This window comes from Antennarius striatus, chromosome 10 (genome assembly GCF_040054535.1).
Source record: "Antennarius striatus isolate MH-2024 chromosome 10, ASM4005453v1, whole genome shotgun sequence".
NCBI lineage: Eukaryota > Metazoa > Chordata > Actinopteri > Lophiiformes > Antennariidae > Antennarius > Antennarius striatus.
Genome location: NC_090785.1, coordinates 11,534,703 through 11,606,791, shown reverse-complemented (window position 1 = coordinate 11,606,791; position 72,089 = coordinate 11,534,703). Strand labels below are relative to the sequence as shown.

General features: G+C 40.4%; 3 protein-coding genes across 10 annotated transcripts; 2 read left to right on the top strand and 1 right to left on the bottom strand.

The window, feature by feature from the left end:
• Positions 1-15,061: 15,061 nt before the first annotated feature.
• Positions 15,062-21,659, top strand: LOC137602513 (eukaryotic peptide chain release factor subunit 1). 2 transcript variants are annotated; one of them, XM_068325326.1, is made up of 11 exons: positions 15,062-15,195; positions 15,565-15,675; positions 17,034-17,209; positions 17,638-17,777; positions 17,875-18,013; positions 18,149-18,339; positions 19,173-19,302; positions 19,411-19,584; positions 19,674-19,738; positions 19,825-19,972; positions 20,939-21,659. In XM_068325326.1, the coding sequence occupies exons 2-11, from the start codon at positions 15,590-15,592 to the stop codon at positions 21,019-21,021; spliced, it is 1,332 nt and encodes a 443-aa protein (XP_068181427.1). In that variant the 5' UTR covers positions 15,062-15,195; positions 15,565-15,589; the 3' UTR covers positions 21,022-21,659. The 2 variants fall into 2 exon arrangements, with proteins under 2 accessions (XP_068181427.1, XP_068181426.1); XM_068325325.1 differs by lacking the exon at positions 15,062-15,195 and adding an exon at positions 15,336-15,465.
• Positions 21,660-22,893: 1,234 nt separating this feature from the next.
• Positions 22,894-39,146, top strand: fbxw11a (F-box and WD repeat domain containing 11a). Of its 5 annotated transcripts, none has more exons than XM_068325050.1 (13): positions 22,894-23,039; positions 29,242-29,310; positions 29,518-29,737; positions 30,062-30,248; positions 30,545-30,635; positions 31,672-31,809; positions 32,871-32,989; positions 34,573-34,822; positions 35,523-35,641; positions 35,834-35,944; positions 36,033-36,111; positions 37,557-37,677; positions 37,860-39,146. In XM_068325050.1, exons 1-13 carry the CDS (start codon positions 23,001-23,003, stop codon positions 37,922-37,924), a joined length of 1,608 nt encoding a protein of 535 aa, XP_068181151.1. In that variant the 5' UTR covers positions 22,894-23,000; the 3' UTR covers positions 37,925-39,146. The 5 variants fall into 5 exon arrangements, with proteins under 5 accessions (XP_068181151.1, XP_068181150.1, XP_068181153.1 ...); XM_068325049.1 differs by having other exon boundaries at positions 37,840-39,146; XM_068325052.1 differs by having other exon boundaries at positions 37,557-37,721.
• A 2,465-nt stretch (positions 39,147-41,611) lies between these two features.
• fgf18a (fibroblast growth factor 18a) lies at positions 41,612-50,671 on the bottom strand. 3 transcript variants are annotated; one of them, XM_068325055.1, is made up of 5 exons: positions 49,073-50,671; positions 45,678-45,717; positions 45,320-45,500; positions 43,432-43,538; positions 41,612-43,295 (listed from the first exon to the last, which is right to left on the bottom strand). In XM_068325055.1, exons 1-5 carry the CDS (start codon positions 49,102-49,104, stop codon positions 43,023-43,025), a joined length of 633 nt encoding a protein of 210 aa, XP_068181156.1. In that variant the 5' UTR covers positions 49,105-50,671; the 3' UTR covers positions 41,612-43,022. The 3 variants fall into 3 exon arrangements, with proteins under 3 accessions (XP_068181156.1, XP_068181158.1, XP_068181157.1); XM_068325057.1 differs by having other exon boundaries at positions 41,612-43,292; XM_068325056.1 differs by having other exon boundaries at positions 45,320-45,497.
• Positions 50,672-72,089: the final 21,418 nt, after the last annotated feature.

Sequence of the window (72,089 nt, the reverse complement as noted above, 5' to 3'; positions counted from 1 at the left end):
TTTGACAGTACCAAAGGAAGGGCAAGGTGGACAGTAACACTGGCACCAACTTGATAAGGCTCTGGTGGAAAAGGCCTCTGTTAGGGAAACTAGGAGAGTTCTGTTTGTAATATCTTTGGCTTGTGTATTGTTTGCTGCTATACACTTGTGTTCTGAGGATCTCTTGGGCTATGAGGTGATTTCATCTCAAGGGTTTTACGGTATTTTCTTAACCATCAGTATGGAATGTGCAAGTTCATGGAGAAATAGTCTTGATACAATAAGTGCTGTAGGTGCTGTTGTAACCATCGTTCTATTATTGAAGAGACAACCTCTTCACATTCAGGTCACACTTAACCAACTGTCAATCTAAGAAAATCACTGGTGTGATGATGCATACCAGTGTCCTGTATGGATGGTGTGTGTGCCAGCACAGCTGGCGTGTCCTACAGAATTATCCACATCATCTGTCAGCTGGGACCAAATCCCTGTACATATAAAATATGTAACTGGGTCAAGAGACAACCTCCTCACTCAGAGAACAATGGTTACTGTTTAATCTACCATTCATAGAACAAGACACTGTCAAACCACACACTAGGTGCCCACATGGGATAATAACTGACTTACATAAAGACGATGCAGTGTAAACAGTCTCAACCTTACAAAAGCTTGATCCCACAGCAATAACGCTAAAAGTAGGTACAATAATGGTAGTCTGTCTTCTAAATCTTTTTTGAATACATACCTTTAAGTGATCTTTGGTCTAATTATTGGACGCCTATGCAAACAACACAAAACATGACTGGATGCTAAATCATATTCCTGGAAGTTTATCTATTCAATGTCTTGATTTTTGGCGACATATAACCTGAACAATAATGTATATAATGTGACTTAGACAAAATGGATAGTTGTTAGAAAAAACAATTTAAGTTTCTAAAAATGCTACTCTAACTACAACATCTACAATTATGAGGTGAAGGTGGAACACGATGACATGTCTGTAGGCTTGATATCAAAATGTTTTTAAAATGTTGACATCAGTCCAACTCCACTCTCTGGTTGTAACTGATCTTGTGATTTTTTTGACACCATTGTCTTGCTCAACCAAGAACTCTAGATTGTGTGGAAGAAAGTCCAACAAGCAACTTTTTAACATTAACTAGATATTAGCCTCCTGCTGGACCAATCAAACCTGAGAACTTATCTGAACAAGTATAACCTGCACTTAAATCATTCTTCAACCCCTGTGAAGGACGCTCAAACAATGAGTGGTGGTGCTTACTTCTTACAAAAGCATGTGTCTGAGGGTCTGACAGAATGATGAAGTTGGTAGGGGGTGATGAGTTACAAGCAGAGTTTAAGAGGAGAAGCAATGAAAGATTCAGACCCGAATGAGTTTTGAACAGTGGGGATTGGTGGGATTGTGGTGAAGATAATTTGACTTGAATTTATTTCCACAATCTCAAACCATCCAAAACAGGACATTCTTTAGGGAACTTGGAGTTGAAGCAAAAGTGAAACGTTTGTACTCCAGAGACAATGTCAGAGTAGTGGGGATAAACAAGGTAAGAAAGGCAAAAAATTAAAATCCAAAGGTCAAGTTACAATCATCTAAATGGGGTTTGTTAAGCAGTAATAATATTTTTATTTTAATACTGGCAGTATGGCACAGTGAGTAGAGCTTTGGCCTAACAGCATGAAGGTTCCGCGTTTGAATCCTTTCTGTGTGGTTTGTACTTTCTTACTTCAGGAGACTTGTTGATTTCAGCATGCTTTACTTCAAAGGGGGAAAGCAGACTTGGAACTTGGTCATTATTGACCTTCAGCCTAGATTTTCTGTGTGAAAAGTGAGGCATGAGCTGATCCAGTTTTACTTTCCATAATATGTGTCATTTTCTGGAGTATAAATCTGGATAATTGGCCCTATGTCCAGTAGGAGAGACATCCTGATAATGCTGCAAAGCAAAATGAAACTTCTCACAAAAAGGCTGACAACCCATTGTGAAGCATCTTGTGCTCTCTTGGACATGGAAATCGTCATGAAATCATGTAGTGTCCACTAAAACATTATTTCCTGTTCTTGTAGTGTATGCATGTTTGTGATTTTTGAGAAAATCTGCAGAGATGCTTTTTTATGTGTGAAGAAGTAAAATGTCTCAATCCACACTCTCAAGGTTTGTCTCATTTGCTACTGTTGATAGAGTCAGTTTAGTTCACATTGTGTTTAAAAAAATCAAAGACTTACATAACCTTACAATTTAATCCTCCATCCCTAAATTTGCATTTTAAATAACCGTTTTCAGTCCATTAAAACCTTTATCTTGAGGAGAAGTACATAAAGGACTCACTGAGTTTGCATTGAACTTAAAAATGAATGCACCAACATCTTATTTTTAAAAACGATGTAAATATCACATCTTGCTCTCATTTACATAGGTTATCTCTCTTTTTAAAATCATTCAAAAGTTAAAAAACAAAAAAATTCAAACTTTCTACATAAACTTTAATCAGTCAACAAGAACAAACATTTTTGAGAAGATTGCCGTGGTTCGTTGAGGTTTTCATTTTCCTCTACACTGTACTACAGTTTATGCTTAGTGCAAGATACATTGTCATGATTAGAGGTCTGGATTATCTTCTGTCATTCAAGTCACTGTTTGTTTTTCTTCTATTATGGCAGGAGCACTATCATTGGTAATGGACACAACATCCCTCAGAGTAATTCCTCTCTGTGATAGCATTTCTTTAAATGCCAGAACATTGCTTTTCGCTCTGATGTGTGATCTAAATGGTACGGCACCAGTGGACATCCTCAGGTCTTTCTTCGCTGCATGGTGAAATCTGAAAAGGCTTGTCGCTAATATCAGCTGATTGCTCAACTGCAAAAGCTGCAAAATGTTAGAACTGTGTGTCCTACGATAATTCTCCTGTAAATTCTACTGTTTTTCTTCTATGGTGACCAGTAGCACGGGGGCGCCACAGGGGACCGTGCTCTCCCCCATTCTCTTCACCCTCTACACATCGGACTTCAAGCACAACTCGGATACATGCCACATACAGAAGTACTCCGATGACACTGCGATTGTGGCATGTATCCGGGAGGGTGATGAGGGGGAGTACAGGGCATCGGTGGCTGACTTCGTGGAGTGGTGCCAACAGAACCAGCTCCAGCTCAACGTCTCCAAGACAAAGGAGATGGTGCTGGATTTCCGACGGGCACTTCCACAGGGGTTACAATGACTCTCTCAGGAGGAGCGGGGGGGAAGGTGGCGAGGACAGCACGTGGTTAAATGGATTTAATTTAATTTAATTTTATACTGTTTATATTTTATATTTTTATTTTTTTTTAGTATATGTACTGTTAATGCTGCATGTGTCTGTTAGTGTAGTGTCTGTCTTGTGGTATGTTCTGTTTTGTTTTGTTTTTTTCCTCGTGTTTGACTGAGCAGTGGATATGTGCAATTTCCTCTGGAATTATTAATGTATCTATCTATCTATCTATCTATCTATCTATCTATCTATCTATCTATCTATCTATCTATCTATCTATCTATCTATCTATCTATCTATCTATCTATCTATCTATCTATCTATCTATCTATCTATCTATCTATCTATCTATCTAAAATCGTAATCAACAAGCACAAAGAGAGGACCCAAAAGTGGAGCTGAGGCCAAAGAAAGGTGTAATAAAATAATAATAATAAAATAATTTTGTTGTGGACAAGCTAGCAGCTAGTAAAGGATGTAACAACACGGATAGAGCTAAACTCCAGAGTCTGGGATCAGAAGTTCTGGAACAGGATACAAAAGCAAGTCTGGGCGCTGGAGCAGACAAAAGCGTCGAGGAGACACAAGTGAGCTGTACTACTATCAACTCACGTCGGGGAAGAGGTTGGACGAGAATAAGAAGAAGAGTGTTGATGACAGATAGGTGGCAGATGTGGAGGTAGATGATGTGCTGTCCCTCGATTGCCCAGCCACATCCAACTTGCAACAGAAAGCAAGGAAAACTCTCCACAGGAAAACAAACCAAGTCCTTTCAAAACAAGAGTCACATAAACACATCTTCATCTCTTCACATGGCTGCTGACTGTTGGAATAGAGATTTACTGCAATTTTCTCTCAGCACATATCTTTATTTTCCATCTAGAACTTTTTCAGATACAGAATCCACAACCTTCTTCACAATGTCCTTATCTGTACGTGACATTCTGCATATTCCTAAAATTTTGTGTATTTACAGCACGCACTCATTATTATGTTTAGATAGATAGATAGATAGATAGATAGATAGATAGATAGATAGATAGATAGATAGATAGATAGATAGATAGATAGATAGATAGATAGATAGATAGATAGATAGATAGATAGATAGATAGATAGATAGATAGATAGATAGATAGATAGATAGAGTGATAGATAGAGTGATAGATAGAGTGATAGAGTGATAGATAGAGTAACAGACAAACAGACAATTTCATTAATCCCGAGGGAAATTTTGTGGTGTGAAGCAACAAAAATCGACCCATGTAAATCTCTCATGGGTCCATTTTTAATAGGCCACACCACGATTTTAATCACAATAATATTTTGTGATTAGTCATGATTAACTGCAGCTTAAAATATTAATATTTATTTGTGAACTTAGAATACTTACAGGAATGATTTCCTTATTAAATATTTTTGTTACATCTCAGCTTATTTGTGATGTTTTTTCCTCAAAATATCCAAAATAATTTACAAACTTAATTATCAATCAAACAAAGTTTTAAAGTGACATCTGTGACAAAGTAAATGAAAACAACTTTACTGAAAATTCTTTGCAAATCTCACCCAAAGGCTCGTGTAAATGCTACATACAATCAGTGAATCAGTTTTCCTTGAAGATGGATGTTATGATGGATTTCCTGAGGCAATCTCTGGGTAATGCATTAAAGCCCCTGGTTTTCAAAAAATGTTAATGAGCCTGCTGTCCATGGCAATTCATTGGGTGAATGTATTCATTAGTGAATTTTCTGTTATTGTTCTTTTCACATATTTACTTTGGCTGTGCTGTGCCGGAGCAGTATGCAGCAGATTGGTCCTATTGCAGGTATAGTCTATTTTTTTCAGCTATTTCGATAAAAATATGTTTGCCCAAATATGAGAATTCAGTCTGGTCGTGCCTGAGTGGAAAGGCACCTCATTTATGTAATACAGTATATGTAAACAATTCTGGTTTTATCTCAACTTCTATCCATCCATTCATCTTCATCCGCTCATCCATAGTAGGATTGCAGGGGCAGCAGCTTTAACAGGGTGCCCCAAAATTCCCTTTCCCCGACCACATCCACCAGCTCTGACTGGGGGATCCCAAGGTGTTCCCAAGTCAGTGTTGAGAGATATAATCCCTCCACCTGGTCCTGGGTCTATGCTGAGGTCTCTCCAAGCTGGAACCCCTCCCTGAGGAGCCAAGAGGGAATAGATGTTTTAATTTAACTCTGCAATATGAAACCGGGAGTTTATGTTACCACAAAGCAGATTTTTGGCAATGCAATTGGATGCAAAAACTCAAGGTCGCTAAATTAACACAGAACAGGCTTTCATTTTATGTTTAAACAGCAAATTTTGTCAATTTCAAACAAACTAATGTCACATCACATCTTGTGACACAAATTTCATTTTCTCTATACATTATTATTCTCTTTTCTTTCCTTCTCTATCTCTGTGTGTCATGGTAACATTCACTGGATTCATTCTGTGATGCCATAAATTGTTCTGTGGTTTTTTACTAACTGTCATAAATATGTTTGTATGTGTCACCCAGGAAGGCTGAATACAGTTTGGTGTTTCTCTATCAAACATTAACTCTCCCCTTTAGTTCAGTACTGAGTCTTTTAGGAGCTGACAGTGTTGGTGTTACACTGTCCAACTACCATCTGTGAAATGCCTATCTTCCATCTTGAGAATCTTAAAAAATGAATGAGGAAGAAATTCACAAAAACGCAGAAAGAGTTAAGATGCTTTTTCCAGTTCTGTGACTTCATTGCACTGCAGACTGTTGCCAACATAAATCTTGCCCACTGGAGAAAGAGAATTGTTGGACATGGTGATAAAGTTGTGTTTTTGTTTGGTTGTTCTCAATAAGTCATCTTCAAGTAATCTGGTAATGGTGATCAGCCTCGACAGTGCTCTGGAGGTGAGCTGACACCTCCCACTGTCAGCTCACACTCCGAGTGTGTTTTGGCGGGAGCGGAAATCGAACTACCAAACTTGAATCATAGGACGACCCGCTCTACCGCACGCTCTACCACTGAGCCACTGCTGCCCCCCTTTGTATTGTTTAAAAACAGATATTCAACATTCTTCAAAACCATTGTGACAGATAAAGACTAATTGGAATTGTTTCAGGGAGTTTGATACCATTCGCCTGTGATTTTAAATGAATTTTAAATGAAGTTCAATTCTGTCTCTTTGGAGCTTTGTGCTATAGACTCTGTAAGACTTGTTTTTACATTTCATCTCTTTAGGGTATAAAAGCGTTAAGCTTAGAATATATAACCCAGTACATTGTTGTTCAATCTCTTTCATTCTGATCAATTGTTATCTTAAACCAGGGTCATACGATAGAATTTATAAAATCTTATTTTTTTATCTTAACAAAAGGAGAATCTCCGTTGATTTTCTCTCAAATCTCAGGCGCGCAAACGATGCATTAAAGCAGCATTAAGTATTGCAGGATTTCATTAAAGTTCTCATACCGTCGATACCAGCAGAGGCAATGAACATACCACCTCATGAGATTTCTTGAAAAGACGCTGTGAAATTCAAATAAAATAAAACAACTGGAGACGCTTCTGTGCTGACTGGCCTATTTTGCAATTGGAAAGAAGGTAAAAATAAATCAAATGAATGAGGAAATGGTTGAGTCTACATTTGTGATCCATCCTTTAGCAAGAACTGGAGAGGATTTTTTAACTTTTGTGCTTCTATATTAAGCAACTACATGTACACTCAACAAAAATATAAATGCAACACTTTTGTTTTTGCTCCCATTTTTCATGAGATGGACTTAACGATCTATAATTCATTCCAGATACACAATATTACCATTTCTCTCAAACATTGTTCACAAATCTGTCTAAATGTGTGATAGTGAGCACTTATGCATTGCTGAGATAATCCATCCCACCTCACAGGTGTGCCACATCAAGATGCTGATCTGACATCATGATTAGTGTTGTCTTTATATTTTTGTTGAGTGTAGATATGTTTACTTGCACAATGTGTGAATTGTGACAATACAGAGCCTCACAGCAGATGTTGCACAAATTGGAAATGACAAATGCAAAGTAAAAAGTATCTATCCAGTATCTATATCTATTTTGAATGGATGAATGTGGTTGACTTCATTTTTCTGCACGAGTCCCATTTAAGGCCTTTGGGTCTTTTTATTAAAGAACCCATAGCACCTTCTTTAGTTATGTGTTTGTTCGTCATGAATTGATGAGTCTTCTGATGGCCAATCCATGCATCCATCCATCCAATTTCTTTACACCACTTTATCCACTGTCACAGGGAGCCTATCCCAGCTGGGATAGGGCATGATTCAGGTGAAACGTCTGGGCGCCACGTCAGTGCACGCGGAGCTACACACTCACACACTACGGTGCACGCGGAGCTACACACTCACACATTACGGGAAATTTGAGACCGGCAATTAATCTGAAGTGCATGTTTTTGGAAGTGGGAGGAAGCCGGAGAACCTGGACAGAACCCATGCAGACACAGGGAGAACATGCAAACTGGGATGCAAACCGGGAACTGCCTTGCTGTGCGGCGACAGCGCTACCTACTGCGCCACCATGCCACAGCAAATACATTGTGTTTCATAAATTAACCGTAGTTTTAAAAGTTCTGAAGTTGTTCCTGAGCTGAATTACTCCAGTATTGCACCAGGTCATCCACTTACTGTTGGGTTCAGTGCTTTCTACTTACCTCTTGTTGAAGTGTCTTTGAACAAGATACTGAACCCCAAAACTGCTGCAAATGGTTCAAGTATGTGGCCACAAGTGTGCTTGAATAGTTGAATGGCAAATTGTAAAGTGCTTTGCATACAAGTACTCTATAAATATGGTCTTTACTCAAGTAAGAAAATATGGATATTTTCACGATTGTCTACATTACATATTACCTTGAATATGAGAAAATCAAACTGACATCCTTTGCTGACTTCAGTGAGTCATAAACCTTGTTTGTCAAATAAATTGAACATCACTGACCACTTTCCTATTTTTCATTCAAATTTTTTTTATGTCTCGTGCTTTTGTTAAATTCCATTTTGGAATCTCTTATCTCCATGTACTTCATGCTGAAGACTATAAACAAGAAGTGAACAAGAACTGGATAAATGTATAGATTTGTCTTTTTCAAATGCTAAGTTACGTGTATAAATGCAATGTTTTTTGTTTTCCTACAACCCTCAACCTAAAGTAACATTAGATGAAAAAATAATTTCATTCATTCAATTATTTGATTAAATTATGTTGTTGATAACTTTGATGGGTGTATTTCATTGCCATCAGCTGTAAATGTAACATATTTTAAGGACGGGAGCAGTGGTTAAAGACTGCGCTCTATATTTCAGAAAACATTTCATCATTGTTTACTCATTAGTATTAAAGAATGCCTTAGGAAGGTTTTCTGACTATTTTACAGAAAAATTACATGATGCACATTTCTACTAGTTTTTAACAATTTGTCACGGAATAATGTTTGCACCTATGCAGTTTAAGCAATTTCAATGAAAAAAGGTTTAAGCAATAAAAAGCAATAAATAATTAAGAATAATCCTCTTCTATGATTAAAAAATCTTTTATGTCAGTTGGGTTGTAATAAAAACAAACACTATCTTCTGAATAAGAAGTCTTTCTGCACAGTGAAGGAGAGAAAACCAAGAAATTACAAAGTTTGTGATGAATGACATGATGGTTCTCAAAGCAGAATAATTTGCAGTATAAAATACAATAAAGCTGCTCTATGTCAGGAGTGTATGGAAGGAAGGTTATTTCAGAACCGTGGGACAAAGTGAATGTGAAGAATGTAAGGACGACACAAAGGTTGGACACAAGCCACACAAGTTTTAAATGCTGTTAGACATATGCGGTACATCTCATCCGAATTGCTTGGACTTTTGATCATTCTGATCATCATCCATCAAATTAAGCTTGGCTCACCAGCCACGCCTTTGTCTCCATTTAATATGCAATATTAAATCCATTACACAGATAATGCCTTTTCTGTGGTCAATTTGATTAATGCAGTGTGAAGAAAATCAATCCTCCACCATCCTTTTCTCGTGTTTCATCCCCTTCTCCAATCATGTGCCGCCTATCAATCTATCATTGTGGTGACTCCAATATAATATTACTATTTGACTGGTTTATGTGGTTTATTATTATTATGCTGCATGTGGCATGAATCACTGCATGTAGTGGATTTGCTGTTGTGAAACCCTGATTTTTCTGGCCAATAACAACCAAACTGTCACAAGTAATCTTTGTGGCATAGTTTTATGTTAAAACTATACACAAAAAAAAGTTTAAATGCATTAATCTGTAACCATTTACTTTATCTTAAACAGTTCTTCAAATGTCTGTCTCCGTTATTCTCACATAACAATGATGGGGTATATACCTGGTCATCTGTGCTTGATCACGTTTGTCTGGACCACATCTTTCAAGATACAAATATGAGGCACCACAACTTTTCTAAGTTCTGTTTATAAACCATGGTAAGAAGTTATGCCTTTTAACATATCGAGTTCAATAACTTTTTGTTTGATTGTTTGTTTTTTTGTTTGTTTACTTACTGTTTCCATAGAAACTTGAATTTTATAGGTAATCTGAGTGGGTATTCATCGTATCCAGAGCACTAGAGACAAATTATGCTCACTGGATGCATTTCCATGGAAACATGGTTTTAAGGTAACTTTGAAGGTTACTCTTCTCCATAGCATGTGACACCTTATTCTATGCTCAACAAAATATGGAAAGGATGTTGTCTCTTGATGAATTTGTTGCACAATGTTTTTGCAGGGGCGGCACAGTGGCGCAATAGCGCTGTTGCCGAACAGCAAAGTGGTTCCGGGTTCGAGTCCCGCTCTGTGCGGTGTTTGCATCTTCTCCCCGTGTCTGTGTGGGTTCTCTGGCTTCTTCCCACCTCCGAAAACATGCACTTCAGGTCAATTGGCCGTTCCAAATTGCCCGTAGGAGAGAGAGAGAGAGAGAGTGTGTGTGTGTGTGTGTGTGTGTGTGTGTGTGTGTGTGTGTGTGTGTGTGTGTGTGTGTGTGTGTGTGTGTGTGTGTGTGTGTGTGTGTGTGTGTGTGTGTGTGTGTGTGTGTGTGTGTGTGTGTGTGTTTATGTGTCTGTGTAGCTCCGCGGTGCACTGGCATTGCGCCCAGAGTGTCCCCCACCTCACGCCCTATGCCAGCTGGGATAGGCTCCAGCTCCCCTTGACCCACGCAAGCAGATGAAGCAAGTAGGAAAATGAATGAAGGAATGTTTTTGCATGGCTTCAAGGGGTTTTTCATCTTCTAATGACTTTTATTAATTGTACTCCTACTTGTAAGAGCAAAATGAACAGTCATTGAAATAATAATGAGTTTTTGCTTTAGTTATTGAAGTATATTCTCTAAAACAGCTGTATTAGGTACAGACATGTATCTATTTCAACATTCCTTCTACATTATCTCTGTTCCTTCAATGTAGACTGCTGACAAAAAAGAAAGAAATTAATGAATAAACTTCTCACTCACCTGAGACAGGAGAGACAATTGGATTATGCCCTGCGACGGGTCTGGCAGGCCAGCTTGCCCATATTACCTTTGAGTTTAACCCCTTTTCAGTACATCATTAAGACTGAACTGCCCTCCAAATTGAAGTTATCAGTCTTAATCCACTGCACTGATACACTCCTAATTGCGCTGTCTGTGAGGATTTGCAGTATGATTCACCTCATTAATATTTATGAAAACCTCAACTCTCCATTCCTGATTAATATAATTAATAGGAGGAAATAGTTTTGCAAATCTCCTTCTGTCTGTCTGGAGAGCAGTAAGCAAACCAGGGATGTGAAGAAAAAAAAAAATCAACTCTGGCATTTGCGAGACACAATAAATAAATGAATGAAAATACTCTCGACTAAGCCCTGCACTACTGCAATCCCAGAAGCAAAAACTCACAGCAGATGGCTGGCAGATGCCAAAAGTTTCGTAAGCAAGCTATTGGAGTGCTGATGATTATGATCCTCTTTTTCAGTGGGGGGCAGGGAATGTGAGCCCCAGAGACAGACACATACTGAGTCACGGATTAGCAAGTCAGCAGAGAAAACACGTTGTTTAATTCCCTTTGAGGAGTTTCAATGTTTCTTCAGTGGGTTGAGTGCTGCACTACACCCGCTGAAGAGCAACTGGAGTTGAAAGTGAAAAATTACAGTTTTAACATGTCAGCATCAAAGCAGTTGATCAGGGAGTAAGTTATCACAGAGGTCTGATTTGCTTGTCTCTATTTGTTTCTGACTAACTATTAAAAATGGTATATAGCTGTGAGCGTCTTTTCAAAAGTGGTTAAATGGAAAGTGTCCTGATTTCTTGTGACTTTTTACTTGACTCACGTGTGTCTGTGATGACAACCAGGAATATGTCCTTGAATAGCCATGAAAGTTCCTCCTTCCACCTTCACTCAACTCTCATTCCCTTCAACTCTACTTAAGCAGATGGTCGCAGATGGGAAAATACAGCCTGTTGAACCTGGTGGCATCTGTGTTGGGCCACACTCTACATAAGTCCCTCACTTGCCTATAGACACACACACACACACACACACACACACACACACACACACACACACACACACACACACACACACACACACACACATTTGCACCCGATCATGACAACATAGTGTTTTACTGACTATGCAATCGTTATTTGCAAAGGTTGTGAAAGAGCTCACTTGGTCTTACAGAACTCACTGGGAGATTCTTGAAAAAGCATTCATATATAGGATAAATATACTGGTAATTTAGCGTTTCTTATGGGTATATGTCGTAAACTAAGTAGTCAATACTCAAAGACCTATGCTTTATCAAACAATCAATGCCACATGCAAAGTTATCCTGGGGTGTCAATGTTCTGTACTTTACCTGCCTGCCGTCATCCTAAAGCCCCTCTCATGTGGCTTGGTGTGGCACATTTTTTTCAGTAAAATAAATGTGATCGATGAAGTCAGAAGTTACATTTCCTTTATATGTGTATTGTAATTTAGATGTGTGTAAATCATCCTTTGTAGAAGACAGGTTTCCATACACAAAAAAAATCTTATAGTTTTTCTGCTACATAGAAAGCAGAATGATTTGTCACAACAAATAAATGTACTCAGCAATTTTCATTTAAAAAATTATGTTTAAGGTCTTGATGAAAATATGAATACTATCAGTTGTGTCCCTTACTGCTGCAAGCTGTTTCTTTGTTAGCTTCAGAGACCTGTGAAACTCTGTCTGTACTTGTCTGAATGCTCATGTGTGACAACAAAATTACATAGGAACGCTAGTCAGCAAAATTCTGGTCTACAGCACATCAAGACCTGTCTCATGCCATATTGCCATCATAATTTCCAGGTGACAGATCATTGCAGGTCTACTGGTTGACAGATGGCGATGGATTTGAATTGGTGTTGGTGCTGTAATATTTTGAAGGTATGTGATTTGAAGGCAATTTCAACGGAAGAGTCACCCACTTTTCCATTTCAGCAGAGACAGGAAATCCCAAAGAGTTAACCCTTGGCCTTTTAAATAATTGTTAAAACAGATGTTTGTCCTGATAGTAACCACCACATTTCTCAAAACGGTGACAATTTTACAATGTCTAGCAAAGTACATGACAACATTAGTACAGTATGACAGGATCTGTCTTTTGCATGTTAAATCACTTCATACGTAAAGAATAAGCAGTCAACTGATTTCCTGATAAGATGGTTCATCAAATTAGTGAGATGCTGTAAAAGTCATTTTTTGTTTCTTAACCAATACTGCCATCTAGTTGGTTTAATTTTGTATAAGCATCAGAATCTTTCAATGCTGTATCATGTAAAAGAAAAACAGAACACCAGTATTCAGACAAGAGACATACTTTTCAGACACGTGATCTATTCCCCATACATTTTTCATCATTTTACTTGTGATATAGGCTCACATTAAAACTGGCAATTACTTTCTGTAGATATTGGGGGCGGCAGTGGCTCAGCGGTAGAGCGGGTTGTCCGGTGATCACAAGATTGGCAGTTCGATTCCTGCTCTCGCCCAGCCACCTGGAGTGACAGCTGACAGTGGGAGATGTCAGCTCCCGAGCACTACCGAGGTGCCTTTGTGCAAGGCGCAATCCCCTTTACAAGTTGCTGATTTGGCACCATCTTTGATCTATGGTCTTACACTGGCCTTCTCCCTCGTCTTTCTATCTTATCCAGTTCCTTAGTGTACAAAAGTTGAAATTTTACCTAGTTTTCTCAAGGTCAAGGTCATCATCTCATTTTAATCCCCTCTGCTGCCCGAGTAATGTGCTTTTTGTTTAATTTTACTATCTGCAATGGTTACGAAGATATTTGGTGGACTAAATAACGGACGGACAAACAGATGAACGGACAAACACTGACAAATCACAATACATCACCACTTTGAAGCGGGATGTAATTAAAAGTAGGGGGAGTGCAGCGGCACAGTGGGTAATGCTGATGCCTCACAGAAAAAAGGCCCCAGCTTCGTTTCCACCTGGGGCCTTTCTGTGCAGTTTTCATGCTTTCTCTATGACTAGCTGGGTTCTCTCTGAGTTCTCAGGCTTCCTCCCTCCACCAAAGACATGCATAGTCACTCCAAAATTGTCTGTAACTGTGAGCGTGGCTGGGTATTTCTTTACGTCTGGAACTGCGATGAAGTGGCAGCTTGTCTATGATGTACACCACTTCTCATCTATAGCCAGCCCTGGGATAGCCCAGCACAACCCATGACCCATACCTTGGAAAAGCAAAATTTCATTTATCTTTATTATAAAGATGAATAAATTAAAAACTAGAACAATATAAAGGTTTGACTCTCAATGTGTCTAAACAACTTGATTCTGATACCAGAAACAAGTACCAACAGATAGTTAAAACTATGGAGACAACAAAATTAATATTTACCTTGTAATGTTTATTAATCATGTCTTGGTTGGTCATTTCTAGAAAGTATTACATTTATTGAAAACAAAACACTCTAATACAAAAATGACCTAATAGATATTTCATTAAACAGGAAAAGAATTACAACTTTTTAAATGCTTTATCTATATGTACCTATATACATATAGGTTTCAGCCACAATTCTCAACATCAATGTGTAAGATAACTGGATTAGTGTACTGTCAGGCTCATGAATAGCACATTGAAAAGTTGAAAAACTCCTGTTGTAATTGTTTACTTGAATTTTCTGTACAATATTCCACACAACTAAATCACGGTCTCCTGTTCTTTGTTTAGACACTGACATAAGGACTAAAATATTGTTTCTTAACAGTTGAACTTGTGGTTTGATATGTAGTTTAGAATTCTTTTTCGTATTTACACACACTTTTGGTGAAGACAATAGAGATTTGAAAACAATTGATGGCGTTGGAATATACTGTATTAAGACAAATATACTTCCAATGTGCCCAAAGACTGTCGCTTACAAAAACAGTATTGTAAACTGTATTATATAATTATGTAGTTATATTTAGGGCTAAGAACAATTTAACCCTTTGGCTACAAAGGACTATAGAAAGAAGAAGATGAGGAAAAGAGGGACTACTTTTAAGCACATTCTCAAGTGCAACATGTAAGTTTAAGTCAAATCTTTCAGTCCCTTTATCTACAAAGAAGGACGTCCACCTACCTTCGATGAAGTTTTTACCCTCTGTCCAATCGTTGTTCCGATATTTATGATTGGCGTATCCACAAAGAGCTACCATTGGTTTCTATGTGGTTTCCAGGAAGTGAACGCCAGAATTTTAACCACCTCCCACATGTGAGCCCCATCGATAGCACCACGCACAGCGTGTGGAGGAGAGTGTAACCGGTCTGGAAAGCAACGTCACTCCAGACCACCGATTTGACGTAGCACAGCAGATAGACAGCGGAGCGGCGTTGTCCGAGGTAAGAACTGTAGCAGTTCCATTAATTGGGCTATAAAGTCTATTTCTGAGGTGTTTGCTGTTGGGTTCTATCAGATTAGAGACGAAGTAGGTCATATTTGATAGGAACAGGGAGGGCGCTAGGGCCTGGAAGACTCCAGGCCTTGTTCTTCTCCCCGTCCTATACTGACACGGGCATCCGGAGCCAAGTCTTTCCCTCGCGGTCTGAGCGGCTGCCAGTTAGCCCGCTGGCCAGGTGCCTTATCTGACACTGGGCCCCTAGACTAGAGAGGTACTAGCTACTTAGAATGAAAAAATTCAGCCCAATTAGACTGACCTCAGTTAGATTTGTGGTATCTGTGATTTTGACTTGTTTTTAATATCTCTTCAGGTGCTGAAGCGATCACAGCAGAAAGATGGCGGACGACCCCAGCGCGGCGGACAGGAACGTGGAGATATGGAAAATCAAGAAGCTGATCAAAAGTTTGGAAGCAGCCCGTGGGTAAGGAATTAACTTGAGTTGGGTAACGATAAGGTAGTCGGGTCAACTGTTCTGTGGTAACTGTTTTGGGCGATGATGTGAATGCTGACCATACTAACAGCTGGAGCTCAGAAAGTAGGGCCGACTTTGGGAGTGGTTAGCTTAGCATGCCTAACTTAGCTTACCGTAGCTTTTGCTACTAGCTTGGTAATTGCTAAAGCTACTGCGGTCACATTTAGCCTAACTGGAAACAAATAACAGCGAGTCATTTTGTATGGGTACGTATTTCGAACGATCTACGATAATCTTTTATGTGCTATTTTTATTGTTGGATGTGTTTTAAGTCTCTTAAACTGCTTAAATCTTTCACTTCACGTTAATGTTAGCCGAGTTGCTATTGGGACTATCTAACGGACGTCATATGTAGAAAGAGGCCGACATGGGTGTCTTTAACACGAAACCACATTAATCACGAACGAAGGACTGTTTGCCTTCAGTTCAATGTTTATATTATTCCTTAACATTCAATATAGTTTGCTTCTCATTCATACACGTAAATTATTTAGTCTCTAGTTTCCCTAAAGAGTACTAAATTAGTTGATGCTACCTCATGGTAGCCTAACTGTTCGGTGAAGCTTTACCTTATTTAAACATATCAGCTGAAGAAGAATTTCATATCAATTTCTCTATACATCATGTCCCTGAAATATCAACATGACACGTGAAATGGGTGCTACTACACTGTCAAAAGGGTGTTGCTACACTGAGTTTTATCTTGCTGTTCAAAAGCTCGTCTTCTTGGACTTAACACTGCGTATGATTTGCATTTCCTATGCTCCGCGCCTGCCATGTCACACAGTTGACATTCATGAACTTACCTGTGTGTGTGTGTGTGTGTGTGTGTGTGTGTGTGTGTGGTGGTGGTAGCCTGCACTGGCATGCTTTGTCTTTTGATGCAGAATGAATAGACGGCATGGAACTGAAATTCATGAGTTTTTGTGGTAGCATTTGAATAGTGTCTAGCTTATCCATGTTTGTCCCTTAACATGTCACTCCTTGTCAAATTGATATTTTGCAAGGATATTTGTCCCTTGTTTATGAAATGAGATCAAGATGTAGCCCTTTATTAAAGATGAGGAAAAAAACTGGTAAAATGTCCTCTTCCTATTGTTAAACAATGAAATAATTTGAGGGACATTGTCATGATGATGTGACCTAGATATTCACCAAATGTTCAGCCTGTTGCACTAGTGCAGCCCTAAAACTTACCGATTTTGTCTCTGTAAATTCTGCACACACACACACACATATATACATCTATTTTGGTATGTCTTTGTGTTTGTCTAAACTCTAATGTTAAATACTCTGTCTCTCTATAGTAATGGAACCAGTATGATCTCACTGATCATCCCTCCGAAGGACCAGATATCCAGAGTGGCCAAAATGTTGGCTGATGAGTTTGGAACTGCTTCCAACATCAAGAGTCGAGTCAACAGGCTGTCAGTGCTCGGGGCTATCACCTCTGTACAGCAAAGATTAAAATTATATAACAAGGGTATGTTTCACAATATAAATCCCAGTAAAACTTGCAGTTTATGTCCAGTTTTGTTATAGAGGACCGAATGCACAGGCTTTTATTACAATGCATTTAAAAAAAAGTCACATTTAATCATTCCTTAAACACATATATTTGTGGTGAGCCAGTGAAGGGGGGTTTTGAACTGTACATAGTATAACACTGTGTTATGAGGAATTTAGTGGAAAATGCAAAACAATTACCATACATCACAAAAATAAATGAACATTTCAATGACAACTCTTTAAATAAGTCATTGAATTTCATGGTCTTTAATAACACTGAGAACAATGTGCAGTCACACATTTGAGGAAAATGCTTGAAGATATGAGCTATCCCTTCAGAAACTACACCCTCAGTGTGTGATACAAAAGCTGATGTCCTCTGACCTTCTCCAATCTTTCCAGTGCCACCCAATGGTTTGGTTGTGTATTGTGGCACCATTGTGACAGAGGAAGGCAAGGAGAAGAAAGTCAACATTGACTTTGAGCCTTTTAAACCAATCAACACCTCCCTGTACCTGTGTGACAACAAGTTCCACACAGAGGTCAGAGCTTTCAATTTTCTTTGCCTACAAATGACATTTTTCTTGCAGAGAAGATTTTCTCAACATGCTTTCTTCTATCATTTCCCAATCAACATAGGCATTGACAGCATTGCTATCTGATGACAGTAAGTTTGGCTTTATTGTGATCGACGGTAGTGGGGCACTTTTTGGCACACTGCAGGGAAACACCAGGGAGGTGCTTCACAAGTTCACTGTGGACCTACCCAAGAAACACGGTACTGACCCACAATACTCACAAAATACTGGATTTTGATACATTTAACTCCACATTGGGGCACTATTAGAATTTATTAGATTGTCTTTTTGCGTACGAGAAACTTTGCATTAAGACTGTTTGTTTCATCCTTCAGGAAGAGGAGGGCAATCTGCTCTGCGTTTTGCTCGTCTAAGGATGGAGAAGAGACACAACTATGTGAGAAAAGTAGCTGAAACAGCTGTCCAGCTCTTTGTGTCCAATGACAAAGTCAATGTGGCAGGAATGGTCTTGGCTGGTTCTGCTGACTTCAAGACAGAGCTCAGTCAATCTGACATGTTTGACCCAGTAAGTCTGTGTTCTGATAGTCCTGAAATGGTACAGCCTTCTAACTACTTAACTTATCAATAATTCATGTGTATGACTTGCCAACCAATTTAAAATCTGTTTAATATTTTCACACACAAAGATGCACTTGTCATAGTAGAGATTGAAATAAACTGTAAAAAGGAGTACCCCAATCTATACCTTTTCAGAATTTTATTTGTACAATAAAGTTGTAAAATTTTAAAAATGTATTCATCTAAGATAGTGGCACTTAAATATTTTTTTAACTTTATTGTGCACTTTTGATATGGCTTTCTAATAAAGTATTTTCCGCAGTATAAGGTGCACTGGACTATAAGGTGCATGTGATTATAAGGTGCACCTTCAATGAATGGCCTATTTCAAAACTTTTTTTCACAAAGAAGGCTCACTGGATTACAAGGCGCACTATCGGTTTTTGAGAAAATTAAAGGCTTTTAGGTGCGCATTATAGTGCGGAACATACTGTAATCTTATTAAAAAGCCCTAAAATATAATGTGTCATTAATTCTCTTCAGCATAAAGAATTCCATGAAATGTATGCCCCAAGTTAAGTTGTATTTGTCAGACACTGTGCTTCAGCTAACTGCTTTTCATATTCTCAAACTTTAAAAGATGAAGTGAAAGTAAAACTCTTCTCACGTAGCAGAATCATATGTTGTAACAGTTTACTCTATTTGTTGATTGCCTCTGCTCTATCACAGTGTCAGGGTTTAGTTCTCAAGCTGCTCTGTTTGAATGAGAAAGAAATGGTGACAATTCATCTTTGGACACGTTAGTAGTGTTTTACCTACATGTGATTGTTTTTTCTACAGAGGTTACAGGCTAAGGTTCTTAAGCTTGTAGACATCTCTTACGGAGGAGAGAATGGTTTCAACCAGGCTATTGAACTCTCAGCCGAGGTTCTCTCCAATGTTAAATTCATCCAGGAGAAGAAGCTCATAGGTGAGTCATTCTTTTGACATGGGAACAGCAGGTTTTAGTTGTCAACAGTGTCAGGAAACAAAAGCTTTTGTTGTGGTTGATGTTTGAAATGGTTGTCGTCCTCTGTAGGACGGTACTTTGATGAGATCAGTCAGGACACAGGAAAGTACTGTTTTGGTGTTGAGGATACCCTCAAAGCTCTGGAGATGGGAGCAGTGGAGATCCTCATAGTCTATGAGAACCTAGACACCATGCGCTACATTCTACGCGTGCATGGGGCAGAAAGTAACGGAGCAGAGAACGGTATAAAAACCCCAAATACAACACACCATTTCTGAGAATAGTGAATCAAATGTTTTGCTATAATTTCTCACTGTCCCTTTGAATTTTAGATGAGAAGACTTTATACTTAACGCCAGAGCAGGAGAAAGACAAATCCCACTTTACAGACAAGGAGGTGAGCATTTAAAACAAAGAACTAAACTTCGCGATTCTAACATTGTAAAGAACATTGGAATCATGTTTCTGACTCTGTGTTTTTAGACAGGACAGGAACATGAGTTGATTGAGAGCATGCCACTATTGGAGTGGTTTGCCAACAACTACAAGAAGTTTGGAGCCACATTGGAGATAGTCACAGACAAGAGCCAGGAAGGGTCCCAATTTGTTAAGGGCTTTGGAGGCATTGGTGGTGAGCATTCTGTTCATTATACAGTTTATCAGACGAGAGTGATATTAATATGTATATCAGTGCTTCTTTCATTAACTTTTTTCTACTTCAGTTGATTTTGTATATTTTATTTCCTGGAGACTATTTTTAAAAAGGTACCATACTAAGGCTCTCATTTTTCATTCCGTGCCTTTTTTATTTTTTTAATCTAGAAACTTCAAAGAAGTGTAGTAAAATAAATCAGAATAGATTATGAGTGTCTTGACAAGAAATGTGTTGAGTGCAAGACCACATGCAAGCTAGTCTGCCTGAAATCATATTATGCAGCCATCAGCAAGGTTCAAGCCATTGATGGCCAAGGCAGTATGATTTCAAAACTGTGACAGGCTAATAATTATGGACCTAATGTCATACAATGTTGACTAAAATCTTTACAGAGTTATGGTTCTTCATTTTTTATACTGTTTAGTTTTTAATCACCACTTTTAGCATCAAGAATTTTTTTAATTTAACTTTGGCTGCAGCTAAGGGATTTATGAATATACAAACAAGTTGGATTGGCTTGTTTCTGGTCCAGTGGATAGAGATTTTGATAAGGTAGTGTGGATGGAGTGTTCCAGGACTTTTTTTCTTCGCCCTTGTTTAACCTCACTTTCAAATTTGTGAATCATGTTTTTGACAATTTTTTGATTCATCTTGTTAGCATAATTTTATGAATCAAACTATTCAACACGATTTCCTAGTCACATATGAGACTTTTTTTTATTCTGATATGTGAACATACAGTACATTTTTTTGAAATAGGCATTATTTGCCAATTTTTTTTAATCTTGTCAAGGTACATTTTTTTAAACCCTAACCAAATTCAGCCTGAAAATAAGTTTTATGTTCATTTTTTCATATATTTGTCACAATATAGCCAACATTGAATAAGATGGCCAGCCATTGTATAACATTTTTTTGTCTTTCATCTTTGTATTCCCTCAGGTATTTTGCGGTACAGGGTGGATTTCCAGGGCATGGAGTACCAAGGAGAGGACGATGAGTTCTTTGATTTGAATGACTACTAGGTAGTCGGGGACTGATTTTGGGAGAAAAAAAAGCGAATGAATGAAGGAAAAAAGGAAAGAAAAATGCCACCTCTCCTGCAGCAAGTGAAAGCTGCAACTGCATTGACCACATACGTATATGACAGACACACCTTCCAATTTATCTGTTGCATACACAAACTTGCACATAAGATTTCATCTGTACACAAGTCAAAGTACATCACAAAGGCTGAAGAGGAGTGAGATTTTCTTTGATCCAGAGAGGGAGAAAACCCTTCCTGAATAAATCCCTGCCTTAGAGTGCTGGTTCCTTCCCCTAGTTGGACTGGAGTCGACTCATTTTTGGTCCTTTTTTTTTCTGCCCCTCCATTTTGAATGATCACAACAGCAAGTCCCCAGATTCCTCTCTGCCCCTAACCTCATCTAGAATGAAGGTGAACTTTGGACGCAATCCTCATATATAGAAAACATATTTTCCTTTCTTTGCTTCGTGTCCCTATCTCGCTCTTCATCCTTCAATGGTCTTTTTTTTTTTTTTTTTTCCTTTTTTTTTACTGGTAACTGCTGCTGTTGTATTTTATGAGAGTGGGGGATTTTTTTTACCTGGGTTTCTGTAGAGAAAGGGGGACAAAGTATTAAATTTGAACTGCTGAAAACCATTTCTACCTCCTCATCTGCTGTGGTGTCCTGTCTTATATCTGTCTGGTTCTAAGAGAGATTGTCTCTGCTTTTCTGACCTTATCATTCACAATTTTTAAAAAAAATATAAGTATGTATGACTGATTCTGTAGTTTCAATGGTCTACATGGTTCATCATTCATTTTACGTCATTTTACATTGCAGGGAGCAAAGATACCAGTTCTCCTGAATATTCACTTCGATAAGTATCTTGTGCTCCCTTTATAGGTGATGTGTTCAGACATGAGTAAATTCTGAAATTTTCATGAGTCTGAATCCCAATTCCAGTATAACACAAACCTATTTGAATGGATTTGGACGGTTAGTGATATGTAATTAGTTCTGAGTTAATAATTCAGATTTATTATAAGGGAGACATTAAATCAATAACTGTTTGTCAATGTTAAAGAATGCTTTGGTAAATGTACCAAACATACTTTTTTAACAAAAAGATTATGAAATAATTTCAGCGATATAGATTAATGAATTTGAATTCTCCAAGAAGACCCTAAGTGTTACGGGAGTTGTAAATTCTTGATCTTTGTGCCCTCCGAACATAACGGTTGTGAGTTCTGTTAGCACTTAAAGGAACACGTCAACAAAAGGTGAATTAAGAATTTCAACTTCAGCCTGCCTCACTGAGTTGTGAATTATTTTATGAAACACAGCCTATAAACAGCTCTTGCATCAATCCATAATCATTCAAGTGCATGTTTTACTTGCAGGATTATGCAATTGAGTTATTTCTTTTGCTTCATCAAGAGGGCCTTCATGTAGTGTCATTTTTACTTGTCCCTTTTTCCTCAGTTATTGTGGACTGGATCATTTCAGCAAAATCATCTGAACATATTACAAAGATGAAAGAACACAACCTAAAATTCATGTAAATGTAAATATTTAGATGAATTTGAGTAGCCATCTCCATTAGTCGCACAATTACACTGAATAAACACAATCCCGCAGCTTTTCATATCAAAGCTATGCGGATGATAGTTTAAGTCTTGTTGTATTCCTCTTCAGGATAGCAACAGCATCTTCATCCATTTGCCCTTTTGTTTGGGGGAGTCACCGGGGGAAGCCTTAGTAGCATGGTTAGCCAATAAGTAATAGGCAAGGCTGTGAAACCACGCCTCTTTTGACAAAATCCACCCAATCATAGTGTTTAATATTACATGGGTGTTCCTATCCTCTACCCACCCTTTTGACACTGCCCTACCAAAGCTGTGTGGTTGAGCGAAGTGAATGACGTTTCTGCATTTGCGGGCCGCCGACGCAGGGCTGGGTTTCCATTTTCACTGCGAGTGTCGGGGGGGATCGTCAACATGGAGCCGGAGATGGAGGATAAAACGTTGGAACTGATGGTAAGGATCGTTTCGTTTATGACACTGAACATCCGAAGTGTTCAGTATCACTCTAATATTTCGGGAAGCGCCGAGAGTCGAGTCGACGGTAGGAATGGGCTATAGCGGCTTGTCGGGTGAGGTTGAGGAGAAAGGAGGGGGGACCACAAATTAGAAGGAGGGCCTGAAATTATCGATACATTTTGTTAAAAATGTCACATGTAATGGATGGATTGATGTAAATTTTTTATAGATAAGCATCCAGCAAGTGTTGAACGTGTTGTTTTGGATAAATTTGGTCGACAGCGGGAAAGGAAGTGGTTGATGTTTAGTCGTCGGCCGAAGACAGCCGAGGGTTCTCGGGGTATCGTTCACTGCGGTGACGCTGCGCCACTTTAACAGGGCCCTGTATGATACTAAGCTTAGCTTAGCTCAGCTAACAGGCTAGAATGCGATTAACCACGTACAATTATGGTGTGTTATGTTGTATATTTCACGATAACCCACATTATAATATGTATGTTGAACATTAAAAAAGATTCTGGAATACAACGGGACGCACATAAACTCTAACAATACGGTGCCTGTCTGTTTACATTTCAAAGTGCGTAGAAGGAAGTGTATTGGTTTTTCATTCACGTAGCGTTACCACGATTAGCGAGGTAGCAATTAGCTTAGCATGCTGAAAATGCTAAATACACTTAACATCCATTTCCATACCAAAACAGTTAATTTATTTGCTTGGTGTAATCTCCGTTAGAACCCAAACCATAATCAATCCTTTTAATCTCTTCTGACATTCGCATTGGATAAATGATTAAGAAACATTTCTTGTTAAATTGCAGTATACAGTACCTATTCTAGCTAGTCACCTGGGCTGGAGTTAGCATGCTTATAGCTAATATTAAATAGGGGTCAAAATGGTTTCAAGGCAGACCCAAATACGAAAGGGCACAAATGTGTTAAGTTAATTAACGTACTAATAGACACAATTAAATTGTGGTAAGTATACATTTTCCACATCTGTAATCCCGAACTACCGCCTGTTCCTCAAACAGATCAATTCTATCGTAACTTACTGACAAAGCAAGCTATGTTAAACGTTTGGGTACAACAAAAAATCTGTTTGAATAATAAAATGTGCCAGGCTTGGCATTTGGAGCCTATATAAGAATGTCTCAAATGTTTTGCGTCAGTGCTTATGGACAATGGATAACCATAAATGAGACAACTTAATTGCAATTACATTATGTGGACATATTATTTTGACGTCTGTTTGCATATAGTCCATGTACTTGTAATAAATTTAAACCTAAGGTCTATTCTTTGCAAAGAACGATCAAATATATTTATATAATTGTATGATATTACATTGAAAATTTAGCAAATTTTCCCACTGTGGGACTAATAAAGGTTTATCATGTCTTATTGATATATATTAATCTACTAGGTGTTACACATTTTGTTTTGGGCCTCCACTCTTTTCGGGATACCATTTTTAAAATATTGCCTGTAGTGTGTGTGTGTGTGTGTGTGTGTGTGTGTGTGTGTGTGTGTTTTTATAATTTTGTCCTATTGCTCTCCACTAACCGCTTACCAAGTTGGGGTTGGCAGAACAGCGGGTGGGGTGTCTGGCAAAAACTTAGTATCAGTAATTCATAATTAATCACATTGCCACTCCCTCTCTACGTAACCTCATATGGAACATGTGTAATGATGCCTCTGTGTGTATGTTTCAGTCTGTACATTGTGTGTGAAGAGGTGTGTGTTCCTGCGCTCACTGTGCCAATATGTGTGTAGCTCTAATACTGGTTTTTCCCTTCACTGTTCCCCACCTCCTCCTTTCTTCTCTCTTCACTTTTGATGGTTACAAACCTACCTTCTCTCAATTTCACCCTATATTTTATTTGTTTTCCCCCCATTATTTTTGAATCCTTACATTTTTTTAAAAATTCTGTCCTGATCTTCACAATTCCTTTCCATGTTCATCCATCGGCCCATCCATTGATCCATCCATCCCTTCATTCATTCCCTTTGGTTTCTTAAACCACCCCCCCTACTTTTCCTTTGCTTCTCATCTCTGGTCTTTCGCTCTCCCTTTTCTCCTCCCTCACCCTGTCCACTTTGTTCTCCTCCTCCCTTCCTCTCTCTTTCACACAGTGCTCTGTACCTCGCTCTCTCTGGCTGGGCTGCTCCTCGGTGGCTGAGAGTTTGTGTGCACTCAGGTGCCTGCAGAGCATCCCCTCCACCCGGGCTCACAACCAGGTTCTGCCTCTCTCCTCTTAATTCTGCTGCTCCTCCTCTCCCTTCCCTTCTTCCCTCTCCATCCCCTAGCCCTTCACTTTTGTTCACCCACTTCACACTACTACTCATACCACCTTGGTGCAGACAGTGCCCAGTCACCCCCTCACCCTACTGGCTCCTCACTGTCCGTTGTCATATCCTCCCTGTTGGAAGCACATTGCTCTCAGATTCCCCTCTGGAGCACTCTCAAGCCGTCTGCTTGAAACAAAATTATAGTTTTATAAACTGTAATTTTCTTCTTTATAATCATGGGAAATCACAGTTTTTGCATCTAAATTAGGTCATATGCTTCCTAAAGAGTTGAAATGCAATTGTTCCATGTATTTAAATTGGATTTTTCAGTCAGATGAGTTTGAATTGTAAAATATTTGAATAATATTAACCCGAGTGGAGGGTTGGGTGCAGGGAGTACCATAGAATACCTCCTTCTACTTGGAGGTGTGAGGGCTGAGGTGGGGGTCTTCAAGTTTTGACAGATTACTTGCTTGCTTGCCTGCCTGCCTGGCTAAACCATATACTTGTTTTTAATTGTTCATACATTTCTTGTTCTGCTGTGCATGACCATTAAAACCAACAAGCTCATTTTGGCTTCCTGTCCTGTCTTTGATCTTGGTACATGATCATTCATTGTCTGTGTGTTGAGTTTAATGCAAACACTCAGAACAAGCATCTGTTGGTTTTTCTCTCTATTTTTTTTTTTAACCTTTTGACATAGAGTGGTCCCTCGTTAATGAACGAGGTACATTCTAAAAATAACCTGCGAGATGCAAAATCCATGTTCAACTTTATTTTTTTTAGAAGAATTATAGATGTTGTTAAAGCTGTAAAATCTCTTGCTGCAGACTTAATACAATCTTATAAGACAGGCATTAACATTATCTCAATTTTCTTTCTTTTGTAAACACTCAAAGTTCAAAACTTAGCAGAAAAATTAGTGTGGTATTATTTATCTCCCTTCGGGGATTACTAAAGTATACAAAAATTTATGTACGAATAATGTTGGTATCCAGCATAATGTTCTTTCTTCTGCAGTGACTGATCCACAATGCTATAGCAGCCTCCATCCTTATGACGGTCTTGTTGCGTAATTTGCAGCACTTTTTGCCTTCTTCTTGAAACTTATTTTTGTCAACCTTGTAATTTTCCTCCTACTTTATGACAAACATTATGACAAACATTAATTTATTACATATTGGCGCCCCAAAGCTGCATAACTTTTACTTTAGGGTATCCAGACGTCCAGCTTTTTGTACGATGGTTAGTGTCTTCTTTTGCCTTTTGGGTGCTACCACAGGTGCCTTTGACAGTGCAGAATATTTCATCAACATTGTGGGGTTTGTTGGGAAGAAAACTTGCAAACGTACAGTACAACACTTCAGAGTCACACTGCTAGCGATGGAAGATTTATGTAAATTTGGAAAGCTGAACGCATTCTGTACTGTACAAGAGAAATGGTATGAAGGGGATTAGATATCAGAGAATATAGACAGAAAGGCTTCTTTTCAACTTTGCCAACATAGCTAACAAAGAGTTTGATCATTGTTCAGTTGTGACCTACACAGTTCTGAGATGGCACTGACTATCTCAGAAAATTGCCAGCCTATTTTGATATATCTCACATATTGTTATTCCCTGACAAGGTTCTACTGATTCTCCTCATTCTTTTAGGGTTTCTATAGCATATTTTTTGTTAAATTTTAGTTTATGCAAACATTTTGGTACAAGTTGGCCTGTGTGGACATCCAAAGTCAAGCTTATCCTCAGCTGCACCTGAGAGCATAATATATAACAAGGAATGCAATATTTTGATTTTGTTGCTTGACAGTCTATGGTTTTGTGTAGATGCTTGAAAGACCTTTCAAGTTACAATAATTTTTTATGAACATGTCTTAGGGTGAGGTATACCCGTACTGTAGCACCGTAATGTAACTTACCTTTAGAGCAAAGGAAGAAGAAGAGGGAGAAGTTATTGCCAGTGAGGGTCAGAGTTGTCATTGGAGAGATCCTCGCCACTACCACTATCTTCACCAGCCTTGTGGTTTTTGCCAATATCACTAGCAATAACCTTTGCTTTATCAGCCATGATAAACAGTGAAGTATCTAAGGGGTGCAAAACCTGACATGCTGAGATGCTCACAGAGACATGTACAAGAGCAAGTTGGGAGAGATGAGTGCTGGAGATGGGCTGATGCAGTAGGTCTGACTTTCGGCAAAGCAAACCAAGCTCAGGCTTTGGTCATACAGGCATCGGACAGCCCTTGGTATTCTCTCGGAGCACTGTAGGATCTTGAACACCATACTCCCGGAGCACTCCCCACAGGGACAAGGTTGAATTGAATGTCTTCTCCAGGTCCACAAAGCAGTTACGGACTATTTGGCCAAACTTTCACAAACCCTCAATCACTCAATGGAGAGTGTAGAGCTGGTTCAGTGTCCAGTGCAGGATGAAAACTGCATTGTTCCTCTTCGATCCAAGTTTGGACTATTGGTCTAATCCTCTTCTCCAGTTGCCTGGAATAGACTTTCACCAGGAGACTGAGACCTCAGCCTCTGCTTCTTCCATGGAAGACATGGTAGTGAGATATTGGGGAGATTCTTAAAGTATTCCTTCCACCACTCGACAATATACTCAGTTGAGGTCAGCAGCTCCCCACCTCTACTGTAAACGGTGTTGGTGGTGTACCACTTTTCCCGCTTTGACCATAGATCAAAGCTAGTGCATAGGTAGATCAAAGCACTCGTCATACTCACACTGGCCTCCCTCATCTTTCTATCTTATCTGGTTCCTGAGTGTAAAAAAGTTGAAATTTGACCATGACCTAGTTTTTTCAAGGTCAAGGACACCATCTTTCATCCCCTTTGCCGCTCAAGTAATGTGCTTTTTTTCGTCTTTCTATCTGCAACGGTTGCAAAGATATTTGGTGGACTAAGGAAAACACAAACACTGACGATCACAATACATCACCACTTTGAAGCGGGATGTAACTATTTTAAGTTGTAAATTGCAATTTCCACAAGGCCCCACTAGTTATTATTGTTATACCATTAGTCTGGCTTCCACCTTGTGTAAATTGCAATTTACACAAGGTCAAACCCAGACTAATGGTAATATATGCTTGTTGTTGTTGCTATTATTACGATTGTGCAAACGAATGGAGGGGCAAACAGGCATTACCATTAAGCTGGGTTTGATCTACCTTTGATGTACTTTGATGTACTTTGATCTGTAATGTACATTATATAAAGTACCGATCAGTACAGGTCTCTTATGATTATCATTATGATTTCGGTCGTGCAAACGAACGGAGGGACAAGCAAGGATTACTTTTCGTCTGGCTTTGATCTATGACCTACCTTCATCTAATTTACACATGGCCCCACCAGTCATTGTTTTTTTTACATATTACTTATCATAATTTTTGATGCAGTTTCCTTTTAAGATGGATTGGTGAGTGATCACATTGGTGGTTATTGTCAATATGTGAATCTTTATTTATTCAGTGACTGAAATAATGGGTGGGGTCTGGTTACCTCCATTTTTTAAAAATTTTTGGTCTCTTCTCTACATGCTGCAAGATTCGCATCATTACAGTCATGCCTTTGCTGCCGCCAGTGATATACCCAAGATGCTGCAGTTTAATTTCCTGTCCAGACTACTTAGCCCACATCACAGACAAGCAAACAAATAGATTTCCTTTTTTTGAAGTGCTGTTTTCTTTCCACTCCATACGTGTGTGTATGCACGAGTGTTTTTGCGTGCACGCCTCAGAAGTCATGATGACTACCCTTGGCTGTTTTTGTGGCACTCTTATATCCAGTGCTGTTCACACTACTTCACTGATGCAGTGCTTTTAACAAAGATGCCAAGAGCAAAGAACACTGACCCACACCTTTTCTTTGTTTTGTTCTTTTTGTATAGAACACATCAGGGATGGAATCACAGAACCTTGTAGATGATCTCTCGCCAAAGAAGACCACGGTTCTCAAGGTACGTTTGTGGTCCATTTGTGTATCCAATCATAATTTTGTGGAGTGGGGGATGACAGAGGAAACACTAATTTGTATGCAGCACCTAAGACTGGAAGAGTGGATCCGACTGATATTTCTTGTATGATAGCCTGTTTTCTTCTGTCAAGGTTGTTACAGAGATGTATAAGATATTTAATTTATCTGAATGTGTCCCATTTCTTGATAGCTTAGTAATGGTCCTGTTGTTGGGTCCCGCAAGCGACCTTCAGAGGGGAACTACGAGAAGGAGAAGGAACACTGCATCACCCTATTTGACCAATGGTCCGAAGCTGACCAGGTGGAGTTTGTCGAGCGCCTGATTTCCCGTATGTGCCACTACCAGCATGGCCACATTAACTCTTACCTCAAGCCAATGCTGCAGAGGGACTTCATCACTGCGCTGCCAGGTACAATTATAGATGGACTGTCACGTTAACTCTAATGTGATCTCAGGCTTCACTAACTGCAATGTAACTGGACAAAAGCTCATCATTTGAATAATGCCCTGATTTTGTCTGTTGTTTTAGGAAGTTGTATTTTACTGTAAATAAGCCTCCTTTTAGAGAACACAACAAAAACATAGAACTAGGATTTAATTTAGATTAGCAATACAAATATTGTTCTAAACATTTCCATTTAAATAAAAATATCTGAAAACACTGAAACGTGAGCACAGATGAAATAAAATTTGCAGAAATCACTTTCTAATCCTGTTGTCTTCTTTCCTCCAGCCCAAGGCTTAGATCACATAGCAGAGAACATCCTGTCTTTCCTTGATGCACGCTCGCTATGTTCAGCAGAACTGGTGTGTAAGGAATGGCAAAGAGTAATTTCTGAGGGTATGCTGTGGAAGAAGCTGATTGAACGTATGGTCCGCACCGACCCACTGTGGAAAGGCCTGTCTGAAAGACACCAGTGGTGAGAATGACCATTATTACATACACATACAGACTCAGGGGTCTTATTTTTGTTTTGTGTGGTAGATTTGAGTTTTGGAGTAGATGGATATCAAATATTCAACTTCCTACACACAAACCAGTAGTAAATTCATGTGTTTGCTACTGAACTTAAATAATCTGTTTTAGTTTTTGTGGATACAAGTTCATTCTCTTAGTGGGATTTGTCTTTGAAGTGTATTATCTATTGTAGATGAAAAAAAGAAATTCAGGACTGCAAAAAAGAACTCTTGTGTTGTTGTTTTTTCTTAACCCCAGGGAAAAATATCTGTTCAAGAATCGCACAGCAGAAGTCCCACCCAACTCTTACTATCACTCCCTTTATCCCAAGATCATTCAAGACATAGAGGTAAGACAATGATGGAGTTCAGTATGAACAGGACATTTGTTTATGATATTAAGGAATTTTACTTAACACAATAAAATACACAGCAACAATTCTGCATGGACTGTTATAGCATATCATTTTAATCCATTAATGTTGTTTTTTAAACATTTACTGTTGGTAAGAATAGGTACATATAGGGATTAGAAGCATTCAGTCAAACTTTTTCTGACTAATCATAAAGCACATCTATTTGGTATTAGTTGGTACTTTATAGTTTTAAGTCTCGTGAAGAATAATTGCAATTAACTTTACTATTTATGTGACACAATAGATTTGATACATTTTCAAGTGTTCCCTGTTTTTTTTGTTTGTTTGTTTTCTACACTGAAATCCATTTGACAACATATGCTGCTGTTTTAGCTGAAGAGAGAAGTCAGGAACTGTCATAGTAGTTAATAAACATGTGTCAGCCTTTCTTCATGGTATGCAGAAAAATGCAGGAGCAACAGAATGGCAGGGTATAAGTTGTGTCTCTACATGACCAAAAACAAGTAAAAGTAATTAAAGCAGAGGCTGTTGAAATATGGGAGAGCTTGAATATGAGTCCGTAGGCTGCTCAGACATCCACTGCACCCCTGATAACTGCTGCTGAAGATAGTTAGAACACTTGTACCAGATTATATTAGTTTTCTCTCTTGCTTTCCACTAACAGCGCTCTCCGCAGCGCAAAAGGATGGATGCTCTGAGGGGTACACTGGGATCATATACCTGCGCTTTTAACATAGCACACCTGTGTTCAAAGCGCACATCACAGATGTGAGAGGCTCAAATTAGTCTATAAAATGTATATTAACAAAATCTTGAACACCAGTGAATATATACATAATGTTACAGAGAGACAGTTCTATGTTACAGAGACTGTTCTACAGAGAGACTGTTCAGGAGGGAAATGTGGCATTTCCCTCCTGTCTCCACTGCTCTACTTCTCTTTTTATTGTGTTTTGTTTGCCTTATGTTTTTGTCGCAATTTTCATTTGTTTCTTCCTCTGTTCTTCAGACTATCGAGGCTAATTGGCGATGCGGCAGACACAACTTGCAGAGGATTCAGTGTCGCTCAGAAAATAGCAAAGGGGTTTACTGTCTCCAGTATGACGATGACAAAATCATCAGTGGCCTTAGAGACAATTCAATTAAGGTGAGTTTTGTTTTGTCTTTTTGAAAACCAACAATAAGAAGTTCATGAAATTGTACACTTGGCCCACTTTATCTTTTTGATTTCTCAAATCATCTCTGTCGTTACTGCCTAAATGGATGGCTTTTGTACAGACAGCTCCTGGGAACAAAAAGTTATTTCCTAAAATGACAGCTGAAAACATGTATTCAGTACAAAAGCAAAGTAGCAGGCTGTCTGGTCATGTCATCTGCGCCAGTCAGTATGGTAAATATTATAGAATCAATTGTCACCTACAGTTCGTCCTTTTTTTCTCAACATCAACTCCTCACTAGTCTTGGGAGTTAACATGGTAACAATAATTTAATGTTGCACCGAGTTGAACAAAATATTGACAAAGGCATGCTACTACATTCTTTTTTCTTTTTTTTTCATAGTGATGCGGTATATATATATGCGCTGGTATCAAAGAAACTTAACTGCATTTTTGCGATCTTTACATTAATTGTTGTATATTTGAGAGGGGGAGTGAGTCTTCACGAGATCGGGCATGTAAGAGTAATTAACATCAATCCTGCTAATGAGTTAAAGCAGCAGCAGGGTAGAGAGCATAACATGTGGGCTGTATGTGTGGTTTTCTTCCAACCTGGTTTTGTCTATTTATGAATTGAATATTTTCTTCTGGGTCAGGTTAGCTTACCATCTTATTTATTGCTGAGCTAAATCAGCTGACATTGAGACCAAAGAACAAGTGAATTGGTGGATAAAATGGCTCGACTCCTGACCCATTGTGTTTTTGACTTATCAGTCTTGTCTGGAAAGGGAGATGATGATGATTAAAAGCAGGGGAGGAGGCAGAGCTGAATAGCTGTTAGTACAACACAGATCAGCACAGCAGTGGGGAAATGGGGCATGAACGCTACTAAGAGAATAGGCCATTCTTATGATGACCCAAATGTGGAACCTTTTTGACAGCCACTTATTTTCCCTCTGTCTCTGTGTCCTCATCTATCTCTTACCTTCTTATTGCTTCACTTCTGTTCACCCCCCCTTTTTTTTTACTCCTTGTCTTTTTTATGTAAAAGATCTGGGATAAGCAGTCTCTGGAGTGTCTGAAAATACTGACTGGTCACACAGGCTCAGTGTTGTGTCTGCAGTATGACGAGAGGGTCATCGTCACTGGGTCTTCGGATTCAACTGTGAGGTACGATGCATCTTGGTAGTAAGCAACACATTTCAAAGAATCTTACAACTGAATGAAGTTTGTTACTGTTAATTATACTTTTTTTCACACTGGACAATAAAAGTAACAATCACAAAAAGTCTGACTTTTGAATTCAGTGGAAGGAAATCAGTACATCCGTACAGGTCAAATGACATTCGTAGCAGTATGAGGCATTCTAATTTTCATACCATTTTCTGGTCCTGTAATGGTTGTTGGTATAAAGGACTTTATGCTTGAACACTTTTGTATCAGTGTCCATTGAGCAGTTCTCAAATGATCAATTAGCATGGACTTTGATACAGTCTAAGTCAAACATATCAGTGAGATTTATTTCATTAATTTGGAGTGAAAATGAAACTGGCAAAAATAATTAAACAGCTTTTGCTGCAGTTTTTTTTGTTCTTGAAAACTGCTATAACTCAAAGCAGAAAATTAAATACCCAGGAAACTTCTTCATATTTATTGTGTTCATTTCTAACAGAACATATTAAAAATGACAGAAAGGTAACATTGTCTATTTAGTTACATGTACACTAAAGCAAAGGTTGAGTAATGGGCATCACGCTGTGAAGGTCTAGAACTGAAAATTGAAACATGTTTCACAGGTCGGACACACATGACCATACTTAAATTATGATGAATCATACTTATCAATAGTGGTTTATTGGTAATGTGTAATGTTGCTGCCGCTTAGTTCAGTTGTTCAAACAGGAGTGTATATGAAGGATATTTTCAGTAGCTCATCCACACAGCTGCAAAAACCATTCCAGGATTTTAAGGGTGAAGTATTATGTGAAAAATACATCAAACAGGTTAAATACTTCTGATTTAATCGAGAGTTTAAAAGGATCATTTGATATATTTATTTGTAAGCCGCCTAACCATATTACAACATTAAGTATTTTATCATGACTTTGCTTGGTTAAGCTATCACTACTGAACATGTGATATATTTTAGTGAAAATATTTAAAAACCTGGCTTTTGTATGTATGTTGACACTTGCTTGGCTGCTGCACACAGAAGCTCAATATTAATTCTCTTATTACTTCACACTTCAGCCATACACACTGGGTGCTATCCAAGGAAAATGTGACTTCACTTCCTTAGCAACTGCTTGACAGGCACTTTATTTGTGGGCTTGGCTGTCAGCTTTTCCAATATGTTCTGCATTTGACTCTGCCCAGCCATGCAGTTCAGTAACATGTTCTTCACAGCCCTGTGGGTGACTCTCTATTGCTAATAAACAATTCTCTCTCATGTCTCCATTGTATTTCTTTTTCCTTTGCTCTCATTGCATGTCTTTTTCACTCTCCATTACCCTATCTTGTTTTTCTTTCCTACTCACCCTTTCCTCCTACCTTTTTCATTTTTCTCACCCCTTTGTCATTTCCTTCTTTCATACACCCCTGTCCACATCCCTATTCTTCCTCCCTTTTACACTGAACTTTTCTGTCCCCTTTATTTTGCTTTGCCCATGTCTGCTCTTTTCACTCCTAACAACTGGTTTGTCTTCCTCACATATCCCTCCATATTGTGACTTTTTATCTATCCTCTTCTGCAGAGTGTGGGAGGTGACGACAGGTGAAGTACTGAATACACTGATCCACCACAACGAGGCAGTTCTGCACCTGCGCTTTGCTAACGGCCTGATGGTCACCTGCTCCAAAGACCGTTCTATTGCTGTTTGGGATATGGCTTCTCCTACTGACATCAGTCTACGCCGTGTCCTTGTTGGACACCGGGCTGCTGTAAATGTGGTCGACTTTGACGACAAGTACATTGTGTCTGCCTCAGGGGACCGCACCATCAAGGTAACAGTGTTTGCGCTTACCTTGCACTGATTTTTATTCTTCTAGCTACTGTTACTTGTTCTTGTGTTGCGGGATAGTCATGCAGAATCAATATAGTAAAGGTCATTTTTATTTTGAGAAGTATAATTCAAATTTGTCATCTGACAATATAAAAGATAATAGAAACGATGGAGGAAAGTTGTTATTGTAATTGTCAGCGTTTGTGTGTTCATCCGTCCGTCCATATGTCTTTCTATCTGCAACCGTTGCAGATAGAAAGATGAAACAAAAAGCACAGTACTCGGGCGGCAAAGGGGATGAAAATGAAATGACCTTCACCTTAAGAAAACTAGGTCAAAGTCAAATTTCAACTTTTGTACAATCAGGAACCGGATTAGATGAGGGAGAAGGCCAGTGTGAGTAAAACCATAGTCTACTTTCATAAATCAAACCAGGTCAGAGCACTAGCTTTGATATTTGACCTACGCAAGTAGGTCAGGGTAAAATGTTTAATTCAGGGGTGTCGCGGGATGTTGCAGTCTGTGACTGCATTGGTTCTAGGTTTTGTTGCGTATTAGATTTTTTTGTCAGTGAAAGAGGCATTGTCAGTTTTTAAACCCAAGTGAGGTATGACGTAACCGACATGAAAGAAAACGGGCTGGCTGCACACAGAAGCATTCTCTTATTATTCCTGACATGGCTCTTTGTGTTCCCTCTGCAGGTATGGAGCACCAGCACCTGTGAGTTTGTGCGTACTCTAAATGGTCATAAGCGGGGGATTGCCTGTCTACAGTACAGAGACCGTCTGGTGGTCAGTGGCTCATCGGACAACACAATCCGGTATGTGGAGGGATAAAGCAAGCATATTGGTGTCTTTAAGATGTGTGTTCGTATAGTATTATTTCCACATTTCACAATGAAATGCAAGTTGTCTGAAAACTGTTTCAGCACGGGGTTGTATTACTAAATTCAATTTGTTTCAGAAGTCATTTTTTCATAATATTTTATATTAAAACACTTTTCTCTCTACAGGTTATGGGATATAGAGTGTGGGGCATGTTTGCGAGTGTTGGAGGGTCATGAGGAGTTGGTGCGTTGTATTCGCTTTGATAACAAAAGGATTGTCAGCGGCGCCTATGATGGGTGGGTCTCATATACACACACAGACAAATGCTTGTGTACAGAGAAATTTTGTCACTAAAGTTGTCTCTTACTACTTTTTTCTCTGCAGTAAGATCAAGGTTTGGGACCTGCAGGCAGCCTTAGATCCACGAGCCCCTGCAAGCACATTATGTCTGCGTACTCTAGTGGTGAGTGTCACTGATTTAGGTTTGGTCACATACAGTCAAACCTCGGTTTTCGAAGGCTTCTGTTCTCGACCAAATCGGTTTTCGACCAGAAAATCCGAGAATTTTACGTCTCTGAACTCGACCAAAATTCGGCTCTCGACCAAACCAAAAGAAGCAGAGCGTACCTGAACGCGACTCACTTGGGAGCCGAGCGAACTGCCCAGGATGCTTCCTCCGTAGCGCATTCGTCTTCAAAGTTCGATAGGATAACTTTTAAAACAGTGTCTATTTCTACCCCTTTTTATTTATGGTAAACAGCATACAGTGCAGTTTATGGTGTAAAATAGATTTTTTTAAAAATTAGAAAAAGTTGTTTTTTTAGACTTGGAACAGATTAAAATTATTTATATTAATTATAATGGGGAAAAATAGTTTCGGATTTCGAACAATTCGCTTTTCGAACAGCCTTCTGGAACGGATTATGTCCGAAAACCGAGGGTTGACTGTACTTGTAAGCTGGTGGCTATGCTAAGTGAAATTGTAGAAGCCACGAATTTTGACTTCTACAAGTTCAGTTAAAAAAATCACACTCTACACATCTTATATAACTAGATTTTAAAAATGTGTTTTATTTTACCAGTTGCTAAGTGGTTTAGTGGTCTGACTGATTATCTGGAAATTTTTTAAGATATAGTTGGCAGACCTAGCTTTTTCAGTGAAACCCTGCAGTTTTTGACTAAACTGTTAATAGAACTACAGATTTAAATCTATTATAACTGGCTGTGTTGCTGTTGATCCTGTAGTTCTGAGACCTGTTTCTAATAGTTACTGTCTTCATTTCTTGAACACAGATTTATAATTTGCTAAAAAGACTCACATTAATGTTTCTTCTTCATATCCTCTCGGCTTTTCCCTTCAGGGGTCACCACAGCGAATCAGTTGCCTCTATCTAACCCTGTCTTCTGCATCCTCTTCTCTCACACCAACTACCTTCATGTTCTCTTTCACTACATCCATAAACCTCCTCTTTGGTCTTCCTCTAGGCCTCCTGCCTGGCAGTTCAAAACTCAGCATCCTTCTACCAATATATTCACTATCTCTCCTCTGGACATGTCCAAACCATCTCAGTCTGGCCTCTCTGACTTTGTCTCCAAAACCTCTAACCTGTGATGTCCCTCTGATGTACTCATTCCTGATCCTATCCAACCTGGTCACGCCCAAACAGAACCTCAGCATCTTCATCTCTGCTGCCTCCAGCTCTGTCTCCCGCCTTTTCCTTAGTGACACTGTCTCTAGACCAAACAACATCACTGGTCTTGCCACACACCTTAATGTTAATCACATTAATGTTTCACCCTGCATTTTTTTGTTGTGTGTCAGACACGTATGTAGATGTATATCAGATGATATCCATATACAGTCTGCCTGTATATATAATCTGTTAATGTACATCATTGTGCTTTCAGGAGCATTCTGGCCGTGTGTTCCGCCTCCAGTTTGATGAGTTTCAGATCATCAGTAGTTCTCACGATGACACCATTCTGATCTGGGATTTCCTGAACGTCTCGACCAATGGCCAGTCAGAGGGTCGGTCTCCCTCCCGCACCTACACTTACATTACTAGATAGCAGGTATGAAGATTTACACTCAGTGCAATCACACATAGCTGATAGGACCATCTGTATCATCACGTGAACCGCACTGAGCCAATATGTGCATTCTTCTAAGCAGACCCATGTGTGATTGCAGGTTCCTTTCTACACCCTCAGGTGGTGCCATTCAACACGCCCTATCTTGGAGAAGCCTTGGACTGATGGGTGCTTCCATCAAGTAAAGGAGCCCATCTCTTCTCCTTCCTCCTCATCTCTCTGTCCACCTTCCACCGCGTCCCGCTTCTGACAGACTCTCGAGCCTGTGCCCATTGCCTGCCAGTACCGTGATTTGCACTCAGCTGCTCACACAGGTCAACACTGATGAGGATTCCCTACAACAGAACCAACGCAACTCTCTCAAGAAGTTCACCTTCTTCTACTAATTTATGTTCTGTAATGTACACTAATGACAGTATTAACTTAGACATTATAAGCCACAACCTTCCTTTTGTTTCCTCAATACAAACTTAAGGAGCTACTGCTCTTAAGATTTCGACCCCTGACAAAACAGTTTTCCACAGGTATGGAATCGCTTATAGATATATATTTATATATATTACAGAACACACAAGTGGGACAGTTGGACAGAGGATGACTGGTGCTGTGATGTGGGAGACAGAGACTCTTTACTCAGCTCCAGGAAAGGAGGGAAGAATTGGAGATGGATGGAGTGAACGAGGGAGAACAGTGTTGGGATTGACTTCCCCTCTCACCCTCGTTCCTTCTCACTCCTTCCTGTCTCTCTCTCTCCAACCCCCTTGCGCCCCTCTCCTCTAAACCCCAGAGATGCGCACTTGCTCGGAATATGGGGGCGCACACACTCAAGTTTGAGTGTGTTTTTGCGTATGTGGACTTTTGAAAAGGTAGAAAAGAGCAGAAGAGTCATACAGACATGCATGTGAGGTTGCTTTGGATACAGCATCCTGGTACACGTCTGCTTTTTTTCCTCTTTATCTTTCTTATTGTTTTTTATCATTTTTTTCTCATTTTGTTTGAGTATTTTGGTTCTTAGTACAAAAATCATACTAAGCATAGTCATTTCTCTTTCCCTCTTTCCTCATTCTTCTAACGTCAACCTTGTTCACCTGCCCCTTTCTGTCCATCTTTCTCTCTCCCATCATCTACGTGCTTGCTTTGGTTATGAGAGAAGCTGGAACTCAAGAGCTCAAATTTAGTTGTAAACGGAGTTGTCTTGTCAAAAATTGTGTTGTATATTAAAAATGATTTTTTTAAAGAAGAAAATTACATTATTGTGAATAAAGTACTTGACAGTGGTGGAGTGTTGAGCCAACTGTAACATGAATGAGTGTCTAATTGTTTATCTCTTGTCTGTCTGTGTGTGTGTATGAGTGAGGATTTGTCTAACACTCAAACCTGTAGCTGTTTGCATTCAACAAAGATTTCCTATTTGTAATTTAATGTGAAATAGATTTTTTTGGCAATAAAACATTTTAAATTGACAAAAATTAAGTTAAGATCCAGCGATGACATGTTCCTGATGACCACCACATCTCTTTAGTGGTTGTCTCTCAGTTAACCAATTTAATCAACTCCGTAGTCAGCAAACTCCATATGCTGAGGAAGACACATTTGTGAAGATTTTGTAATTTAGTCAAACAAATATTTCCCATTTCATGAATGATTCATTAATGCTGTTATTAAGAGTGTGTTTGCAAGTTGGTACCTCAGTTTTCATATTGTTTGGAGGATGGTGTCAGCGTGGGTGACAAGAAAGAGGGTAACAGTGTTGAGGAATATTGTCTATTGGGAACAGATGGGCTTCGGTTTTTTTGATATTTCAGCTGCTATGTTTCGTAACGAGATGGTTTTCCAGATTTTCTGATTGAAAGTGTGACTTTTTGAACTACACCAGGAATGAGTGTCAGTGCACAGACCAAGTTAACTGTAAATCCTCCATGGGATGTATGTGGGTTTGGGTAGTCCATGTATAGTTATGGAAAGCAGCATTTTGGTAAGTATGAAGAACCTTTTAATATATATTTCTGACATTCTATATCACATATATATTCATGAACATTGGCAATTTTTATACTGGATTGAAATACCCAAAAAGTCATCCACATCAATTATGTAATGAATCAGTATTTGAGATGGTTGTCAGAAAGAATTCTGTTCAATATGAAACGTGAGCTAATGTTCACCCAAGGGGAAAAAAAGGCCAATTTGATTCCATGGGTCCACATACAAGGCTTTTTCTTTTATAGCCATATATAATGTGGTTACTGTAAACCATTTTAATTTTACACACCAGTAAGACCTTCAAATTTGAGAGAATACGTTTTGAGTTCAAGTCATTTAATGTACAGTAATGTCTTCTTGTGACTCACAGTTTTTCGGGTGGCCACTAGGTGGAAGTAAACACTCGGGCTATCTCCTACCGTGAAAATGTGTTTATATGAGACCTGAGTTCGGCCTCTTAGGTAGCAAGGTTATAAATCAAAATAACTCTAGATTACGCATATACTCAGTCTGTAAACACCGAAAGAGAAGGAGAATTGAGTTGGAGATGCTTAAAGTGGTGCCTTAGTGTCAATATGCGGTTTGAGTGTCGCAATGCATCTGCTTATTGAACAATGTGCAATCTTTCAACTAGGAGAAGGGGAGTTGGCCTGCTGACTGGGTTGGTCTTCAAAAAATTCTTTTTTAGGCTAATGTAATAGAATAAGTTGTGAGATGAATTTGTGCTTGGTGGAGCACCATTTATATATGATGTGTGTATGTGTTGGATATGGGTGTGTATGCTTCCTCTGGGTCTGTGGGATTTTGGCCCATAATTCCTGCAGCTCTCAGGTCACAGCTCCGTTCTCACGCACATATTTGGCATTCCTTCCCCAACATGATTACCATACACCTTCCACTCTGGGTTTGGCTACGCGGAATATTTCCATCATTCCCGAGTGGAACTGGAGCAACGTTCCAGAAATGAACAACTCTCCCCAACTCCCCCCTACTCACTCTTCTTTATCCCACCCCCACAACCCATTCCCTTCCACCCCACTGTCTTTTACTTATACCACCCCCCTTCAGCATAGATCCTGCTGCCTTGCAGTAGGAATCCTCTGGTACAACCCTTTCCCCCCTGAGTCAGCTGTTTGTGTCTCCTTGCATGATTGGGTCATTTGGCAGTCACATCTTTTCAGTGACCTCCTGCTAGGATAGGGAAGGAAAGGGAGGGATGGAAGGACAAGAGCAGGATGAGAGTGGAACAGCTATGAAACTCTATCTCACTAGTGAATGTTTCTTTTCATATGTTTGTCTGAGTCTTCATGTTGTGAATTCATGGCAAAACTTTATGCAGTGGAGTTCACTGTTGTTTTTTTGAAAACGAGTGAAACTCAGCAGTTTTCAAACAATCCAGTGTGAGAGAGAGAGACTGCTCCGTCCCTGTTTTGCATTTCTTTTCAAATAATTTAGTGTATTACATTCAAGCCTCTGACTTATTACGGCAACAAATATGGAGAGGACTCAGAAACCTACAAAACCCAATGTTCTACAGCCTTTGAACACTTAACACTAGGAGAAATCTACTTTCAGTGTTTTAAATGTACTTTGATTTTAAAGTGTATTTGAAGTATATCTCCTACCTTGTACAGCCCACGAGTTTTTCAACAATGAATGGCTTTTTCATTTATAAATCTATGCTCTGTTTTGAGACCAGCAAGGGCTACAACCAATTAAGCTGACACCATTAAACACGCATGTTATTGGAGCTACAACTAGCTTATGTTGCTCAATATAAGTGATTATTAATAAGCAAATCATTTGACATTGATTATTTTGACCAATCAATGAATAGACCACAATGTAGTGTTAATGTGGAGAAACAGTTTTGAGGCTGGGAGACAGGAAATGTTTCTTAAAGGTTTACTGAGTTGGGAAAAGACTGCTGCACAGAGCTGAAATAAATAAATGAAATAATTTTATCGTAATAATTATAGTAACCATCATAGTAAGATTGCTTATTCAGGGTTTCTGTCTTCTTTATATATATAATATATTTATATATATATATAACATTCAATAAATTGTTCCCTTTAATGTTTTTTGTCCTCCTGTGTGTATGCACGAGACTTTGGTTTGTTCCACTGAATGTCCTGGTAGCAGCATTCTGTATCCACAATATCACATGGGAGCATCACCCCCGGGTCATTTCTATAGCAATGCTAATTGACAAGGCACCCTCCCGGCCATGCTCGCCCCTGCGCTCTGAACCTACAAGCTGAGAGTGTAGTGTCATCAAAGAGGCAGAACGTCAGGAGGAGTCACGAAGAAGTTCTCCAGTTGTCTTTGGTCAGTTGGTTTCATTTGCGGCGACTGGTTTTTGGTACAGCTTGAGTTTTTATACATTCTAGTTCCTAAAGCTTCAGCCCCTGCAGTGTGTTGTCACAGGTCCATGCAGGGACTGGATGGTCCCTTTCCAGAGTCCCTTGTGATCCAGTTTCACTCAGTTGTTGGTTCACTCACTCACTCACTCACTCACTGACACACTCCTAGGTACATTTTCTTGTCTTCTAACTTCTCACTAGCAGACATTTATTCAGTATGTCACTCCCTCAATCACTCCTTCATTCATCCTTTTGTCAGCCATCCTTCCTTTCATTCAACAGTCCCAAAGGTCTCCACTAATTTATTAGTGGGACAAATAAGTGCGTCACATGTCAACAATCCATTAATGGTCCTTTGATTTGTACAGATCATTCCATCTATCCGTTTGTCCTGGTTGGTGTCTTCTCGATCTGTTTTCCCTTAATCCATAGGCTTGGCACCCACTCTCTTGTTCTATCAGTCTTTGGCATCCTTGTCCCCTCTCTTTGGTCCAGTTGTAATCCCATACCTGACATTGTCCAACTAGTCCAGAACAAGAGACAGGAAGACCTGGTGGTTTTTTTGGGTTGTGGAATTAAGCCCTTTGCAGAGCCAAAGGCTCTGGCTGCCTCTCAGATTTCTTGTCAATGTTTCTGGCCTGTTAAGGGAAGCAGACCAGATCCTTGTAGCTTCCATTGGTAGACCGGCGATGGTCCAGTTGGATGAGTAAGGGAACTAAAACTGAGAGGAATGAAGACTAACTAGGGGGCTATAGTGGCAAATTAGTCAGTGTAAAGCTAACCCCAAGAATGATTCATCATGGTTCTGGTCAATGTTTGTCCCAACAAAGAAGATTGCTCAGTCGTGTATGACAGAAGTGATGACTGGGTTTGCCATTGGCAGGGTCAGGTCAAGGCTTTGGATGCCATGAGTGGGTGCAAGCATTAGCCACTACTAGCGGGGACCAGTAGCACGCACCCTCTTGCCCCGCTTGCTGATGGTGGTGAATCGGAAGGGTGTGGTGAGGTCAGGCTGCTCCCCAGGCGGGAAGCGCTTCATGAAATGTACATCCTGCTGGTTTGGGAGTGTGTGGGGGCCACGACGAGGACGGCCTCTCTTAGTGAAGCCCACATACCAGCCTGAGTAACGCGCTGACATCAGAGCTGTGTAGTGGTTTTCCAGAACCTTTTCCACAAAAACGCAGTCTGCGCTTCGATTACTGGCCTTCTGAGAGAGCAGAGAAACCACAGAAACACACACACACACATTGGAAGAAACATAGAGAGGCATGTCAGGGTCAGAAAATTGTAGCATACTCTTGATGTCTGATTAATGTCTCAGAAAGATAAAATAGTACTCTCACCTTTCCTACAAGCTTGCCACGCCGATTCATACACAGGTAGAAATTGGTTTCTTTGCCCCGAATTCTCACCTGGCTGCCAAAGGTGTCAGCCTCCACTACGAGCTGGGCTTGTGAAGGGACATACAGAGGGACAGACAGACATTAGAGCCACAAGTATTTCAGAGACAAACTTTGTAGGCACAGAATTTCAAAGGATTATTCAGTTATGTCACACTAATGTTAGTGGTGGATAGATAATCCTAATGCAAGTTTGTTCGCTTAGTTCCATCTTATATGAGGTCACCTGCCTATGGCAAACATCTTTGCTTTCACCAGCAAACCTGCTGCCAAAAAGCGTGACAATAATTGTGTAGATTACCAGCCACCATTAAATTAGATTTGCCTTTAAAACAGATAAGGCATTCACGTTAAAATGCAACATTAGATTTTATTAAACGTACTGATAAATCACAGGCAGATATACATGTCTCTTGCCAGACAGATGGTTGTCAGATAAGACCGGTCACACACATGGATGTGAGACTGCTGACCACAAATGGGCCTCATGAAAAGATAACAGCCAGGAGAAGAAGGAGCATGGTGGGCTGAGCTGAGCGGCGCCTACTCAGACTGATTTTTTTTTTAAGGTAAGTAACACATACGCAGACACACACACACACACACACACACACACACACACACACACACACACACACACACACACACGCGTCATATTGTATGTATGCTTGCAGGTGCATGCATGTTCATTCTTCCAGGCAATTATGCCTCACCAACTATACATCTTCAGAGAGCGCTTGTGCCTGTTTAAAAATAAATCCTGAAAATGGTTCCTACATGACCTCAGTCAACAAAGGGGTCAAGAGAAATCAATAATTCCCTCCCTCTTGTTCTCTCTTCCCCTAACTCCTCCATTCTTCCTTCTGCTCTCTCCCTTCGCGTTTATACCTTTATGTCCTCTGTCCATTCTGTCCTGGTCAGTTTTGGGTGTTATGAATTGTGTGTTAGCTACCTGTCATGAGTATGAATGGATGGAGGTGTAATGTGAGTTACTATCAGCTCACACACAGAAATATGAACTGTAGCTTTTTGGCTTGGCTTTCTTCCATCCGCTGATTCTGCGTGTGTGGTTTAAGAATGGGTTAGATGTCATTACAGACAGAGAAAGATGGAGGGAGTGGGGGATGGACAGAGGAAGTGTTAGAGAAGGGAGGGAGGGAGACAATGCCTGCTGTTTTAAATCTGTAGGAGACAACAGGGAGGATGAGAAATCAATGGATGGATCGATAAAGGAGATGAGTTTCTAACACTCAGTCCGACACTACCTGCCGGGCTTCTTGCAAACTCACTCTCTCTCTCTCTCTCTCTCTCTCTCTCTCTCTCTCTCTCTCTCTCTCTCTCTCTCTCTCTCTCTCTCTCTCTCTCTCTCTCTCTCTCTCTCTCTCTCTCTCTCTCTCTCTCTCTCTCTCTCCCCTTCTTTCTCTCTCCCCTTTTCTCTCCCTCTATGTGGATCATTGAGTCAGCAGCTAGTCGATGAGGTCTTTTTATTCCCAAGACAAGCTCCACTGCCCCTCCGCCAAAGCCTGGAAAGTCATGTGTGTGTGTGTCTTTATGTGTGTGCTTTTGTGTGTGTACCTGCACAGTTACATTTTGTATTCATTCATGCACACACTTGCTCAACCTTTCAGTCTTTGTACTTGCTGCCACCATTTCATGTGAGCTTGCATGTGTGTGCAAGTAATCATCCAACAGTGCATACACATGTATACTGAAGAGCTTGACTGTGTTCTGTGTGTGTGTGCGTGCGTGCGTGCGTGCGTGCGTGTGTGTGTGTGTGTGTGTGTGTGTGTGTGTGTATATGCTTATGTTTGCGTTTGCATGTGTGTCTTACCATATTTGTCTCCATCTTCACCTCGTGCACTGATTCTGCGTCCCAGCACCTGGACATGTTTGCCACTGGTGCGGCTGTAGAGCTGGTAGACCCGGTGGTGTCGTCGACTCATGGTGTCTCTGACCTGCGTCTGGTTCTCAACATGCACACTGAAGTTGACCCCATCTACACCAAGTACCTGCTGGAGGCAGACACACACACACACACACACAAACACACACACACACACACACACACACACACACACACACACACATACAGACTCTTGAACAGACTTGCAAGAACTACACATAATGCCAAAATGCAAATTGTCTCTTCCATTGTACAACAAGTCTTTGCGATGAATGGAGACCCTCACCTGTAATGGATTGCACATCACCAGCAACATCTGGACACATCTGAAAATAGTAGAAACACATGGGTTAAAAAAATAAGCAACATCAAATGTTGGAAGAATCGTTTGTGACACCATCATTTCCATCTCTTTCTTCCCTGCTGTTCTTTCTGCTCAACATCTCTTTTCCTTAATAGGTGATTACTCACGCTGCTGGGTGTGTGGCTGGCTGAGAGACCTGACATACAGACATGCAGATGTCCAGGGATCAGCAGACAGACAACACCCAGATCGCTGTTTATCGTTCTGCCACCAGCCTTCTGTCCAAACTCACTTTCTGACCCGCTGACTTTCGTCACACCGAAATCTGGCCTCCAAATGACCTGATTGGACTGTGCCAAAATAGCGAGCGTGCCGAGACGACTAGAGCAGATTTTGGTTAGGACATCTGACGGAATGGACCAGCATATATTGGCTGCCCTGTGTATGTAGACAGCTGGGCTGGACTACAGGTGTGTACCGCTGTGTGATGTGGCTTTGGAAAGCGACGGACTGTGGTTACATTTTAAAATGGTATGAATAAGTGAGAACATGACCCCTGAAACATGTGGAAAGATGACTTATGGAAGAAAATCAGGTGGTGTTGCATCAGATTTAATATATAGAGCCCATTAAAAAAATATAGCTTCAGCTATTATTTCTTGAATCTTTGGACTGTTAGAGAAATTTATGATTGAAACAGCTAGTTAAAGTTACAATTAAAATTCTTCTCACATTATCACATCACTCAATTGAAGTTTGGACCTTGACCTTGAATGTATCAAATTTTATTTACAGCTTTAGTAAGGGAGTGATGGTGTTGTGTAAAATCTACTCTGGCAGTCCTTGAACTGCTCTATTTTTGGAGTTGAAGACTTAATTTTCAGTGTGTAGTCTGAAAGACACTTCTACAAATTACATCTTTCCCCAACTTGTTTTTACCTATCTCTCTGCATGCCCCTTCTCTGCCCCACTCTATTTTTCTGGCTTGTTGTCCTTATCTCTCCTCTACCTTATCTCTCCCTCCCTGTCTCCATGTCCACTCTGCCTTTCTCCTATCATGCCCTGCCTCCCATCTTTCTTTCTGTTTGAGGTTAGTGGGGGGACTCCTCCACACTGTCATGGGCATGCACAGAGATGTGCAGATGTGTGCCATGTGCATGTGTGCACACAGGAGGACTTGGGCAGCTGACAGCTGGCCCAAGGCAAAGACATGTGCTCCTCAGAGTGGGAGATAGCAGGGATGAGAGAGAGGGAGACTGAAAAGTACACAAAGGCATTGGGAGAAGACAACTGAAAATGAAGAGTGAAGAAACAGAGCAAGCAAAACCTGACAGGACCTGAAAGTTGTGAGGGGATTAAATCAGAAGGAATGAGCTGATCAGTAGTTGTGGGGAAGAGTGTAGAATCAAAGAAAGACTTTACATTGTAAGATGAATGAGAAAAAAGGGCAAAATAAAAAACAAGTGTGTTCTAGTGTGAGAAGTTGACAAAAAGATGAATAATGGGTATGAACGAAGAGGGGTTTCAACTCACGAACACTGTAACATGTCACTTCTTCATGACTAACGAACACATGTACATCCCCTTGCATCCTTCCTCTTTCTGCCCACTCCTGTCCCGTGGCTGATGTGCTGCCCCCTGAGCCCATCTGCACAGATATCCAAGGAACTACAGTGGAGTGCCAGCCATCACATTTTGTCTGCGCAGCCGAAAAAACCTGGGTGCCTGTGCATTGTGAGGACTCTCAGCTGTTAAAACACCACAGCTGCACTGCTGCCGAGGACACTGCAGGAAAAGTGCCTCAGTGCTGGATTCCCCAGCTCCCAGAAAAACCACAGACACTCCATATTATGCCAGCCACAGAGAGAAAGAGTAAAGAGGAAAGAGGGAGATCGGATCAGCCAGCAGTGGGGGAGGGATGAGAAAAAGTGAGAATAAGAGAGCGCTGAGTAAAAGTTGAGGAAAGTAAAGGCAGAAGGAGGTATGGAGAGAGGGAAAGCCTGGTGCACCTTGGCCTGCAGCCAAAACAAGCAAAGGTCTGACATCATAAACCTGCGTCCCAGCAGATCGACCATATGGAGGTTGCGGTTAGACTAGCGGACCTCAGCACCGAGGACTGTTCAGCAGCTTGGAGTGAAAGCGGTCGGCCTGGTGGGACTCAGCACAGAGCGGCGGTTTCAGCTGTGTGTAGCAGTGGTTAGGGTGGTAGGCCAATGCTGGAACAGAGCTTCAACACGGCGCAAAAGCTTCAGATGTTCAGCGGTGGGCCTCAGTGAAGAATAGCGGTTAGGCCAGTGGGCGTGAGAGTGGTATCAGCAGTAATAAGGGCACATGGTGGAGTAATGGTTAGGGAAACAGAAGGCCTTGACGTGGAACTGTGGCTTTAGATGAAGAGAAGTAACAGGTTGCTGTGGCAAAAAGCCCTTGGCTTTTCTCACTGGCTGAGCACTTTCAGTGCGATCAAGTTGGTAAAATAGTGAAGTGGCTGTGGTAAATGTGAAATGAAGGAAATGAACGGAAAGAAGACTGACTTTAAAATCCCTAAACGAAAACCAGCAGACTAAACAGTGAGATTGGTTCTTCTAAAATACTGCCGGGGGCACTATCGGTCATCATTTGATAATTCAAACTTTTTATCTGAGCAAATATCTGTGGAAAAACGAGATATCAGCAAGACAGAAAAACACATGTAGGCAGTTAGATGGGTAGGTGGAGTGTGTGTGGGAAACACAGATGAAGAGAGAGAGAAAGTCAGGCAGACAGCAGCAGCAGCACACACCCTGTCCAGGTTGACTGAGGAATGAGAAGTATCTGGAGATGACTGCCATCTGGGAGAAGTACAGTCGACACAAAGAAAGAAAAATAAATCCCTTGGCTTTTAACAAGACACACCTCAAATGGGCAAACTCAAGCCCCCTGAGTCTGTATCCTCCCTTAGATTTGCTCTTGGCAATTTGTCATTTTCCTATCCCACTAGATAAAGCAAGTGTTATTTGACTCAACTTCAGAAATATTTTCAATAGGGAAAAAAGGCATTTTCTTGGCGATAGGAAAATGGCTTTCTCTAAGTCAGCTTGGTCATCCCTGAAGTAAGTGCAGATGGTGATGGAGATGTTTATGGCAGGTTTTATGAGGAACAGGGCCCTGAGTTTGACCCAGTGACCCTGAACTGTCAGCCAATCAAAACAGGGCCTTCCATGGCATGTTTTCTATGGGGGCTGACGAGGAGTGATGTAATCCTTAGACACCGCAACCCTCCTTTCCATCATTTTCATCTTTAACTAGATCTATCATGAAACTAACTTAAACAACTGAAAAAAGAGATAAGAGCTGAATGGAAGAAGAAGAGTGTGAAATTATTAATTGATAAAACTTACAAGACGGTCAGCGTGGAAAGAAGGGGCCACATTGCTTCCCTCCTCCACTATGGGACTTGGCCTTGAGTCAGTCTCCTCGCTCGGTCTGAGCCAGTCAGACAGTCCGGAGAGTTCCTCTCTGTGTTGTGAATCCGCTTGATGTTGCACAGAGTCCAAGAGTCAGCGAACACTCCCGTTGGCATCGGCAGCTGCGTCCCGGCTCCCCCAGGCGTGGATGAACGTGTATGCGCGTGGAGTGAGGGGATGAGGCGGGGGTAACTGTGCCAGTATGACGGCAAGACAACCTTTAACAGCTGTCCAGAACGGTGGACAGGATGGATGGGCGGGGGAGCAAATGATGGGGGTGGGGGGGTGGTGGTGATAGGGGCTTTGAAAGATGCGCTTCCCCGGCAAGGAGAGGAACAGGTGAAAGCGCGCTCCCGCTTCACAAGATAGCCAACTCCGATCGACCTCACTGACCCTCCGAGGGATGCTTTGCCCCGTGAACAGATGCGGTATGTGTGTTATCCAGTGCGTAACGTTTCACCTCTACAGCATGTGGCTGGACTCCCCCCAAAAAAAACAAAAAAATAAAATAAAAAAAAATCCCGTAGATGATTAAAGAAAGTGACGTGTTTGTTCCGGCACAGACAGGAGCAGAGGCCAGTTTAGTCCCAGAAGACCCGGGTGAGGAGCTTTTGGAGATGGGTTATCTGGTTTGGCTGATGGAGCAAACGGCGAGCTGGAGACGGGGTCTCTGCGCACGCAGGGTAATGCAGGGCGGTCTCGGTCATGACTGCGCCCCCACACTGGATCAACGGGTGCGTGGCTCAGGTGACACCGACCAACAGTGTCCGATGGAGAAGGTGATAAGGTCCCGGAGCGGTCCAGCTCAGTGGGGGTATATGGAGAGTGCTGAATGAGAATGGGAGGGGGGATAATAAAAGGGCAAGAAAGACAAGGGAGGGAGGGAGGGGTGGCTGGTGAGGATGGGAACAGCTGTCACTGGGGTGGCGGACGCAGCCACCCGCGACTCAGCGAGGAAATAACAGCCGCGCTTTGCACCTGATTTTCCCGACTTCCCCGCTCGTCTCAGCCGCTGGTTACCGCCCGGCTGCAGCAGTCCTCCCTGCGCCCTCTCGACACAATACCAGCCAAAACACTGCACGATGACATCACCTCCAAGATGTTTGAAGGGGGAAAATGCAATCCGATCTTTTTATTTATTTTTTTTAAAAGGTAGAAAGTTTAAGCAGTTTCTCTGAAGGGGGGGTGAAATAAGAAAGTCTCCTCCTCCCGAGAGAAGCGAACTCCGCGATGCAAGTGGAGAAGAGTAGAGCTTCCCGTTTATCTGAAGACATAAAAGTTAAAACGGGCGCTCTGGAAACGTGTTTACTCAAAATCACACTGACAGATCGACTCCCCAGTCCAGAGCCTGCACCGTCCGTCCCCCCTTACACTGCCTCTGCTTCATTCAGACTCCAGGGGAGAAAGCACAGGAGATGACTGATGCGTTTTATCCACTTAACTACTATAATGGAGATCCTTCTCGCGTGAAGAAAAATTCCAAGTTTTCCTTCCATAAAAAGCTCTTCTTGAGGGAGGCTGCACAGGAGAGGCGCGTCGGCAGGCACAGACCTCACTCTAAGAAAAACCAGAACAAGATTTTAACAGACGCGGATCAATCCTCCCTCCCTCCCTCTCTCCTCTCCCTCCCACCTCTCTCTCTCTCTCTCTCTCTCTCTCTCTCTCTCTCTCTCTCTCTCTCTCTCTCTCTCTCTCTCTGTCGTACACACACACACACACACGCACGCACACACACGCAGATGCACACTTATTGGATCAAAATGGGATTAGTCAGTCTTTATGCGATGCCGACCGAACTTGCAGTTCAAAAATGTCTATTTTGACAAGTGATCCGTGCTGAGTGTGATAAACAAGTGCATGTTTATAGTGTTTATAATCACCTCACCTGAGTTCGATGGGTTTTTTTTTGGTTGTTTTTTATTTATTTATTATTATTATTTGCATCCAGGCCTTTTTTTTTTTGGAAATACTCTTAGCTGTTTTCTGTGTTTCCATCTCTTTTTTAAGTTACGATCCCTTAAAGAATGAAAAACAAAGACTCTAGAAAATATTAATTGTTGCTCTTGAAAGTTTGCCTGAAAGAAAAGAAAGTGGGAAATTCTTAAAACGGAGACACCTGCCTCGGTCAAGTGGACATCTGTCTAAAAACTAACATCTGTCTCGACCTCCATTATCTCCTGGTAGATAACCTCTCATTGCAGCCCTCGTTGGCCCCGGGACTCATGGCAGTGGACGCGCAGACGCCCATGTACGCGCACGCACAGCTCTTCGAGCCACCACGCTTTCAAGTGATGAATTTTGACTCCCCATTTCATAACTTATAAGTTAAACCTTAAGAGGGAAAAATGAAACGGAGAACGAGAGACAGTCGGGAGGGCGGTATGTAAGCACGGACACGGATCCAAAACGAACATTTCTCAGGGATTTCGGCAGCAACGCCCGCTCTGCGCTCCCAAAACTCTCTCTCACCGCTGCACAACCGCAGACGGCCAGCCAAGCCAACACAACACTCTTGCCATACCTTTCATTCACTCACACAACACACACACACACACACACACACACACACACACACACACACACACACACACACACACACACACACACACACACACACACACACACACACACACACACACACACACACACACACACTACATGGCGCACAGCGAGGAGGAACTGAGAGGAGTAATTTATGCGTGTGTGTGTGTGTGTGTGTGTGTGTGTGTGTGTGTATGATAGAATTGGGGGGGGGGGGGTTGGCCTCATTCATCAGGGGCAGTTATCCTGGCTCCAAGTGTAGGCCTATTCTTTTCAACATTGTACTTTATACATACACACACACACACACACACACACACACACACACACACACACACACACACACACACACACACACACACACACACACACACACACACACACACACACACACACACACACACACACACACTTGTTGCAACTGGACAGGGGTGTGCTGAGATGGGTATGGGTATTGTGGTTGAATGCCTTTCTAGTCATGCTCCATATAGACAAGCCTCTGGCCTTCTTTCCTACTACTGGCTCTCTCTGCCTTTGCACCTGTGTCTGGGTGCTTTTTTCAGAGCTCACCACACTGCTGCAAGGGATACAAGTGTAAATGTTGTGGAGAGGGATTTGAACCACATTCTGGTGATGAGGTATGAGCCCGTCTGGTACTCTTAAACCCAGATGGAAGGGTTCAGAATGGGGAGTATAGCACATCTTGGTACAATGGAGGGGTAGGATGGTAGACAGAAGAACCCGACTCAGGTGGTATACTGCATAGAAAGACTGATGTGACAGTAGTAATAGATTTTATTATAGCGGTAACTTTTCCGTAAGGATTGTGATGAGATAATCTTACTCCAGTTCTAGAGGTAACATTTCTATTTTACTAAAATTCCTCTGGGAAACAAGATTTAATACATCTGGCTCTGCTTGAACACATTTTGAATGAAACAGGAAAATAAACTTAAAGACAGTATTATACATTGAGCCCCATTCACAATGGGACTTATAGGTAGGTTCAACAACATTATTGCACAAACATTCAAACTTCTTGGTTCCTTGCCAAACATAGCCTGCAGCAAATCTTAGAAATTACCTACAGCTCACTCCATTGGAGGAGTTGGTAAAATCTGAACGTGTTTGACAGGTGTTTAATAACAACATTTTTTACGTGCCTTATCCAAAAAATAACACAGTTAGAAAAAAATTACAAAAAGTTTTCATACCAACCAGACTCTCTCCTCTCTTTCCCCTCTCCCTCCCTCTCTCTTCCTCTCACCCTACTCTTTTTCATTCACTATCTGACCTCCCCATCTTTCTCTCTAATCTGCCTGGCTCTTTTATTTTATCTGTTCACACTTTCCCTCCCTCTGATTGTAGCCAGCATATTGATTGCCCATGTCTTTTGCTTCTCCAGCTCTTGCCTATTGATCCCTAGCTGAGGCACACACACACAGATCCTCGGATACATGGATGTTCTCATTCCATCCCCTTTACACTGACACACCTTCCATGTCATATTATTTCAATACAGACCAACTTCGTCACACACTTTATGAATTGACATGTGCTTGCACACACTATGCACAAACACACAGAGACAAACAACTGGAAAAGTACTTTTGTATATACCCTTAGTTGTGTTGAATAGACTTGGCATTGATGGACGTCATGCCTTTGTGCTTTTCTCTCGACTCATTAAAGTGAATGAGTGAATGAGACCCGTGTGTGTGTGTGTGTTTGTGTGTGTGTGTGTGTGTGTGTTTCTGGAGTCATGTTGTAGATATGGGTCCAGTAGCTTTTTCACTGTGTATCTCTCTCCCTCTCTCTTTGACTGGGCCTGCAGGCTTCTGCTTCCAGGGAGCCTGGTCAATATGGCCATTCTGTCTAGCAATTAACATCGATCAGCACTCGTCAATACTTTCAGCACCCAGACAAAGACCCAGGGTGCATTGCGTCTGCTTGCCCTTTCTCTATCACAGTCCAGCAAATCCCTAAACAGCACTCTCATTATATGAGGGCGTTCTGGCCTGACCCCAAGGTCATCATGGAGGAGAGGCACTCTGTGCTGGACTCTACGTTATGGGTGACTGGAGGGGAGCCTCATGTAGCGCTCGGGGCGTTCTGAGCTGATAGCCAGTTTTAACTCATTATGATAGTTGTCTGTGTGTGTGTGTTTGTGTGTGTTCAGATGTGAGTCCAGTTAAGATATTCCTCAGTTTGGATTCAGTCAATGACAACTTCGTGGGAGGGCAATATTCCCCCAGCTCTCTCGTAAAGTGTTACACATTGTGAAAACTTTGAAAGATATAAATGTAATCCATCGTTCTGGTGACACACTGTGCAATTTTGAGTTCTTAGATGGGTCAAGTACAGTGGATTGGGTTCAGTTAGCTGTGTCTATAAGGTATAGACTGTGTAAGCTTAAATGTTAGGAGGACATGAAGAGCAAGCTTGTATTTGCCTATGTACTGCCTTGTACTGCCTATGTTGTGCTGCCTGTTGTTCTGCCTGTGTTGCACTGCCTGTTGACCGTGGGTCTAAGCAGACTGCAATTTCATCTGTGCTGCATGTCATGCATATATGGTTGATTTGACAACAAAGCTGACTTTGACTTAATTTATGGAGGGAGAGAAAAAAGTTAATACCTGCAGACATAACATTTTACATCAGATTTTGTTACATTAGTTTCTGCGATGGAAATCAAATTCTGTCATGGCCCAAATATAAACTGTTCCCCAATGTGTAAATGTATAAGATACTTATGCGTAAACATCCTTTGAAAACAGGGGACATGTACAAAGATGAAGAATGTGTACAATATGTTGGGCTTTGAAACAGTAATCTGTTTGCCACTTGTCTGTGCGAAGGTAGCATCGACAGCTGCAACTAAGTGAGATCAGGAATTAATTATCGGAGAGCCTTTTTGTGCGATAGTGAGCAGAGCTTGGAATGAACAGTAAAGCAAAATATTGTTTTTATTAGTGGCGATGTTGGTGGTGCTCTGCCTGCTCCCTTCTTTCTCTAAAATCAATCCAGTGAATAGGAACGTTTACTCTCATCCCTCTAAGAATTCAATGCAGCTGTTGTCTCTATGCATCGCCAAGCTCAAATAGTGGAATTACTTGAATGGTTTCAACTTGGAAGGTATGATGCTACATATTGAATTAATGGTCAGACAATAATTCATACAACGTAGTTGCTTGATGTTATGCCAAGCCTGTTTTCGCAGACTGAATTGTGCCCAGGTAGTCATGTTCTTTTAGGTACACTTGCATTCTTGGGATACATTCTATGACTTTCATTAAAGAGGTGATTCAGCTGCTTCAAGTTTAGTGGGAGTTTATTGTCAAATTTTTGGATGACGTCTGCCAAATTATCAAATAATACAAAACATCTGTTCCTTTCAGATTAACTATGTGCATAATAATGATCTGATCCAACAACGTATGCAATCCAACAGAGAGAGAGTCTCATTTTCATTTCTGTGCCATCTGTGCAAGACTGCTTGTTGAAGTTTGGACACTTTGCATTGATGAAATGGTGTGCAAAAAGGATCAAACATGGAAAGCACAATTTTTATGCAGCTGGATCAAATATGTACCAGCATCATCAGGAACTTGGGAAGGAGCCAAGAACCTCTGATGATTCAATTTAGTTAAATTACAAATAGTAATTAATGTAAACAATAGGGATCATCAGAATGTATGATATGATATTAAGACGCGTTAAACTAATGATGGATGACATTTCACTTCACGTTGTGTGACAGTGATTGGTACAGAAGAAGAAGTTAATTGCTTTTGACCAAAGAGGTTGTACAGTACATAAATATGCAGCACTGAGTGACTGGTAGGTGTTTGTTTAATTATGGTTCTTGTGGTTTTGCGTGTTTGGTTCAGGGAGACTGTCTTGACCCTCAGCAATAGACTGTGCACAGTTGTGTGTTTAGAGTTTGTGGCCTGAGTGTAAATCGTTTTGAATACCTGAAAAGCTTGTACCAACAAGCGTACGTAAACTTGTATAGGTGTGTGTTGTGTGTGTGTGTGTGTGTGTGTGTGTGTGTGTGTGTGTGTGTGTGTGTGTGTGTGTGTGTGTGTGTGTGTGAGCGAGAGACAGAGAGAGAGAGAGAGCGAAAGAGAGGGAGTTCATTCATTCATTCATTTTCTCCAACTGCTTCATCCGCTTGCGTGGGTCACGGGGAGCTGGAGCCGATCCCAGCTGACTAACGGCATGAGGCGGGGGACACTCCGGGCGTGACGCCAGCGCACCACGGAGTGAGAGAGTTATTCCATAATATTGTGGACAACATCTGTGTCTCATGTGGGATGCTGGTCTGGCTTGTGTTTTTTGTCCTCCAGGTTCAGGTACTCAGTGATGGAATCCATGATCATGGTAGTCTTCACTCCTGTCATCACATCTTTCACATGACTGCCATCCCTCTTTCCATCTGTTTGCTGTTCCATCCTCCTCCCTACTACTCCACTTCTGCTCCCTCTCACTGGGTCTATTTCTCTCATTCTGTTTTTACTTTCTCCTTGCCACCAGGCAGAGCAGGAACTGTAATGTTTATGAAACCCTTTAATCTGCTATGTAAATACCCTGGCAACACATCCCATCATTACTCATGTCAATAAAGTACCTACAAATTGACATGTCAGAGAGGGAAAGCAAGCGGCAGAGAAAGAGAGGGAGAGGGGAGGGGGTCACTACACACACACTCTCCCTCATTCGCCCCCCCCCCCACCCCACACCAACGACATGTTCTCCTTTTTCTTTCCTCAGTCTCTGTTTGCTCATCTCAAATTTGTCATTTCTTTCATTTTTTTTTCCACCCATGACTCTTTTCCCCTCTCTCTGCATCTGCTTCTCTCTGTGACTCCTGCCAGATGCCCAGGTGGTGGTCAATTACAGCACAATTCTTTTTGGAATAACAAAAGCATACTTAAACTTGTTCCATTGAGACTATTTTAGGAAGACTCCTCTGTTTGGTGGAAACTGGGTGATTGGGCGAGAGAGAGAGTGGGAGAAAGAGAGAGAGTTGCAGATCCTGAAAAAATGAAGATGAATGAAGCAGGAATACAGCTGCAGTAGCTGCATGTTGTTCTTCTGCTCATGATGCAGACATGGTTTTGCATGAATAAATCCATGTGCAAACTACCCACATGTTAAGCCTCTTATTTCTTTCGGTAGGTCTCTCCCTTTTTCAGGTCACCTTCCCATTCTAGACCTCTGGTCACTTCCACCCAGTTTGCTGAGGTTCTTGTCATTCCTGTGTTTGCACCCATCCTTGCTAAGACCTTCAATCATTCTATTCCTTGCCTAAGAGGCAAACTATCATACTCAGATAGTGTTTTCCCACCTCTGCCCACTTCTGCAGCTGTAGTCTTGTATCTTGTTAAACATCCTAATTTGTAAGACAAATATTATAACAAATTAAGCAGCAAAACAATGGGTGGGTGTCTGCCTGACGTCAGCCTGCATTTCATTAGCAATCGCTAGACTAACGCATTCCATATGGAGAAGCCTGCAGGGTAGCCCCCTGCTGCCCAGCCCCAGCCTAGCTCAGCCCAGCGTGGCCCAGCTCAACTTGGTTGCCATGGTCTGCCCCCACTCTGAAACTCACATAGCCCCCAGTTTGGACCCCATCCGGGCCCCTGCCATTATGTCATCTTTAATTTGGGCTTGTCACACATCACCTGACACCTACCCCCGTCATGCTGTAACCTTTTGTCCCGTTGGAGTGAAAAACCACTCTAGAGGCTTTCTCCCTCTCCTTTTTTCCTTCCACTTTGCCTGTTGTTTTATTCTCCATTTGCTTTTCCTTCTTGCTCTTACACTCTTTCCCCTGCCCTCACACACTGCTTGTTGTCTTCTATCACTCCCTCCCTTCAACCTCTTACTCCATGTTACCCCACCTGCCTGTCCCTACTGCCCTTTGTGGTTCAGACTTATTTGTGTTTTTTTGTATATGTGTGAGTGGAGTGAACAACCTCGATGTATTCTGACAGGAATCTGATGACACCTCACCTCAATCGACCATAACCCATTTCCTAGACCCCCTAGAGATAAGATGTATGATTGAGATATATGGGAAGTGGCAGTCAAAGGAGAAGTAAATTATAACACATGACAGAACTCCGGAGTCCGACTGGTGTATTGGACAGAGCTTTGGACTTCTGGCAAGCAATTGGGCCATGGGGGTGTCTACTATGATGGAAATACGAATTGTGACGGATTCCTGGAATTTGAAAAGACAATGAAGGATGGAGATGTAAGTACAAAGAAAAAGATGAGAGGACAAAGGCAGACAAGAAAAGATCCATGATAACAAGCATGAATGTTTGTGTTCAGTGTGTGCTGAATCAAAGATGTGCACAAGTGTGAACTACAGGTATGTTGATTAGGCAATACTAAGAATGTCTGTTATGTCTGACATTACATACGAGTTAACAAATATTTGTGTCTCAAAATATGTGTTTTCACTGCAAATGTGAACAAACGAGTGTGGAATTTAGCTTGAATGTGGATTTCAGGGTGTCCCTAGTAGCCGTCACTCATCTCTGCTCTGTTACCCCAGGTCTCCGCTCATAGCTTCACATTATTCTATTCTATTCGATTCTATTCTAGAATTTTTGACACAGATTTTTGACACTGACTGAGGAGTTCTCATATAAAGATGCTTTGTGTTTTTGTTTTACTTTTCCCCTTCTTTGTTGTCATTGTGTCAGATTCTTAATTTTTTCTTTTTATCTATTCGAGAATTCTCTTGTTTTTTTATTAAAACTGGAATGAAGGAAACGAAATATTCCTTTAAATAAAAATATAACAAGGGGAACATGAACCAGATTTTTTATGGATAGCCAATCAGTGTTGCTGCTATATACAGTACTGAATTCTAGCAATAAGTTCAAGAGTAAATGCTATAATGACAAACTCACTCAATGTCACAAACTAGTGCAATCACTGTAAAGGCTGAACAGCATACCAGGTTGGATGTCTATTGTATGACAGGGTTTAGTGGGTGTGCTGCCACTGGAAAACAAAATGTATTTTTCCTGTTGGTTGCTACTTCATCAGTGACATTGTCAAATTTGATCTTAATTAGGTGTTTTAATATGAGGACAGATTTGTAGGATTTTTTTTTGATTCTGATATTCAGTCTTTTTTATTCAAGGCGTGAAGGTGGAAACGTGACAGATTTTCCTTACAACAACCCGAAAACAATAAAGTTTAAACCCAACTTCAAAATCGAAAGTTATTTTTTGTTGTTTTATTATTAGTTTCATGTAAGTCCATCTCGGTGTAGGCGTTTTGTGTGTTTGGGTAGTGTAGCACATTCACAGGGTTGAGGTGATATTGTATTAATATATTGCTTAATCCTGAGGGATGGTCAATAGAAACTGTACCAATGTTAAGGTTAATATGAAGCCGCATACATAATGAGGAAAGTAAGTCAGATGCTGTAACCAGCACCAGATAATTATTAACTGTTCACTTTGACTTAATGGTGAGAACTGACAGGCAAACTGGCTTTCCAGACCTGTAAATGCAACAGTACAATCATATGGAATGCATTGATGTTATCCATGTTTTTTTTGTCAGACTGCCGTAACATTACGAGTATATTTATTTTTTATATACTGTATAAATGAGATTTAGAATTTGATTTGGTCACAATTTGTGACCCTATAGTCAAGCATGTTAAAAGTATATTAAAGTCATCTATTCTCACCCTACTACTTCATCTTATAATTCATATACAAACCAATCAAGGTATGATGCAATGATTAGCGTAAAACAATGTCACTAATACGGTGACATTGTGACAGCTGTATCAGCACCATGGACAGCACTAAGCATCAAACAAGCAGGACAGCAGCTTACAGTACATAAATACTCAGCACCAACAAAACAGGAGATACAGTAAAGGCACACACAGACACCTGTCTGAACCACAAATAGAATAGTATTAACACAAAGTATCAATAGTAGCTGAAAGCTGGCCATCCAGTAATTTACTTTGCATATCCCTCCCTTCATAAAGAGCTATGAACAACAACAAAAACAGCAAGAGAGAGCATTTTCAGAAGAACTTCAGCAATTGTAATGTCTGGACCAATATATAACAAAAGCTGCATTTTTTTTGAGCTGCATAACATTGACTCTAAAATTAATTTGTTATTCAATATATTTCTTTGAAAAGATATCATAAATTTTTTGTCAGTAATATATGCTTCATTATCATAAAATAAATTACCTATATCTTATTTATTTAGACATTTTTATTTTTTATTTTTTTGACAAATATCTCTTTTTTTAAATTTAACAAAATGGAAAATATAGAATCCAGAATTGGAATTTAATCAACCCCTCTTGGGTTCTAGACCCCTAACAAGATTGAGTTGAAACCCATTAATAACATTTTAAGATACATACAGAAAAACATGGATGATCACAAAAATGTTGGTGTTCTTGTCAGAGTAACTGAACAAAAGTTAAAGAATGTTCAACTGGTTCTAAGAGATTGGACCTTTTGGGAGCTACATTATGCCAAATAACCAGACGTACAACCACTGGTATTTTACCTTGCTGGAAAGGTAAAAAAAAAAAAAATTCACAAAGTATTTATTTTTGGTAGACCAGTCAATCAAATGGTGATGACGCGAGGTTCAACCACGGAGGAGCGGGGAGGGCACTGTGACGCAATGAAGATAGAAACAGCAATGCAATGTCTAATCATGTTAGCCAATTTGTGATACATATTACGGTGAATTAAAGCATTCTGTATGAGATCTACTTGAGCAGCATAATACTATATTTAACCTTCTCCACAAAGATATGAAAGCTGGGAACAAATATTTCCTACTTTGAGAATTTTGAGATAACGTTCAGGCACTGTAACACTTGCTGACCGAGCCATTGCCGGTCGCTTTAAGCCTTTTTACAGAACACAGTTCAGATGTTTCACCTCATTTTCAACTTTTCAACCATGTCGTCTCAAAGCATTTTCACACCTATAGTTTGGTGTTTCGGTAAATTTTTTTTGGGGGGGGATTATACATCGGGTTAAATATAGTTACACCAACCTTTGTATGGAAAAAATGTGTCTATGTCCTTCAACGTTCCAAAGAGTGCCAGGAGAAATAACTGATTATAAACATTAGTAGTTTTATTTGACAGAAAATTAACTGGCTAACAGGTGGAGACAGCAAGAAAATGAAAGCAAAATGAGGTGTCTTGTACAATAATGACTCGGGGATTATTGCTATGAGATCATGCTCACATACTTTCTCATGGACATGAAACAATTAGGTACACGGGGAAAAATAAAAGTGTAGTAGCTTTAACTGTTTTTGAACTTTCAATGAGGGATAAATGTCTGTGTAGACTTTCAGTATAAATGTAATCAAATAAATATACACTTGACTTGATCAGATTGATCATGAGATTGCATTTTAAATAGATTTCATAAAATTATTAATTATTTTGCTCTTGAACTCAAATAAAAATCAAATTTGCTATTTACTGTTATGTAGTAAAATGATCCAGGGTCTGATTGGAATTGAACTCGACCAATCCTTCTTGTTGACTGCTGTGTTCACGAATGAACCAATCTTTAGAGAGGAACCTTCCAAGTGTAAATGCACTCACACAAAAACCCTAACTAGATAACTTATTATTTAATACCAAATAATCTGTTCACTGCTGCTGATTTCTAGTTAGAACAAGTAGTTTTATTAACTCCACAGCACTGTTGCAGTATAAAAATAACATGGTGTGCTATGTACCAACCATGATTCCTCACCCCACAACTCAGCATCTCTTCTCTGGTTCCTCAGTAGTTATTAGCCTGTCTACCTACCTTACCCAACACTTTGATGTCCAAAATAATGTAGTTGTACATAATGCCACTGACCAACATGAAGTAACTACTACAACCAGGTTATAAATGTTATTATACACAAGTACCTGTAATAATTTCCACATACCGCTAGAGATTTTATGAACCAGCAAAGAACCTTAGCAGCCTAACCCACTTGTTCACCCAGGATAATGATGAAACTGTGGGCGCCCTATTTGAACTCAAAATTACTAATTTATTGGAGAAGTATGGGGTTATAAAAATGGCATTTGTTCAGATGTTTTCTGTCTTTTTCTTTGACTTAATCTCCTCCTCCATATGTTTTGTTACAACCTAATCAAGAGTCTTCTATTTTTTTTAGTCTGTTTGGTAACATGGAGGAATACCTGTTTCTCAACATGCAACAAATTGAAATAATATTGAGGTTACATTTATAGAGCTCTGAACTCAAAATACTAAAGTCTTTGGTTTCTTTACTTCTTTCTTTGCTGAAGGAGGAAAGCAGCAACCATCTATGATATTTTCCAGATTCGCCCAGTGGCAGCCATTAAGTGAATTACGGTAAACTGCTTAAAACCTTTTGTCACAACATTCCAGTCATTGCTGGAGTATTTGTGGCTACTCCATAAAAATGGAAGAAACGACACTTAACTTCAGGCTTTAGATGAAGAAGGAAGTCTGCTTTGTCAAAAATCTTCCTAAACCCCCCTTTTTTTTTTTGCTTTTGTCTTTCAAAATTCTTTTTTCATTTATGGAGAGAAGATGATGTAATCCTTTGACTATTTAAATATTGATTCCAACTCCATTGTATTGTTTCTAAACTAATAGACTTTTGGTTCAAAGCTAGCAAGACACTGGCATAAAAGAGATAGAGGAAAAAAGAACGCTGATAACATTTGTGACACTTTTTCAGCACTCACATTATTGCATTCAACTAAATTCCAGAGGCAGTAGCAGGTGTATTTCCAGTGTATTTTGACTTTAACATCAGAAACAAAATTCTTTCAAGCTTTCATCCCATAGTAAAACATGGAGGTTCGCACATCTCCACCATCTCGTTTTGAAGGAGGACACAAGACTATTTGTTAGAAAGTGGTTCAGGCCTCTGCCGCTATTTCACATCTGTCATTCAGCAGCTTTCAGTACTCTTTTTTTCATGTTGATGTTGTGTCTAACATCAAAACATTTTCTCAGTTAACATGGGCTTAGTTATATTATGGAAAGCAAGTGTGTTTCTCACCAGTGCATATGTTGTATATAAATCTGCTGGATAAATATGTATTTAGGTAAAATGATGATGAAATCAGCGCACATCAGGAATTCATTTAATGGGTAGTGTTGTAGACACAGCTCTGTGAGCAGAAAGCACCTTTCTCGATCAATGCAACACCCTAATGAATGTTGACAGATCAGAACATCGTAGAAGAAGAGATGTTTTAACTGAATTGGATTTGCTTAACTAATCAGGGTATCAATAAAAAAAACAAAAAAAACATTTTCCATAAGACTGATTAAAATCCACATAAATGATGGACAAATTTTACTCATAAAGTTATCTAACACATCTACTAATATTCATTCCTTTATTCATTTTCAATACCCGCTTCTACCGCTGTCGCGGGGAGCTGGAGCTTTTCCTGGCCGACTGTGGGCAGGAGGCAGGGGACACTCCGGGTGTGATGCCAGTGCACACGGAGCCACATATAAGACAGACAAGCACGCACACACACCTACGGACAATTTGAAGCAGGCCAGTTCGCCCGAAGTGTATGTTTTTGAAGGTGGGCGGAAGCCGGAGAACACAGAGAAAACCCACGCAGACACGGGGACTCGGAACATGAGGCAGTACAGGTAGTCCTCAAGATATGAATATCCGCCTTACTAACATGGGAACAACCGCGCACCAATTGTGTTCGTAGACAGAGGATTACCTGTAATGTTCATCAATAAAGTAATTTTAAGTGTTAGTCACATTTTGTTCATATTTTCAGATTTTACTAAATGAAATGAAACATTCTACTTGAATAGAATGACTGATTACTTTTGACTTGAAAGCACAGTTTGCACAGTCAATTTGTTCAGAAAATTAAACACATCACAGCCTTTAAAATTAATGCTTTTGATTGAATTTAAGCTTGTTTTTATATACTGACATAATGTTACACCGATTGTAGAAAATGTCCAATTCATGCAGCATTGGTACAAGTTTAATCAGAAATTCTTACTTCATTTTGAAACATTTCAAATGCCCTCCAAATAACAGTAAATACTGTAAATAACAGTGCGATAAATTGACACATTTACCAACCAAATAATGAAATACTGGGTGGAATATTTAATATGTAATATATCCAAAAACTCAAAAATGTGAAAATTACCCATGAGAAAACTCCATATTTAATCATATGCTAACTAATATTCACTGAATTCCCATTGCCCATACAGCACACAGTCTCCCCCTACTCTCTCCTTGAAGGGCCTCTTCTTTTTGCATCTGTAGTGGTGGAACTTTTCTGAAATCGCCAGAAGTCTAACCTTGAACTATTAAAGGGAGAGTTTGTTGGAGTCACTAAGGAGGTGGAAAGAAAAATCTGTCAAAATATGTAATGCGCATTGATTACAGTCTTTTCATTATGCTGAACTGACAAAATAAAACTTAAAGTGTAATAAAATACCATTAAAAACGAATACTAATGGCCCTAAAAATTACCATAGTGGAATTTCTTGACATTCTCAGACTACTGCTTTTCCCAAGGAAGTTCCTGAATGCGGCCAGTGCTTGGATGTGTTAAAAACCTTGCATTGCTGTGGCACAAGAGTGAACCAAAAAAGACTGCATGTCTGTGAAGATTCTCAGTCATCCAGGTCAGGGCAGATCTCTGTGTTGAATAAAGTTAACTGTATTGCAGGAAAGGATGGAATATATTTCTCCTTTTATCCAAGAGGTTTTTTCAATTCTGGACCCGTGATGGGGAGTTCAGGATGTTCAACCTAGCAGGAGTCGTCAAAGTTGTTGTCATAACGACAGTCATTGAAACCAAGTCATATAGCTTCTCCTACAAGCTTTGACTTGACTTTATCCTACACAGACTTTGAAAAGTCTCTGTTTCATTAGAAACTTTTTTTTTTCTATTCCAACTTTTTTCATGCATTTTGTTGCTGTACAAATTGTAAGCCATAAATCATGTATCTGCATGTATCCACAACAGATCATTCAATTACTATATGAATAGTATACTGTGCACATGCAGTGCTGCATATCACTTTCACTTTTTGTTTTGCACTAATGTAGCATGATTGTATGTTACACTGGTTTGAAATATGGTCTTCTATGTCTCTCATGTTTTCACAGACTTTTCTTCTCTGATTGTCTGTTAGCTGGACTTAACAGAAACTTTAGACACATTTCTGGAAACTTGTGAACTGGTGTAGTGAATGGACTGGTAGCTGAAAAGGTGCCAGTTCACCACCTGGGCACTTAGTGTAAAAAAGAATTTCCCCATTGGGGATTAATGAAGTATAACAAATATGAAATCATAAAATCATGAATCTGTCACTTTAACATTGTGAGTTTGGGTCTTTTTGTTCATGTGTTAAATATTCTACACCATAACCACTTGACGAGTTTTGATTAAACTTGGCACAAGGTTTGACCTTGTAACATGGAAGTACTTGTTAAATTTTGGATAGGATATGGATGAAACCGCAAACTCAGGAAGCATTTTTCTTATTTTTTTACACGTTAAATATGGATTTTTCAACTTTTAATGGCAGTCACTCATAAATCATTTCACGTGTTACCATGGTTGGAAGAGTGTGTTATCTGCCATGGAAGAATTGCATTGAATAACTGTCAAGCAAATAATAATAATATAAAAATTCTAAGGGCAGGTTTTCATGGTCAAGAAGTCATATAAGGTAGGTCAAACCATCATGGGACTATTGCTGTTAGGTAATGACATAATGGGGAAACTGAGCTGCCTTGGCGGAGCTTAGCACTCTCTGAGTACCCTTCTACTTTCGTATTTTATGGGTATAAAATCTGTTTTTGCCTTCTGTCTACCCTATCCCACACCTCCCTCCCATCCTTATAATTATCGCTTTGACTTGGCCTGGATGCACATAATCATGAACAGCTCCTGTTGGGTGAGAGCAGTTGAAAGTCATTAGAGTTGCTCTTATAAATTTCCAAGCAAATACAAGTGAATAGACATATACCTTTATACGTATATTTGTATACATATACGTACAGTACATGTAAACATTTTTCATCTTTTGTTGTTATTCTGCAGTGGAACTGATATGTGAGGCATGTCAACATATTATTGTCGTCGCGTTTCAGCTTGAGTTTCAGCACACAGCTAAAATCACAATGTTTGTACATTCAAAGTAGTGAGGCTAGCTAATAAAATGACAGTGGTGGGGTGGTAAATACCAGAGTGACAACATCAGACATTTGTTCAGTGAGTTTGGAGTGTCTGGTTGCGCGGTAAGCTCAGTAGCTGTGTGTATTCAGTGGCTGTTGTGTGTGTTTAAAACCATGGTTTGTTCATGTGACTCAGTTTACAACATGTGTATGTGTGTGTGTGTGTGTGTGTGTGTGTGTGTGTGTGTGTATGCACGCGCCTGTGTGCACGTGCATGTGCGTAATGCATGTCAGCAGCTCATGTGTCTAGTAGCTAGGTGTGTGTGTGTTGGCTCACTGTGGGGTTGTTGGTTGCTCATTCTGGTTGGAAGTTTATGATCAGTATTTTCCGGCTTGCATGACTTAGCGTGTGAAAATCCACTCACACCCAACACGAGCACAAACACACGCACGCACACACACACACACACACACACACACACACACACACACACACACACACATAGACTAATGGTGTGGATCTTGATGATATTCCATGATGTGTCCGTTACTATATTGTAGTCTTGGTAGCAATGCAAGTATGCTGGGATTCAGGGTGTGTACGTGTAACTTTGTGTGTTTGTGAGCGCAGCTGCGTGTCGGTGTGTGTGTGGAATGAGTGTAAAAGACATCAGACACCACCGTTAATGGGCTTAATCAATGACAGATGAAATTCCTGTTGTTTTTCTCACCGCAGTACTGTCTGCTCCAATAGAAACAAGGCACAGAATGTGCAGATAGTCTGATGGGGACGACTGAGGTTGGAAATCTCACTTATGCTCTCAGCCACTACACACACACACACATTCATGTGCACTAGGAGGAAAGCTTCTCCATTAGCAGTAACTTTCTCCACTACAGAGTTTATGGATTGCTTGAAATATGCATATTACAAATAAACTATGCAAACACTGGTCTTTGACACCGTTACACACATACATCTGCACACACTCACTCACTAACCGACACTCACGTACAATTGCCAAAGTCCTTTCTGTACTCCAGCTGGGGACCCAGCTGCAGTGATGTCATTGCTTGCTGCCACTTTGCTGATTGTGACTTTTACTGAAAGCAGAGCACTTTGATTCAGCTTCAATAGCTCACGCTGAGTTCATGCATACGCACAACATACAAGCACTTATAGATCACACACACACACACGCACACGCACACACACACACACACACACACACACACACACACACACAGACATACACACAGACATACACACATGCAGTACTTTAGGGCAGGATCACAGTTGTCACTTTAACTACATTTTTCCAAACAAACAGGAGAAGAGATGGAAAGGACAAGTGGGGAGAAATGCAAATAGGTTGTGTTTCTTACTGCTTGATCCACAGGGGGGGGGAGAGGGGGTAGGGGGTGGGGTAGAAAGATGGAACATAGGTTTGACAGAGACGAAGTTACGCAATGAGCCTTAGCCTCTCTAAGCTATCCCCCAAAACATCTATCTTCCTCACATGTGTGAGTTTATGCACACAAACACCTACCGCACAGCATGCTGACATACTCTACACAGTGTACAGATTTAGGTACAGACACACACACACACGTGCACACATGCGTACAAACACAAAATAATCTTTTCCAGAACTTTTATAAACTATCAAGATGAGATCTGATATAAAACATCGTTCTCCTCTTAACCTCCCCAACAGACGCACATGCACACACACTGACAAAACCAGTTACAAGACCCTATGAAAGTCCTGCCAGTGTTAAAGCTGCAAACATATGAGAACAGTTCTGAGCAGTTTCCCCTATTATAGTACATCTGGAATACTCCCAGCACCCCCCTTTTCCTTCTGCGCTGGCCTTCGCTGTGTGTCCTCGCTGCCAGTGGCACGATCTCAAGTTCTCAGCCCTCCATCATCTCCTCCACTGCCCCCACTAGAGACCTTTCTATCTATTCAGACTATTTGTTTTCCTCCAACTAAACCTTTCTTGCCCAGTCCCCTTCACTGTCCACCTTTCTCTCCTAACTCCTCTGACTCCCTTTCTTTCTACTCTGCCTTGTATACACTCATCTGTTGGCATGTCCTCTGTCTTTCCAGCCTTTGAAGACTTTTCAGGCTGCTAATAAAAGACAGGTCCCCACCACAACAAAAGGGCTCAGCGCTGCCTTTGAATAAACAGTTTATTTCACTTTTTGTTTTTTTTCATCTCCATCATGCACCCCCACCCTCCTCAGCCCCACCCCCACACCACACCCCATCCCTACACCCCACCCCAACCCTGTGTGTGTGTGTGTTTTCACTCTTGGCTAAGGGGGAAATATGTGCACTTGCTATGTTTTTTTCCATGTGATCACAATGCTCTGGAACAGATTAACAGAAGATGAGGGAGGGAGCGAGAAGGATGAAAAAGAGCGGAAGAGGGAACAGAAACAGACAGCAGGTAACTGTGGAAACCTTGGCCTGCAAAAAAGACAGTGTGTGTGTGTGTGTGTGTGTGTGTGTGTGTGTGTGTGTGTGTGTGTGTGTGTGTGTGTGTGTGTGTGTGTGTGTCAGTCAGTCAATCTGGATAGGTTATTGCTCATGGATTGTGAGACATATGCTCTCCTCGTTTCAGCATCTTATCTTCTGAGCAGTGCAGTTCACAGTCCCACAAGCACCTGTAGTCCGTTCTCCAAGATAAACTCCCCAAACCATATTAGGTCTGTATACACTGGCAACACCTGTCTTTCCCATGGGGATTCAAATAAACATCTAGTTGAAAAGAGAACTGTTTTGTTGGGTAAACTGGAAAGAACCTGGCTTTGGCTCTGAGCATAATCCACCACATCCAGGGGAATCACGTCAAAGTTAACTTGACAATTTGTCCTGTTTACATCTGTAGAAATATTTCTCTGGCTAGAAATGACTTGTAAGGCATATTAGGAAAGGCATATACCCTCCCCCCCAAATGTAAATACATATTCAGTTTGTTGGAACCAGACCCGGAGTGGTCCCGCTAGCTGAAAAGACACCATGCTACTGAATGCACAACTGGACAAACAACAAATGCAGCTCATAATATTTGAAATGCATGAGTTGAACCTTCATTTGTCTCATTAGTCACGTACACAATCTCAGTATGGATGAGAATCGCTTGCATGAACTTGTAATTTGTGTTTTCAGGTCAATTTAGCCACGGTCTTGCCTGGGTTTGTTTCCCTGCTCATTTCAGTCCAACCCACACAAGCCACATCCAGATTGTAACACAACCAAAATGCTGTGCCGGACCAAACTACAGCTTGCTACTTCACATCAAGCATGAAAGACTCTCCCTCTCTCTCAACCTGAGGCTCCATGTGGTTAATTCCTTTCTTGTTTGTTCACCGCTCCTCCCTCTGTCCTCCTTTGTTTTTCTGCTACCTTTACCCTTTTTACCACCTCCTATGTTTCACACTTTGACTCTTTTTTTCTTTTTCCTTGCACTGGCAGCCCCAGAAATTAAAGTACAGTATTTTCTGCACTATAAGACGCACCTAAAAGCCTTTAATTTTCTCAAAAACCGACAGTGTGCCTTATAATCCAGTGGGCCTTACGTATGAAAGAAGTTTAAAATGGGCCATTCATTGAAGGTGCACCTTATAGTGCAGAAAATAATGTATATACATGTATGCAGTATATATTTATAAATATAGCCATTTTTCAGCTTCATTCTCATATAAGATGAATAGCAGTAAAAGGAGCATCTATGTAAAGATTTGTGTACGTCCTGTGTTTGTGTGTGTGTGTGTGTGTGTGTGTGTGTGTGTGTGTGTGTGTGTGTGTGTGTGTGTGTGTGTGTGTGTGTGTGTGTGTGTGTGTGTGTGTGTGTGTGTGTATTAGGCAGCAAACCACAGGCTTCTTGTATCTATTAAAGAGCTGGCTGAGTGGTGCAACATAGCAGCAACAGTTGTACAAAACTTATATATACACACACACACTTCATGCATTCAAAAAAACACACACTTTTTGCCTGACCATGTGGTGCACATTAATATTGACAGAGTGAATATTAATATGTACAGTACACACAGGCATAAACAGATTTAAAAACATATGCAAACAAACTGATTACACACATGTACACTTACAAACAGCTGGCTTGCACAGCTGCCACACACACTGGAGCTCCACGATGTTCCCAGTGAATGATGGACAGAGTTAGAGTGAGGATGGGTGACACTAGGGAGCATCCCTTCATCTCTGTCACTCAGCTAATCCATCTCTCCTCTCATCCATTACGTCACTCTGCCTTTTGCCAGACAACCTCTCCAAACCCTCATCCTGCTTTGTGCGTCATCCTCCTAATCTTTCCTTTCTCCATTTGCCTACTTTCTTCCACAAATTGATCTCCTCGCTCCTTCACCTACTCTTGCTCTCCTTTATGGAAATAAATTTCAAAAGCAAATTGAATTGATGTTTTTTTGCATCATAGGGTAAGTGGTCCAATGAACCTCCCATTCATTTCGGATCATTTTACTCCTAAATTTCTTAACATGCTTGACAAATTTTATCAAGAAAATGTACCACATCTATCATCTGGAGGCAAGTTATATTCAGGATGTGTTGAAACTATGTTATAAAAAAAAATAATCTAAAGACAAGCAGATGAAATTGTAGATGAAACAATGCTGATTCAATTCTGTGTCGACTTTGACTTGTCTTGAACTGGATCCTGATGAAAACCCCGATTGATAAAACATTTAACGGCTTGCAGAACTGTCAAACTAATAATCCCAATGCATTTACTAATTCTCGGGGTAGGTTTTATTGTCAAGGAGTCATACATTGACATGATTGGAGAATTGAGCTTAGTGTTTATGGGTTGCGCTCACTGAGTCCATTTCACCATGATATATTGAATAAATTCTGATTCACCAATGTGTTGTCAGTATTTTAATGCCTTTGATGGTTCAGGGACATCTAATTTGACCCTGATTATCCAATGTCTACTATATTACATACATTTTATAAAAATAACTACATAATAAATATATGTATAAGATAAAGGGAGATGGGTAAATAGTGGAATATTCTCTGCCAAACAGCGGGAGATTAAAAGTATAAAGGATCATAAATTTACCTTAAATGTAGATACAGTTATGTGTTTTTCAGGATCATGATAGCAACATAATCTTTACTTCGTTATACCTTTCGTTTCCATCTCTTAATGTTTCGTGCTTACAACCTCTTTTCTCAAGTTTTCGATGTCCAACATTTCATTCCAAACTACCCTTCTCAGAATATTTTATTTCTTTGTCCCACATGTGCGCTTTACACCTTCATTGCATTGTATTAGTGATAGTCAGTCCAAGAAAGATTTTTTATTTATTTACTGTGTTTTGAATCCCAGAAATATTGCAGCACACACTTATCTTCTTCTCTGCAAAGAATTTCTTATTTTCCCTGCTATGTTCCCCTTGCATCTCCCTCTTGGCCAGCAGGAATTTACTACAGCTCCAGAATTACCCCTAACGTTCTTCCATTTGTCATCCATCAGGCTCAGTAAAGTTATTGGAACATTGCAGCAGTGCTTCCCGTGGCGTGGATGCGGCCAGCGGGCACGTTCTTGGGGTTGCAGTAAAACAAGCATCTAATGACACCCCCTATAACCACAGCAAAGGGGGGACACGCGTCACCAGTGCTAACCCAGGAAATGCTTTGGTTGGCCACAGGGTAATTGGGACTGTCCCATGTAATTTGGGCGAAGAGGCAAGCGAGTTTGGCCGGCACTCCTGCACTTGTCTCTCCCTGGCTGTTGGTCAACCACACAGGATCACAGAAATAACAACGGGATAGAGGGAGGAGAGATAAAGACAATAGGGTACCGAAAAGAGATAAGATTGGAATTGGAGAAACTCTGATGAGTGAAGATGGAATACTGAAAAGCTGCATGGAAAGAAAGTAGCAAATAGAAAACAGAGGAATACTGTTGAGATTGATGGAGTGGATTAGCAACGTGTATTTGACTGTGTATGTGTGCATTTAAAGGAGTGTCACAGCAAGAGCAGAGACATTGAAGAGCGGTGTGTGTGTGTGTGTGTGTGTGTGTGTGTGTGTGTGTGTGTGTGTGTGTGTGTGTGTGTGTGTGTGTGTGTGTGTGTGTGTGTGTGTGTGTGTGTGTGTGTGTGTGTATGGTGGGCATTATTTTTCCTCACA

Bases quoted from the DNA above. Each gene is read 5' to 3' on its own strand.
- fbxw11a (XM_068325050.1), top strand. From the start codon at position 23,001: ATGGAGCCGGAGATGGAGGATAAAACGTTGGAACTGATG. The intron at 29,738-30,061 runs GTACAATTATAG...TCTTTCCTCCAG, and splicing joins CTTCATCACTGCGCTGCCAG to CCCAAGGCTTAGATCACATA. The intron at 30,249-30,544 runs GTGAGAATGACC...TCTTAACCCCAG, and splicing joins CTGTCTGAAAGACACCAGTG to GGAAAAATATCTGTTCAAGA.
- LOC137602513 (XM_068325326.1), top strand. From the start codon at position 15,590: ATGGCGGACGACCCCAGCGCGGCGGACAGGAACGTGGAGATATGGAAA. The intron at 15,676-17,033 runs GTAAGGAATTAA...GTCTCTCTATAG, and splicing joins AGTTTGGAAGCAGCCCGTGG to TAATGGAACCAGTATGATCT. The intron at 18,340-19,172 runs GTAAGTCTGTGT...TTTTTTCTACAG, and splicing joins AATCTGACATGTTTGACCCA to AGGTTACAGGCTAAGGTTCT.
- fgf18a (XM_068325055.1), bottom strand. From the start codon at position 49,104: ATGTGGCCCCTTCTTTCCACGCTGACCGTCTT. The intron at 43,539-45,319 runs GTAAGACACACA...TCCCTTCACAAG, and splicing joins TGAAGATGGAGACAAATATG to CCCAGCTCGTAGTGGAGGCT. The intron at 43,296-43,431 runs GTGAGAGTACTA...CTGCTCTCTCAG, and splicing joins GTGGCAAGCTTGTAGGAAAG to AAGGCCAGTAATCGAAGCGC.